Below are 72,089 nucleotides of genomic sequence, written 5' to 3' on the forward strand. Positions count from 1 at the left end.
AGTTTACATTTCCCACCACTTACGTAAAAGGAAAATTGTTTTGTGGGCAAGTGTATGTCTCAGGGCTCTGTGGACTATTTTACCCTGTTTGGAATTGTATCTTGAAATTAAATATTTCAGAAGTCAATTTTGACATCTGTTCTATACTTCTTTGGTGATTTTCTTTTTGTTGACCTGCTACAGTGACTGCACATCAGGAATTGCTACAGACCTTTGAAGAACTAGCCAATGATTGCAGTGTCTCTTTGGCAAAATCAGATGACCCTAGTGGATTATAAACATGAAGCTGTTTAGGACTGACTTTGCCAATTCACCTGCAAGGTTGTCCTTGCCTGGGTACAGGCTAAGGCAGATCAGCATTCTAAATTGTTCAAAGCTTGCCAAATCTCTCGCAGGAAAATACAATTATGTGAGAACAGTCATTTTTTAAGCAGAAAGAAAGAACAAATATAGAAACAAAGAGTTACTTGGAGTTGGAGCATCCTGTCTGTAATAGTGTCCAACTACTAATGCTTGAAAAAGAGTAAGCAAAACTAATAATGTAATGCACTTACCTACAGTGTATTTGTGGGGAACTGGAGAAGGGCGGATTCCTTTTGAATACTTTCAGGTGTCAGTGTTGGCCCTTCCAGCATGAGTTTTATCTTAGCTTGTTTTGATACAAATATTCCTAGTTATCATGAAATTATCCAGTCCTTTTAACAATGCAGGAACCAATTTCAGACTAACTATATCCGTACACTGCAGAAAGAAGTATTTCCTTTTATTTGTCACTAACTTTTTAATGTTAATTCCAAGTGTTCATCTGATCTCATGCTGTGGGACAAAGTAAAAAAAGGAACTAATCTGTTTTCCCTCTGCCCTTTTAAATTCTGAACACCTCCCTCTTAGAAATCCTCACCAATCTTAGTGAGTGTACATAAAACTTTTGTAAAACTAAACTTTATTGAAATTGGCACTCTCCCAACCCCAATAAACCTAGAGGCTACTGAGAACAGAAGTGTTCCTGGATATGGTGACAGATGCTCAGCAAAGGATACTATAGCCTATTTGCAATATATTTATTTGTGCAGCCTTTTTCTGTAGCTATATATATTTTCTGTTTCCCTACCCCCTGGTTAGTGGGATCTGCCCATCTCCTACACATTTACAGTCCAATTTTGTGCATTTATTAGATGATTTTTAAAAAACCACTCCGTTTCTCCTCTGCAACCTAATTGCATTCAGATTATGCCCTCAATAACACTTGTGCAAACCCACTGAAAGCAAATGTGCTGCTCAGGTTTAACCAAGGGCATATAAAGGTCTGCAGAATTATTATTACTGGTGATGATATTGTGAACCAAGAATGTCTTAAGGCCAAGAGGCAATTGGGGTGCAGGGGAGTTACAGGAATCTCCGGATTCTGGTTTGTACATTATGGTTCACCAAAGAAAATCATGGGAGGTCTCAAATGAAAGCTGGTGTCACTCTGGTCCACTGTTCCCTCTAAGCTGTGCGCATGTGCGCACAGATCCTAAGCCCCGCGCACACGGCGAAACACCGCACGCACAACAATTTGCAGAGAAGCACAAAAATTTGCACAGAAGAAATTTTTTGAGCACATGGCCTGTCAAAAATTAGAGGGAACATTGCTCTGGTCCTCAATATTACTGTGAAACGTATGTACAGATATTATGTAAGGAGTTAGGTATATACTGAAAACATGTTCTTAAAGTCGGGGTATGGTAGCTGGTCACCAGCAGAGACAAACAGGTTTTCTGTCGGACGAGTTATGTGTCTTCATCGATCTATGTGGAGATATACATCAAAGGTTTGTTCCACTATATTTGGGATACAAAGGGGATGCTCCAGCACCCTTCGCTGAGGGAATAAAAGGCCCGCACTTTTGCTTCATGAAAAAGGGATCTCAACCAGGCTGGGTTGAAAGTGCTGAAGATAGCTTTGGGTGAGAAACTTCTTTAGACAAGAGAGTAACTTCTTAATGAAGTTAGTCTCTAGAAAGTGTGTTCTGATTTTGTTTTATATATAACCATTTATTTCCAATCATCTTACTCACTATCACCTGAGTCTCTAATCTTCAATAATAAACTTACTCTAGTTTTTACTATAGATCTAAGTGCTGTGGTGTTAAGCAAAGTGCTGGATCTGAGTTGAATCTTACAGGCTGGTGGGCACTGTTCCTTTGGGAAAAGCAGACCTGGTAGTTCGGTGAGAGTTCCGTGGAGAAGGGGCTGGACACTGCAGGGAATGGTTTGAAAACTTGGGGATTGGTGCGTGCCTATTGTTACCTGTATGGAGACAGCAAGGTCTGTGGAGGCCTAGAAGAGACTGCTTGTGCTGCCAGATACTGTTGGTTTCAGGGAGCTGATCCATAGCAGGCAGAAACAAGACTGCTTCACGCTTAAGGACAGATGGTGGTGATGTGTACCCCTGTGGAGGTGTCAGAGATATGAAAGATGGAAATAGCCCGTTCAGACTCTCAAAGCCCAGAGTGCATTTGCAGGGCTGGCTGTTGTGTTTTACTTGCATACTGAGCCAATTTGATATGGAAATGAGGGAGGCACAATGAGTATGGAACCTCCATAATGCCATTTTTTTACCAAAGTCATTATTCAGGGTATGACCACATTTTACAGTTGCTGGCTTCGAATTACAGCCTACTTCTCTTTCATCCATATTCACTGTCTGTGTCATTGGTTAGAATGCTTTATTTTTTTAAAAAGGCTTAAATATGCTTTTTTTTCTAAGGGAAAAAAATGAGTGCATGAAACTCAGCATTCATTAATAACTAATCTGCAACAACAGAACAGCAGGTATGTGGAGCACCAATGAAGGCAAGGGGAAAGAGAATTTAGTTAACAAACTTCCAAAGGTTTGTTACAAATAACCAAAGGGGGGCAGGAAAATAATGTTTTATAAACAACGGAAAATCCCATCTGTATCCTTTTAAAGCTCTACCAGTGTTGTTCACAAACTGTGGAATTCACGCCTGTACAGAGGGCTAGCACACAAGCTTGGCTTAAATGGCCCTTGCACTGGCTGCCTGCATAGCAATGAATTTCATCCAGTGTGTGTACACACTCATATGTTGAGCACACTTGATCTAAAAATTTATCATAAATGCTTTTGCTCCTTTCAGCTGCCTAACATCACATGAGATGAAGTGAAGTGATTTATCTCCGTACTTAACCACTCTAAATTATAGTAATTGTACCTAATTGCTTTAATACTTTCTTCTGTGGGTGTTTCATTGCCATGGTTACTAGTCATGTGTAAACAGTTATCTATTATCTCTCAAACAGAGTATGCTCAAAAAAAACTCTCAAAGGCTATAAAGGAGGGACTGCATTTGCACACAAAAAAATCGTATTTTTGTAATGCGAGACCGTAGATCTAAAAGAGCCAGCAGAACCAACTGGTGAGAGTGTGTATATAAAACATATGCACTGGGACCAATTCTGCCTCTCTTCCTCACATTGAATAATGCCTTTCTCTTCTTGGAATCAATGGGATTACTTCCAAAGTAAGGTACTACACCATGCGGGACAGGGTGGTAGAACTGGACCTGGGAATAATATAGAAGGTTCAAGTAAGGAGTCAGATTTTCAGGTCGATTCACTTGAAAGTACTGTGAGTGCATGCATAGTTGTGAAAACTGCGTGTGCAAACAACCAGCTAACTCTCCAGCTAAGAACATTCATCAACAAATGTTTTCTAGGCCCTAATTCATCCAGCAAATATGTGCTCCTGGCTTGAATAATTTTAACTGCTTCCTGGAGCTGATCAATAGCAGGAAATGGCAAGTATGGATTATAAGGAAGCCTACAAGAGTCTCTTCAGAGTTGTGTTTCAAGTTTTGATTTTGCTATTTGGGAATAAATGTATGGAGTAAATAATGGGAATGTATTTTATAGGGAACTTGAAATACAGAGAGAAGGTTTAGCATCCTAGATTAACTTTTCAATACCATCCAACTTGTTTCAGTATGGAATATGAAATAAAACTTTATGGCAATTTCCAAAACAAAATATTTATTTCTAGGTACATCTTGTGAGCTACAGACTATACAACTGGGTGCAAATGCAAGACAAAATTAGAGAATGCAAAGAAGTTAGTCAACAGAAAGTTAGGCACAACTGAAAACATGTATTTTTTCCAGTTCATCAGCTGTTGGCAGAATTTACTTGTAACCCTGATATGTATATCCTGAGATGGTTCTCAGATCAATTGTAGAGTGTCAACACACTGCTCTGCCATGTTATTACCAGTCTTATTTAATCATTCATGTGGAACAGTTTCAAAGAGAAGAAATAGATACCTTGCCATGCTCTGATTTGGGAGCTACTTATTCGGAGTGTAACAGAAAATCCTGGCTGCTGAATAATTTAGGGCTGTAAGGAGAGTTGTCTTAAACTGACCCAAGGGAAGAGAACAATGTCTAGAATGTAAACTCATAATGGAAAAAAATAAAAATCAGGAGAAAGCAGTGGCTGCAAAAACAATAAAACTATGTATTGCAAAATTCATCCATTGTTTAACATTTACTGAGGGGACGCAGACGTTTTCACTCAAATGTTTCTTGTTTCCAGAGTCAGAGAGTTGAGATCCAAAGCTCAGACCTCCAACCAACTATAGATAAATACCAAAAACAACCATTCAGGACTGTAAAAACGAAGCCGTTCCAAGTTAAAGCTGAAAAGGTGGACTTGACACTGTCTTGACACACCCGACCATCACACATGACACACACATCACACTGTTTGCATCTTCCTCTACTGATCTAATGCAATTCCCTAAACATGCAGCGTACAGGATGGAGTTGCATACAGTTCAGTTTCTCAGACACACACAGCCTGTACTTTCAGTCCGATGGCTTTTATACAGGAAAACAACAAAACACGAAAGAATAAAAGTAAAGTCTCTGTGAGAGAGCACGTTACATGTCTCCTTTGCCACAGGTTGCATCTGCAGCCGAATACAAAATGGCCACTGCCTCCAGCAGACAGCAAACTTGGAGGAATTTAAAGTGCAATATTCAGAAAAAAAAAATTTACAGTGCTTCTGCATTTCCTAGTGTTTCTTTAAGTCTGACTCCTCTCTGAAATTTCTGACACAATACGCAGGAATTGAATCATGTGACTTCCAATGACTAATTTACTCCTTAGTACAGTGATCTGGACATACTTAAGCATTAAACAAGGATTAGCTGTTCCCAATATTTTGCTCCCATGGCAGCAAATAAGCTCCTGTTTTGGACCATTTTTATAAACATTACTCCCATATTGACTAGCACCTGATATGCATTCCATGCATGGTACCTTTCTTCCAGCTAACTGCATATTAAATCTAAAAGGGTGGTTAGCCTTAACCCAAATAGCATCTTAGTCTATCCGCAAAATAAACCAAATGTATGAAGCCTGTGTGACTTCAATAATATATTTTCTGACCATTGGGATACAAGAAAATGGTGAAGCACTACTAGCTCTGAGTCCATACCATGCCAAAGGCCCACATATTCATGCTTTTTGTTTAGTTTCTGGTGAACAGTGTTCCGGATTCAGAATCAGGAGACTTGGGTTCTATTCCCAGCCCTGACCTGCTTTGTGACCTTAGTTATGTCATTTCCTCTCCATTTTCCCTTCCACCCCTTTGCCTGTTTTAGCTGTAAGTTCTCAGAGCCAGGACTCTCAGTGTGTGTGTGTGTGTGTGTGTGTGTGTGTGTGGAGTGCCTAGCACAAGGAGCCCAGATTTCAATTGGGGCCTCTCGGCACTACTGTAAAATAAATATTTAATAATAATAATAAATGCTGTAATTTACATGATGTCACCAATGTCCTTTAGAAGTTCAGCACCTAAGAGAACCACATTTCTCCTCCAGTTCTGCAGCAGCTTCTAAAGGGCCATGCCAAAAGCAAAAGAAACTCTGGACTGATCTTCTTGAAGATTTGTTTTAATTTATGTCAAGTCCCAGTCTCTTACAAAGTCCTAATGCCTCCAGGTGTGACCCCCTTCCCCTCCTTTCCAGCACGGATCCCCCTCTGCAGAGAAAGAACTGAGCCCTAAGCACTTAGGGAATGATCCTGAAACAACTCACGGGAGTAGACTATGTTCAGTACTCCCACTGCAGTCTATGGGACTCATCATGTAAGTAAGGGCCACTCACATGAATAAGCTTTGCAGAACAGGCCTCTTAATTAAAAATAGGCTAAATTTTCACAGGGCACTTGAGGCCAAATCCTGCGCAGAGTTACATCTAACCCGAGACACTTAGCGAAGCGATAAGTACCCCACCAAGCCCTAAGTGGTCTATTCACATGCAGTTCTACTAGTGCTACCCAGCCCGGTCCAGAGTACATATCCAGACCTCATGCTATCCCCTCACCAAGTTTCTACAAAGTGGGTAGTTAGGGAAAGGGGCACATTGCAGGTGGAGATGGGGAACGGGGTGGGCTTTGTCCAGTTAGATCCATCCATTGCCCTCTTGTATACTTAAATACATATGCATGTGTGTGTGTGACTGTGAAGCCAGACTAGCAGGTGCAAAGTGTCACACGCAGTATTAGCGTTAGTATCTTTAAACCAATGTCACTAAACAGAGTAATTTGCAGATTTATGGAGAAGGGAAATATTCTCAGCCACTGGGATAGATTCTGCTCTCAGTTATACTGATATAAGCCCTAGAGGGTTGCACACTTCATTGCTTATGTAGGACAAACTGTACACACAGCTGGGACCCTCCCCCTCCAGTCTGCCCATCTGAGGGGACCTGGGCAGGCAAGGAACCCAGCTAGGAGGGAGAGAGAAGCCTGGCCAAAGTGGGGTGAGGGGTCCACTAACCCTCTTCCTAACCCTAAACCCAAACCCTACCCCAAGGTCACTGCCACACCTCTGCATCCAGAGTGACTCAGCTCCCCTGCTCCAGGTCACTGCCTCACTCTGTATCCTGAGGGGATGTCTACACAGCAGTTAGACACCAGCAGCTGACCTGTGCCAGGTGACTGGGCTCCCGAGCCTTGGGCTGCGGGGATGTTTAATTGCAGTGTAGGCTTCCGGGCTCAGGCAGGAGCCCGAGCTCTGAGACCTCCCCACCCCGCAGGATCCTACAGCCTGGGCACCAGCCCCAGCCTGGAAGTCTACCCACCAGTGAAGTAGCCCGGCAGCCCAAGCCCTGCAAACCCAAGTCAGCTGGCCTGGCATGAGCCAGCCATGGGTTTTCGATTGCAGTGTAGACATACCCTCAGTGACCCAATAGTTAATTGTTGGGTGCTCTCTTCTCTGAAAACCCCATTAGCCTGCTAGCCGCTTCCAAAGCAGCTTCTGTGCATTCCTTGTCAGGGCCTGCTTCGGGAGTGTGGGCAAAGCCTCCCTCCCGCCAGTCTGAGGATCCAGCCGACTGGGCAATTGCTGCTGTGAGCCCCCTGATGCAATTCACCGAGCCCCTGCTGGCAAGCTGTGGTTGGCCTGTTCGGTGGCTCTATTTTCACCAGCAGGCACTAAGTCAGGCCCTCTCTGCAGTTTGCCAGGGAGCTTTATGCTGGGCTAGGGCACTGGAAAGAATAATTGAAAAGAATATTTAATTAGATTAAATGTCGGACCTGTCATCAGTGACAATGTCCCTCTAATTAGCAAGTCGGAGACTGCAATATGCTACCAGTAAAGATATTGCTATGCTCTCTTGGGGACATGAACTGCTGTCTAAACATGTTGCACAGATGTTAATGGAAGCCACATGCGTGGAATTGAGGGCACTGGATAGCCCTTGTTAATTATGATGTGATATTCCCCGCTTAGGGTGCCAAAACAACATTTATACATGATCAGCTGTTTTGCGATGGTCTGGGGTGTTGAAAGGAATGCTTCAGGGGAGCAGAAATCAGGGAAGAAGGTACTCAAGATGGCAGGAGAATTCTCTGCGTTTTTTAGTGATGGGAAGCACACTAGCTGTTTGTGCTCTGAACTCCGACTTCACTCGGGTGGACAGCCACTTTCCCTGCTTCTCCATATGGGGGCTACCAAAAAATTCTAGGAAACAAATCTTGTTAAATTGTCGAGGAACCACTGTATCAACAAGTGACTGATTCTGGCTCCCACAGGATAGAACCCTTTCTGTATGGAGTGGTGGTAGACTTCTTCCTTGGTTCTCTAAAAGGCACCATAAAAGCCTATATAACAAAGTGTTTGTCACCATCTGTGCATTAAAATGTGTGTATTCACTGAGTCTCACCAGCTTTCAGAGATGCACACTGCAGATATATTAAAACTCGATCAACACGTTTTCATAATCAGTTTGGTATTTGCTTGCACAAAGCAACCAAATCTAAAGGAATATTTCTGGAGCTCTCTACCCCACTTTATTAGGATGCAGAGAATGGCAGGTTACCATCCACACAACACCACACATATTGAGTCTTTTCAAAAATAAACCCTAAGGGGTGACTTATTCCTTCCCCCCCCCTTTGGCAAAGCTCAATAAAGAATGAGTTGCCCTTCCCACAGTACTTGTCCTCAGGCTCTCTGAGGTCACAGACTTCCCCCAGATGATCACTGTCGAAGTCCAATAAAAGAGGAATAAAAAGGTTCTCCCATTCTCAGGGTGCTAATTCCCAAAGGTCTCTGCAATCATTCATTCTCCCCAGAGATCTGTGACAAGTCTCTGAGGAATCCCAGTTCTCCATTTCCCCTGGAGAAACTCTTTTCCTCCCAATGTCTTCCTGTTATAAGAAGAGGAAGCTGTGGTGGCCTACACTTCCCAGATGACAAGCATTTCCTCTTCAGCATTGAGAAGAAAGGGGTTCTTTAGTCCACCTTGTACTTTGAAGTTCTGATTTTAGGCTCTGAAGAAAGGCAACAGTTCGGGGTTTGCTTCCCAAACTTCCTTGTCAAGACATCTTCCTCCTCAGTGGCTGCCTTTATCATGAACTTCCAGAACAGAGAGGTTCTGGTCTCATGCCTTCCCTCACCAGCTGAAAAAGGCCAGCACACTCTGTTACACAAGGCAAAAGGCTCCTTAGAACTACCTCAGATAGATATTAGCAAAGCTGGCCTTACGCACATTGATAAGGCACTGCTTGGCTTGTGGCAATCCCCTCAACAATAAGAAGCCCAATTTCTCCCCAGGAAGCAGGACCAGAGCAGGGAGGTGCTTAACTTGATGGGAACTGACAGCTGTCTCGACAACAACCCCACCGGAAGTCATACAAGATCAGGAGATCCCCTAATTTGGGGGAGCTCAAGAATTTCCCTCAAATTTTATCATTGTCCTGCAGAAGCTTCCTTGTTTGAGGCTTTTCAAAGCCCTGTTTATTAAAGCTGCAGCAAAGCATTTACTAGTTGTGTGAGCTGTAGCAAACAAGCCCACCAAAGCTTTGTGCTTCATCTGGCAAGTTCATTGCCACGCGCCTCAGCCTGTGCTCTCTCTCTCTCTCTCTCTAACACACACATACACACACCCCCGTTGTCCATTGTACACGAGCAGCACGTCTCTCAGAAAGGAAATATTAACACATATTTGCATTAGCGAGCCTGCAGGAGACTCAGAATGTTCCAGGCATGTCAGCACATCTCACATGAAAGGCAACATGCAGAACAAAACAACTGCATCATGAGCTTGTGCTCAACGTGCTGTGTATGTGTGTTATGCACGTACTCCTCAACCTGCCAATGCCCGAGCATGAAACGTAGGGCAGGATGGAGGCTCAAAAAGAGGGACACAAGAATAACAATGCTGTAGAAAACTTAACATGGAATGGGAACACATCAGATTTAGGAATATGTGGGTTTGAAATCGGGGTTGTTATTCACAAGTGACTGGGTGGATAGGGATTTCAGCTGGTTTGGGTTGGTGTTAGTAATAATGGTTATGGTTAAAGGCTATAATTAATATTAATGTTTTGGCTTTTGTTGTACAGCACTCAGTAACCTGATGATAGGTGTCCTATAAACAAGTAAATAAACATATATAAAACAAGGAGGGAAAGGCGTGTGTGTGGTTTGTGTGTAGTCAAAGGAAGTCTGATGTGAAAGACCAAGATTAACAGAGGAATAGGAGAAGCATTCATTACAACTCCTAGTATTAGTTATTTAAAATATAGTACTAACAAAGAAACTGTGGGCCTGACTCTGATCTTACTGCATCTCATTTACATGGGCATAAATCTGGACTTATCCTGTTCATTTTAAAAGAGTTATCCCATATATAGAGAGGTGGAACTGAGATCAGAAACTGATCCTGAAACAGAAATATGGAGAAAGAGAGAGAGAGCAAATTGCTCAAATACACCTTAAAAGCAATAAATTGCTCCTCAAATAAACCTTGCTCCCAGAAACACTCTCTGTGCTAACCCCCACAGGGACAATTTTGTCCATTTAATTCACAGAAGCTCTCTTAAATTTGGAAGCCTGGTAAAGTTGAAGAACGTTAAATAAAAAAAAACCCAGCAAGAGTTCTCACCAGGTGAAATTTCCCATTCTGCACTTTATTTTCATTGCCAATGGGAGTTTCCCAGGAAAGCTGTCATTTCTCTAGCTCCTTCATTGCTTATAAACAATCTCAAAATGTAGCTCAGACCAACGCAATTCCCGTCGGACAAATGCACCCACCACAGACAGAAATCACTGAATTCACTTTCCACTGAATGCATCCGATGAAGTGAGCTGTCGCTCACGAAAGCTCATGCTCCAATAAATTGGTTAGTCTCTAAGGCGCCACAAGTCCTCCTTTTCTTTTCACAGACAGAATGGAGCCAACATCCCAACTCTTTGCGAACCCCGCACAAGTTGGCTCACGCCACCTGCACAACGAGTCAAAAATACCTGGCAAATGTATAAAGAACCTGATTTCCACATCTTCCTCCCCCTGCCCGTTGATTTAATGAATGTTTTTTTCCCCCTTTCCTTTTCTCTTCCCAAGAATAAATCCATCCGATCTCCTGGCTAGGATCATTTCCATCCCCACCCTCCCTTGTATGGAGAAATTGCAGTGAGTTAAGTCACTCTGCATATTAATGAGTTCGCAGGAAGGGCAGCAGGAGCTGTTTTAAAGGAGGACACGAGGAGGAAAGAGGCAGAGGCAGCTCAGACAAGGCAGCAGCAGCAGCAAGAGAAAGGAATCCAGACGTTCTCAAAGTTCCTGCCCTGGCAACATCAAGCCGGTGAATCAGTGCATCTGCTCAAAGCCCAGAAGCGAAATCCGATTATATAAGTGAGCTATTTCGATACCTGAGGTCTTACCATGAAGCCCCTGACAGCAGCTTTACTTCTGCTGTTCATTGTAATGTGCTTAGCCACTGCAGAAGGTAAGTTAGTTTCTTGTACCTATCCCCCATTTAAACTTCTTTCCAGTGATTCTTTTTCCCCTCAGTATTCTGTGTTTGCTCCTTGAAATACTATAATGAGATTTATTGTTGTCCTCAGTCTGCATGGGGAAGAATTGATATGATGAATCTGATAGTAGCGGAAGGAAGTTCCAAGGCTGTTGTTTTTTAAGGTGTAAGTAGTGGTAAAACACAGGGGACAACCTTGTGCCCCCAGTTACAGTTCTACAGCCCATTTATTCTGGTACACGGTGTATCTGGGGTAAATGCTCTGAAATCAATGGCGTTACCCCAGATTTGTGCGGTTGAAAGTGTGCAGAATTTAGCTTGATGCAGTATAATGGATTGAACTGAGGGTGAAATTCTGACAGAGATGTTTTCTAGTTTTCCATGAAAATGACGCTTACAAAACTCGGATTTGGTCAGGCTTGGGATAGACCTTTAGAACTTGTGCAAGTAAGAAATTCAGAAGCACAATTTAGAGTCCCCCCAAGTTCTAGTTGCGAAAGTAGAGTGAAGACAAAAACCGAGAGCTGTATAAGCTTATTCAACTTTACAACAGACTTTAGCTCTTTCCTTTTGCATTTGTTAAAGCTTAGTTTAATCACAGCAGGTGCACTTTAAAAAATCAACACTAACCACATTGCTGTACTGTGTATATTTACCACAACATTTCCAGTACTTTAACATATATTTCTCAGGGAGTTACTAAACCTTTCTGTGGTAAATCAGGAGGAAAATATTGCCCTTTTCAGCTCAACAACCCCCCAAAGTGTAAATTTTCATAGATTTTTAAAACATGACTAATCTGTATATTTACATAAGCTAATGAGGAGGGGGGAAATTAAACTGCAATTGGTACACTGTCACTCTGTACACAAATGATAAATACTTTCTCTTGTAGGATCAAAGTGCAAATGCTCAAGAAAGGGTCCTAAGATAAGATTCTCTGCTGTTCAGAAGCTGGAAATCAAACCAAAGTATCCACATTGTAAGGAAAAAATGATCATGTAAGTGTTCATGTATGCTTTCTACTATGTACCAAGTGAATTGCATCTCCCTGTATTGCAACCTCCTTCTTTGTTTTTTAGAATTTCCTGATATACAAATTTCCAACATGTTAGCCATAAGAAAATATGTAGCTACATGAACAAATCCTATCTGTAGTATGTCAGTAAAGGAGAATCTGCTTAATACTATAAATATCTAAAGAATATTGCTTATGATAGTAATTATTAGTTTAACAAATGATGATGGTCAAATTCTACTTTCAGCTGCCCAGATGTAAATCCAGAATGCTAAACTCAGGCTACTGTGGATTTACATGGGGAGTAACAAATGAGAACAGAATTTGGTCCACAAAAGTTTTGAGTAACGAAGAATCATCCAAATGCATTGGGGCAAATTTTTGTCTCAGTTACACTCATACAATTCCCTTGATTTCAGTGGGGTTGCGTGGGTTATAACTGAAAGTGACATTTTTCTTGCAAAATTCAACTATCTGTATAAGCAAATAGCCATGCATTGATTGATGCTGCAATGAAACCTCAACGGAAACAATTGATAAGCTAAAGTCAAAGGGAGCTCTGAAGATTAGATCAGTGGGATGTATTACAGTTTAAAACAATGGGTTTCAGATTTCAGAGGAACAGCCATGTTAGTCTGTATTCGCAAAAAGAAAAGGAGTACTTGTGGCACCTTAGAGACTAACCAATTTATTTATTTACACATCTGATGAAGTGAGCTGTGGCTCACGAAAGCTCATGCTCAAATAAATTGGTTAGTCTCTAAGGTGCCACAAGTACTCCTTTTCTTTTAATGGGTTTCAGAGTAACAGCCGTGTTAGTCTGTATTCGCAAAAAGAAAAGGAGTACTTGTGGCACCTTAGAAACTAACCAATTTATTTGAGCATAAGCTTTCGTGAGCTACAGCTCACTTCATCGGATGCAACAATTAAAACAATGGCATTGGGGGGAAGGGTGTTAATGTATCTTGTCTTGTATATTGTAAAAGTGTTTGAAAGGCTTTGCACAAAACACAAACCAGGCTGTGTGCCGGCAAAAGAACCATAGGGTCAGAATAGCTGAAAAGACTTATTTTGCTACTGACTTCATTGCTCTGCAAGGACAGAAGATGTACAGACACTCGTTTCTCAACCTATGTATTATATCATTTTTTTAACATTAGCTTTAATAATATTTTTAAATCTGTTCTTATTAGCTGCTTGTCAGATCGTCACCAAAAAGGCTAGGCATTGAATATCTTGTAGCATTTGTTCCTTACCAGTTAATGTTACCAAATTTACTTACACTTAGAAAGATGACGTAATATATCACACTGCAATAGATGTATATCGCTTCAAAACACAGACTGCTCTCAGTTACACCAATGGAAACTCTGGGTCAAATCCTTTTTTTAGTTACTCTGATTGGGCCCCATCTTGCCTGCTTTGAAGTGAATGGCCAAACTCCCCATTCAATAAGGGCAGAATTGAACCCACTGGCTTCAAAGCAGCTACCCCAGATTTACAAGCAGTGTAACCGAAAGCAGGATTTGGAAGTTGCAGGATTTCGCTAACGCAACCCAGAACATATTTATATTTAGATGATCAATGCTTGAGTAATTTTTAAAAAATATTTAAATTGTAAAAGAGAGGCATGCTGCCCAAGGCAAAGTCAATTCTCAGGTTCCAAACTAGTCATTTGAAATAAACGTGATGAGCAAACATTTTGAACCAACGACCCTTTGAACTCTCACAGGGGCTTAAATAAACAACACTTTGAATTGTCAGAGAGAAAGGCATCTTTGGCAAAGGGGTAATAATATTTAGAATCCAGATGTCCTCCAGTCAGGAGCGGGGCCCTCTTTCCCAGCCAGCGGGTACAAACAGTCATTTCTATTTTATGTCAATCACCTGGGGCTAACAAAAGGAGCTGAAACATGCAGCAGCATAGAAGCAGTTGGAGAATTTGCTACACCACTCTGTGCAGTGAGAGACTTCAGTCTGTGCCTTGGAGTATGATTGGCTGCTGGAAAGGCAAGCAGCAATCTGCTCTCCCCAAGCAAGATGCCAGCAGAAGCTGGATGGTGAAGTGCTGTCAAGAAAACAATAACAAGCTTTGCCGGGATAAGTCTGTGAGAGACATCTGCTCCCGAGCACTGGAAGTAGGGCCAGACTTGGCAGCCAAGGGGAGAAGGGGAAATTGTGAGCATGAAAAGAACCTCATTAGTGCAACTTCTCATTTTCAATAAGAATGTCAGGAAAACATATAAAATACTTTAGTTTTTGCTAAAATGCCTTGGCAAAAGAATTAGCTTTCAACCTAAGCTCTGATCTTGAGTATAGCTGTGCAAATTTGGAGAACCTCTATTACTTTAAACCAGTAGGAGAACACTTCAGTCTCTCTGGTCTCAATAACAGACCTAAAAGTGGCAATTCTTCAACAAAAAAACTTCAAAAACAGACTCCAACATGAAGCTGCAGAACTGGAATTAATTTGCAAACTGGATACCATCAGATTAGGCCTGAATAGAGACTGGGAGTGGTTGGGTCATTACAAAACCTAAACTTAATTTCCCCAATACTAATTTCTCCCTACTGTTACTCACACCTTCTTGTCAACTGTCTGTAATGGGCCACTCTTTTACCACTTCAAAAGTTATTTTTCCTCCCTTGGTATCCTGCTGTTAATTGATTTATCTCGTTAGACTGACCTAACACTTGGTAAAGCAACCCCCATCCTTTCATGTATTTATACCTGCTCCAATATTTTCACTCCATGCATCTGATGAAGTGGGTTCTAACCCACAAAAGCTTATGCCTAAATAAATTTCTAAGTCTACAAGGTGCCACAAGGACTCCTTGTTATTTTTTCTATTACCTTGCCTTACTCTGCTTTTGCACCCAAGTACTGTAACAAGCTGGCCATTCCTATTCTGTGGAGAGAGAATTTAAGACTTCAGTGGAATTACTCCTGATTTACACCAGCATAAGAGGAGGAGAAGGCAGAGATGTTGTCATTAGTGCTTTTGTAGGGAGTGACTCTTATCTACTTCAGTGTAACTTGAAATCAGTACTAGAGAGAAGTGGGGGACATTGGAACAATTGGAGGGAGCTGTGACCAGAAGCAATTGATACTGTAGTTTCACTACAAGACACAGAAGAGTCCGATTCCTGAAATGGATTTTTGTGGCTGTTGTTGAGGAAATAAAATCAGTTAATGATTCTCCTCCAACCCTCCCTATAAACCTGACCGTTCTCCGGTCTATTTACATGGAAGAAGTGTGTAAACTGTAGGGTGACTGGCAGATGGGAGAATACTGGAATATACTGTTTGGAAGAGATTCACCTAATGACATAAAATATGTAAGTAGAACTGGAAAAGTTTGTGAAAGACAGCAAATCCCTGACCCCTTTGTGTTATCTAGACCTGCTTTGAGCAGGGTTAGCCAGCATGGTGGCCAGTACCCAAGCAGCTGGTCTACACTGCCGCTTTTACCATTGCTACCACCAGCTGAGTTGCAGTAGTGGAAGTGTAGACAGCTTGAAAGTGAATTCAGCTAAATATTTGTGAGAAGAATGTTTAATTCATTGACAGAATGGCAAAACTCCCCTTTAATTTCATGGCAGCCAGATCACCCTATTATTAAAAACATAATGAACAAAATTCTACGCTGATTTATATTCCATCCAGTTCCTATCACTCACAAACATTTGGATACACATACACACACACACACATACTATATGCTATATATTGCTCAAAGACTTAAGAACTCTTATTGGTGATAATGGAAACTGCCAACAGAGATAAGAGTTTCTTTATTCTATTTAAAAAGCAGATGGAAACAGTGCAACTTCCTAGAACACATCTTACCTTTGTGTACAAGAAGCTTTATGGCTGTATATAGGAGAAGAGATATACCAAAGCTGCTTGGTACAATATGCAGATGATTTTATGCAAAAGCTGGACATACTAGCCCTGATTCTAAAATGTGTTACCCAGCTCAGCCACATGGCTATGTGGTGGCTTGGACCTTCTTCTCTTGTCCCCAATTTGTAGTTGGGCAAAGCAGCCAGGAACCTGATAGATCCAGCCAGCTGAGATTTCCCCTTGACTAAGGAGTTGAGCCATCATAACAGCACTATGCCATTTGATTACTTTCCCCAACATAGAGAGAATGGCCAGGGCAAAGGAATGTAGCTTTAACTATTTTTAGCTGTCAAATGGCCCCTTGAAGCCGTAATCAGATGAGCATAAATTAGGGAAGTGGACCAATCCCCATCCAACCTCATAATCCTAGGGGCTGGCAAAAATACTATACAGCTACCTTTGGTCCCTTGGGGTACGACCCTAATCCCAGAGTGACACAAATATGCAGGAAGCCACTCAGCATCAGACTTGTTGCAAAACTGTCTTTGAAGTGGATGCTGTAAAATATGCAGAATGACCGCGAGCTGAGATTAACCAAGCTCTCTGCGTACAGGTTTGCCCATGTGGTAACTCTCATTTGGCTCACCTGGGGGAGCTGCAGCCTTCCCAACACCAATGTTAACTCGGCTGGGGCAATGTGCAGGAATCATATGCACACAGAGAACAAGTGCAGCCACAGGATGAGGAATTCGGTTAATTGACAAAGTCTCTTCTAGTGGCTGGCCTCCAGTTGGCAGTCATAGGAGGTGCTAACTGGGTTACCCATGACCCATATACTATACAAAACCACAATGGCAAAAGAGTGCATCCGTCATTAAAGGATGATTTAACTGTATGGATTCATCCAAAAACCTATTAGGAATTTGGAATATCCCTTCAAAAGAAAGCCGAGCCTTCGGGATTGTTTTTGCCCCAGCACAGAGTTAACATGGTATCAGTGCAAATAAAGTTGCCCTGGATCACTTTTCTGAAGCAGAGTTATGCACCGTTGTTCTCCAGAGGCCCTGCACCTCTTCTACTGTGGTTTAGTTTGTCATTTTATGAAAATATTCTGTACACTCCCTCAGCCAAACAGCACGGACTGAGTTCTGATTTCATATCTCCCCTCCCGCCCCCCCCGCTGACACACACACACACAAATCCCACTGCCAGGACAATAACCATTGGACGCAACTACTATTCCTCAATCTTGATTCCATTAAAACTCACTGCCCACCGGTCTCAGTTCTCCCATTCAGTTCAATGAGAAAGTGTTCTCTATGGATTGAACCACGCAGGAATGATCTTAGTGAGGCGCACGGTACAGGAACTCCTCACTTAAAGTCATCCCGGTTAACGTTGTTTCATTGTTACGTTGCTGATCCATTAGGGAACATACTCGTTTAAAGTTGCGCAATGCTCCCTTATGATGTTTGGCAGCTGCCTGCTTTGTCCACTGCTTGCAGGAAGAGCAGCCCGTTGGAGGGAGCTGGTGGGAGCTTGGAACCAGGGTGGACCAACAGCCCCCACATCAGCTCCCCGCTCCCCTAAGTTCCCTGTGTGGCAGCCTCCCAGCAGGCTACCAATTGCCGGCAGTTCAGCTGTCCTTCCCCCCACTGCTGTGTGCTGCTCCTGCCCTCTGCCTTGGAGCTGGTCCCGGAGCCTCCTGCTTGCTGGGGGGAAGAGGGGGAAGAAGGGGGCTAATGTCAGGGTGTCCCGCTCCCCCCTGCTCCTGCCCTTCACTTACCCCATCTCCAGAGAGCGTTAACTGGGGGGCGGGGGGACACGACAGGGCTCAGGTCAGAGGGAGCCTGCTGACAGCAGCTGCTGTCTCAACTTCCTGGTCTACTTAAAAAGGCAATCTACGTAGAGTGATTCAGCGTACTTAAAGAGGCAATGCACATCTCTCTCTCTCTCTCTCTCTCACACACACACACACACAGGGTGTGTGTCTCTGTCTCTGTCTGCCATGCTGTCTCCCCTCCCTCCATTCCTGCTACCTTGTAAAGTGTGAGGCTACATTAACAACAATGTGTTAACCCTTGAGGGCTCAGCTGAGTTCTAGTTCATCATTTAGCAGTAAGGCATTCCCTGGGAAATATCCCCTCCTCTGACTCCACCACCTCAACCAAGCTTCACAATCATCATTGCTTTTTACAGTATTAAATTGTTTGTTTAAAACGTGTACTGTGTATACATATATATAATATAGTCTTTTGTCTGGTGAAAAAAATTTCCCTGGAACCTAACCCCCACTATTTACATTAATTCTTATGGGGAAATTGGATTTGCTTAACATCGTTTTGCTTAAAGTTGCATTTTTCAGGAACATAACTACAACGTTAAGCGAGGAGTTACTGTATGAGGAGAGTGTCTGTATGTTGTAGCATTGATTCCTCTCCCCCAGCATGCACACAGACCCTTAACACCTTTTCCCGCCCCTATTGTTCTTGCTTCTGATACAAGTGATTTGATGTCTTGTGCTTTTGCAGCATTAGTTTGCCTTTTACTGAGAGCAAAACTAAGCAAAGCCAGAATTCAGCCCCCATTCTTTGACTAGTCAGTGAAAGACATACTCAGACCCTGGGCCAGCCCTGTGGAGCTCCAACCAAGAATTCAGTCCAGTAGCCAGAGCTGAAGAAAAGGCCACGTTTCAACCCGCTCTCTCTGTCCTTTGTCTGAACTTTGCATTGTGGTATCCCTTGCTGATTTGTAGACTGGGTAAAAAAAAAAAGGTACAAAAAGGTATTTTCATCCAAAAATGGGCCCCTTTTTCAAAAATGAAATTTTTGTGAAAAATTCTCAACAATCTCAGAATTTTCCATTTCATTTTCCTGGAATTTTTTCAACAGAAATTTTTACCAACTTAATATTCTAAATTGTTTTTTGAAATGTTTTAGTTTAACCAAAACTGTGGTTCCATACTAAAAACCAGGTTTCTAGAAAATGAACATTTTGGATAAAAAATTTGGTAAAAACATAACAGAAAAAGTTGCCAGAAGTGGAAAATGGAACCATTTTGAATCCTTAGAACTAAAAGCAACTTTGAAATTTAAAATGTTTTAATGAAGTTATTTTCCCATTTCTAGACCAGCTCTGCTGGTTTGTCAGTGAAAGCATGACATCACCTGGAACATGACAGACCATTAATTAACCAGCATTAAATGGTTGACACTCAAACAAAGGACAGAGTAGGAGGAAACCAGAAGGGCAAGGAAGTAAATCGGCCATGTGTTGCCTCCTTGCCCAGTATTATTTCCAGGATGAGGTGCCTTTCAGTGTCTTTTTTCCAGTCCTTGTGTGGTTCCTCTCCAGTGCAGCTATGGGCAAGTTTGAGTGGATCGGACAGCAGGCTGATGAAGCTAGAGATGGTCCCAGGTGACTTCTGTCTTCCTTGCGCCCCAGGCTAGACCCTTTTGGGTCTCCAGAAGCTTGCAAAGCACACAAGTACTGCTAATGAAAGCATTACTGCATACAAAGTCAGTGATCCAGGTCTAATCCTTATTCTTCCAAGTAGCATTTGCACGTGCTAGAATTACTTGTCTGAGTAAAGGTTTGCAGGACTGGGCCCTAATTGACCATGTTATTTAAATCTGTTATTAAACCCCAATATAAATGTTTGATAGATGGTGGAGTTCAATTGTTGATTAAAAATTACGGGCAGCTCAGCTGGTGTAAATTGGCCTAACTCCATTGGGGACCATGGAGCTACACCAGAAGTTTTATTACTGCAAATTCAGATTTTACCATGGAACATAGTGGCTTGTTATCCTCTCAGTGCACATGTGCAACTCTCATTAATGTGAATGAAATACCGAGCGCAAGAGAGAGCCAGTTGGGTTTTTATGAAATGTTCACAGTGACCATTGTGAGTTATTCAAGATCTTTCTGTAGTGATCATTCCTTTTCCATTTCAGTGTAACTATGCAGTCACGGTTCAGAGGAGGACAGCAGCACTGCTTGCATCCCAAACTCCAAAGCACAAAGAGATTAGTTAAGTGGTACACAATATGGAAGGAGAAACGCAGGTGAGTATTAATTTCACTCAGCAAAAGATGCTCCTATTTTCTCTGGGATAAAAAGTGATGTCATTATAGGTAACCAAATTTGTTCCTTTTGGGAAATAACGTACCTTTCTTGCTTGAATACTTGAGACATGGCAGCACAGAACAATTAGGTGTAATAGTCCAAATGGCTCTCTCCCTCTCTGGAATATGGAACAAATACTAATTAGACTGAAATGGCTACGACTCTCCTCAATAAAATGCTACAGATAGCCCATTAGTTTAGCTGCTTCTGGGTCTATTTTTATTTTTTTAACGCATCACAGCTTGAAGGTGAAAAATGCGGTGCAAGGTTAGATACTATTAAGATCTTGAGATTACTGTCTAAATGCCTACAATAAAATTCTCATACCCTAAACAATCAATTCAATGCAATCGATTTATTTGATAAAACCCACAAATTACATCTGTAAATAGTAAAATAATATAACCAGCTTGGAATGCAGTTTATTCCTAGTTTATTCCTCTTAATGCAGTGTATTCCTAGGGATAGGCTGCTCTGAGAATAAACAGTAATACTTTGCACTTGAACCATACTTTTTATCTGTTGTTTTCAACATTTGTTACACCTTATCGCCTCCAAATCAGAGATGAGGAAGCCAAAGCAAATAAAGGCTAAGTTACTTGCCTAGGGTCAAACACAAAGTCGGTGGCAGAGATGGGAACAGAAACCAGGTCTCCTGAGTTCAGGTCCCATGCTCTAAGCACTAGGAAACACTATCACCCTATATTTGATTACCCAGATTTTAGCACATTTTCACCAAGCTGTAATTTCATGATATAACTCTCTATGGCTTGATTGCAGGATGCAATGCTACTTTTCCCCTGCCAACCTGGCTTTTGCACAAGCTGAGCCATCAGTGATAAACAGAAAAGAAACACAGACATAAATGAACACCCAGATTTAAAATGGATTATGTTGTCTGTGTAAATAATTAAGAGGAAGTCTAAAGGAACAAAGGGGAGTTAGCTGCCCACCACCCCATTGGCGCTGAAATGGAGTTGGGTGCCCTGTAATAATCTTCCCCTTAGTAGGGATGTCCAGTGATTTCTTAGAGCTCATTATTAATTGAAGAGCTAAGGCAGGGAGTGTAAGAAAGCTCCATTTCCTCTCACCCCCCGTAGCTAGTCTCCCCATTTCTTTTGGCAGGAAAAGAGTAGCAAAGGGAAGACTTACTGTATACAGAACTTAAAGGATATTCTTGGGAGGAGTGAAAGATCTTACCACCAACTCCAGTAACCATACCCTTGAGCACAAATATTACTCCCACTGGTTTAAATTCACTCATTGGTAGAATATCGCTTAACCTGTGCAGCACCCCAGCATGGGGGATGTGCTGATGTGCGCAGCTCTCTGCACCCGCTGTATGCTGGGGAAAGTTGTCTCTGTCTGAGCTCTGAGTATGCTGGCATGGAGTAGAGCACTGTAGAAGAACCACCAGATGCAGGCTTACATTGGATCCAGTGCCTGTCCTGGGCTATGGAGCAACAGTGGCCACTCTTACCTCCCCTAGGAATGGGACTGGCTGTGGGCGTGCATTAGATCCCATCTCTCCAATCACCACTTAATTCCTTACATAAATCCCATTTATGCAGGTGGTGTAGATGGGGGACTCAAACTGCGTCCATTTAAGCACTCACCTTTGAAATCTACACCTGTTGTTGTGATGGTGCAATAGAATATCAAGCACGCCTCCTTCACAAACATATACTGCCATATCTCACTTCCTGGATCCACTGCAAGTTTTCAGCTCTGAGGATATCCTCGTGGTATTTAGTTTACAATGGATAGGGTTGAAAGACGTTGCAAAGGAATAGAAAAGTGACTTGCCCCTGATTTTTCCAATACATCTAGATGGGACTTTTCTCTCATTTCTACGTTTAAGCTTCAGGTCCCAAAATACAAATCATAAGCTCCATGAGCCACCTGGAGGGGACACAGTTACCAGTGCAACGTTCTCCTTCACATTTTGGAAATGCTCAACAGTGGTTTTAGAAAAGAGGGTAGGAAAGGAGAAAGGGTATCATCAAAGGTATAATGAAATCAGCATGGGAGAAATCTGAATCAAAATGTAAAACTAAACAGCATGTAAAGATTTAAGGAGCTGTGGAATGTTTACATAAATGCTAACCGCGTAAAGCACATAGCATAATCTCTAGAGAAAGACCAACTCTAGAGCCTGAATGAAAGAATCGGACTGGGGACATCAGATGGAATGTAGAGTAGCTCAACCACACTGAATGAATTAGTCATGTAGTAAAGGGTATGGAATGGAAAACTCTCATTGATTTCAATGTGCTTTGGGTCAGGCACGTATGTTTAGAAATCCTCCATCTCTTAAGTAGCAATAATATAGAGCCAAATCTTTTTCCATTTAAATCAGTGAGAACTTTCTCATTAACTTCAGCATTGATCTCAGAATGTGATCACCCTAACCCTACCCTAAAAATTCAGTCAACTGAGCCAGGGGCAAATGCAAATTCTTTTGTGGAAACGTCTTGTTCCTGGATGACAAGTTTGCCATTGTGCGGGGCGGATAGCCAGGCTGGTGAAAGCTCATGGCATTACTGTATGTAAGGGACACCACTCCATGTGGATATTTTTGCCTATCTGCCAGCTCTGTATAAGCTGTTTGTGGGCTGGTAAGTAAATGGAATGCATTGTGAAATGTCAACTATTATGTAACGCCATATTTCCTTACTGTTTGTAAAGGCTACCATTAAAACAACAAAGGAAATGAAGCCACAGAATCTTACTGTGACACTATGCCCCATATTCTTCATAGAGATATTGTTGTGATATGAATACGGCATAACTAAGATGTGTTTTGGGCAAGATAAGTCATGTGAGATATTGGAAAGGTTATGATTTGCTAAATATCAGGTAACGTTACCAATCTGCCTTAAGCTGACAAAAACAAGACGCATTAGATTTAAGCTTGCCAAGGCAAAGGTCCTGGTATCACATGGCCTCACTCGTGCTGTGATGTCTGGGTATAAAGGCACTGCCTGGGCTCTTAGCCTTATCTGTGAATTTCCTTGTGTCAGTGGGTTTGTCAGACTTTTAATGCCAACTTTGACATATTCTTCTGCCTTATTAACATGCTTTATATAGTCAGCCCCTTGTTAACAAACAGGACAGTATTTTAGTAAAGCATCCATACCTGTCTAACTCTGTTGTCTTTCAAGCTTCACAGTATAGGGTAGATTGTTCCATATACAGGGAGTTACCCGTGAATGGGCCAGGAATCTCCAGACCGTGCGCTTGCTACTGTGCATTTAACCTGTTCTCCCTTTCTCGCATCATCTTCCCCAAAATACAGCTCAGGGGCAGGAGTAGGTTATAATTGCACCTCATTTGATATAATTACACATATTCATCTGTTTAAAAGAACTAGGAATTTGCTCAGCATGTTCTGAGTACAGTGACAGCATACTGACACCTTCTGTAAACCTGGGGAAATATTCCGTTTAGAGAGTCCTCCCCAGCCTATATTGTACTATCTGCATGTCTGTTTTCCAGTTTATTCCCCTCCATGGAAGTAGGTGTCATGTGCCTTGGTATCTCAAGACTGGGTTCCACTTCAGGGCAGACTGTTCTATTAACAGGGAAGTTACCCCGGTGCCAGCTGTGACTCTAACTCCTTAGACACACCAGCTTCCCGCACTGCTTATTAACTCCCTAGACTTTTGCCAGCCTCAGTATAGAACTGCAACAGTCCCCTTGGAAACCCCAGTCCCTCTTGACACTAAGTGGACCCCTGTGAAATTAGGTCCCTTTCACTGTAATGTCACAGAACATCCAAGTTCTATGGTTCTCAAAGGACCAGACACACCACAGGTCAGTCAGTTCCTCCTTAGATCTCCCTCGATTACCCAATGAGGCAAAACTCAGTCCAATCCTGTAATAAACTTATTTAGGCTGTATAGATTAAATGAAAATGAAGCAAGAGATATTTGCACAACGCTAAGAATACTAAAGACACAGACAGACAAAGACAAACGTAGGTTATTATCTTATAAAACTTCTGTTTGAAGTAACACAGTCTTACAAGTTCAGCTTCTGAGGCTTATCCCAGCTGTGGCAGCTAAAGGTTCTTTACTTGGGAGACAAAGCCCTTGATTCTTAGGATCCAATCAAGTATAAAGCCCTGTGTCCTTCCAGTAGGCAGCTTTTATCCAAAAACCCTAACATCTGATTGTTTTGACCCCAGAGGTAACAGATGCAAAAGGTGATGGGGGAGTCCAGGAGGTAATTCTTCGGTGATGTCATCCTGTGTTACTCATCCCTGGGTAGAAGTTTCCCCTTCTTTATTGTCCTGTAAACTGTACCTACCTCCTGTACTGAGAATCAAGGAGTTTCCTCGGGACATGTTGCTTTTCAATGGGTGTCAGTTGACCACTCTGCCCCCTAAGGGATGCAGCCATTTCTATGGGTGAAACTCAGCAGTGATTAATGGCTCTTGTTATCATGAGGTCTGTCCCAGCCATGGGAGAGTTATGTAAAGCACATGTACAGTTATGACTCTTAACATGAGCAACACAGAGATAAGTGTCTGAGCATTACAGTCATCCATTCACCAGCATTTAGGAAAGTCCAAGCACTCCATGTTTTACTGCAGTTTTAACAACTTAATTATAATAATGTTCCACCAGCAGTAAGCCTTCCAGACTCTCAGTTGATACATAGCCTACAGTTGGCCTAAGCCTCCAGCCTCACAGCACAATCCTGTTATCTTTCTCCTCCTGCTTATTCCCCACCTGAAGTCTCAATTCCCCTTTTGCAACAGCACATCCAGTTGTTTTTGAAATGATGATCCCACCCCAAATAACATCCCATCACAGGCTATTGAGCCTATTTACCATGAATATTTAAAGATCAATTAATTAAGTGAGCCCAACTGCAGGAATATAGAGAGAAGCAACAGGAGCAGACAAACTTCTCAGAAACCAAGATCCTGATTTAATCCGAGCCTCCCTTGTAATAGAAGTTTAGGGAAGAGACAAAATATGTGATGTTTGGAACCCAGTGCTATTGCCATCAAAGTCAAAGAGGGTTTTGCTAATGACTTCAGTGGGAGCTGGATTAAGCCCATCGAATGTTTTTTCATGAGCTGTCAGTGGTTTTTAAAGTCAAATGTAGTGTAAAAATGAATTCCTGGGTTCCCAAAATATCTCTGGGGCAAATTATAACCATGCCACTGTAGATTGTTTTAATCTGTGGAGACTGCATGCCTGGAATGTTTCAGCAATATTACAGAGGGAAAGTTAATTAATTCTTCTTTTAAATATTTAGACTAGCAACATATTTTTCATATATTAGCTTGTATTTTTCCCAGGGCAAAAAAACATGTTGTTGGATGTGGATTCCCTCATTTAAAATGTCCTACTAATCCTTTCAGTGGTAGATTTGACCACTCTCAGTGCATTCAAGAAAGGAAGAAGAGTGGAAAATTAGGACCAAATTCTGCTTTCAGTTGTGCTAATACAACTGATTCTGCTGAAGTTAGTGACATTCCTCATGATTTCCACCAGAGTGCAGAATTTGGCTCCTAGTGTTTACTCACCCGGATGGTGGGGAAGGTTTTAACTGTAATCAAAATGACTTAAATACCTAGCTCTCTGTTTTTATTTCCCAGGGTTTATGAAGAATAAGAGGAAAACTCTTGGTAAAAGGAACTGAATTTGTTTGGCTGACTAAAGGAATGGACTCTGCAAAGAATTTCTCTCTCACAGACATAAGACACAAATTCTATATTATTATAAAGCACTTTTTACCAAGGGTCAGTTTTTACATTTTATAGCTGTGTGCGGAAGGCTCCCAGATTTGTCTCTTGCACACTTCAAATTTCATACCTGTCTGCTTTATACTGAGATTGTGAAAACTCATGCTTTTCATTTTAAATAAATGCTTTTTTTGTATTCATTCATACATCACTATGATTACAATCGAGCTTTATAAGCTCATTAGACAAAAAATATTTGTAGCGGTATTATATAATGGTGTCCCTTATCCTTTTGTACTGGGAAAGCTTTAGTGGTGTGCTTAGGGTTTCTAGTAATGTTGTCCAACTATGGTGGAAGCTGCACAATGTAGGGACTGAGGAACAGCTTGCTGTGTAACATGCCACTGAAGTATCATGGCATATATAGCTGCAGAGATGAGGTTCCTTAGTGGCTTGTCAAATGGCTACGAACATCACTTTGTATCTGTTCTTTAATGAAACAGGGTCTTGCTGAAAGGTGAAATGTATTACATACCCCCACTTAATGTTTTACATATACTAGAAAACATTTCTAGAGCAGTTTTATTCTAAGAATGTGTTTGATCTTTTTTCACCTGAGGTTCTTGTGAAAAGTTTGCAGCTTCATCAGTTTTCAGATATTTTAATTTTCAAGAATATTGTATATGATTTTGTAGATTTGTAGCAAAAATCTTTGAAAGGTATCTTTTTATGAAAGATTGGAGAGGGCAAACATATAAAATAAATATATATGTTTTGGTCACAAAGCAACATATTCATAATTTTGAATGTAATACTTAAATATTAAGCAGTGCTTTCCTCTTTTGAAAAATAAAATAACAAAACTACCTTTTCATGTGTAAATATACTACAGGGAGTCTCCCTATATTATCTTTCTGTATAATGTATTGTACTGCTAAATTATCATCTGCTATTTAAATGTTTGAAATATTTAGAAAGTTGCATGCAGATTTCATATTTCTTTCTAAAAACAAATGGAAAAATAAGTAATAAAATGTATTTAAACATGCCAAAGGCTGTTTTTCAATTTCATTAAGACACTGTGAAACTCAGTCCACTTCTTATTACTTTTCAACGTTAGTGAAAGAAACTTCAGATACAAAGCAGCAGTGGATATCCTGAGAATGTCATTTATGGCCAATTCATTCTCACTGACCTCAGTAGAAATTGGACTGGACCTTAAATCTAGAGAACCTGCCTATGTGAAAATGATATACATTCCCAGTGCAGTGGATGTGAAGGCCTTTGTGGGTGTTATGTTTAATACTACTAGGGGTTGCAGGGTAAAGCACCCAAGTTCAGGAAACAGTGTACAATAAAGTAAAAATAGTGTACAATAAAGTAAAATGGGTTTCTTCTAATAGTAAAATAAGATCATCGTGAAATCCACATGCCACTGAAGTGTGATGTCAGTGATATTTGTGATACTTACAAAATATCAACCATCCACAGTACAGCCTAACGTTTTATTACACACAGGGCCAAATACTGCTTGATTTTCTCATTTATTTATTTAAATCAGTCGGACTCACATGTGCAAGGTGAGTAGGATTAACTCACTAGGCAATCTATAACCTTTGTATTTCCTGACTTTAGGAGTGAAAGCCTGCCCATTGAAGTCAAGAAACAGGATTTCACCTCAGGTGTTTAAAGTTGATAACATGAACATAAATGTTTGGCATGTAATATATTTGTCTTCACTCAATACACGCTGTAGACACAAGCATGTACATAACAAATGAACATACTAGTATAACAGACAACCTGAGTACATTCGTATGACTAACAATGTCTATGTAATTTGAGGACTTGAATCCTTATTATTTTAAAGTCAATTATAGAGCTTATGAGAAATGTCTAATTAGCAGCATTGCGAGCGGGTATCCTCCACTGAAAGTACTATTATTGCATGAGCAAATGCAAGGGACATTTGCCTGGCCATCTTTCTATTTTCACCAATGCACCCTACCGCTAAACCATCTGACTTTTTGTAAATCTGGTGCAAACCCATTTTTCCTCCACTAGTTTCAATGACACTGGGAATTTTTCCGTGTTGTAGTGGAAAAGCAACTGCCCCACATCTGGCTCGGGCCATGTCCCAGATGTTGGCAGCCAAGGGGGCGCCAGATCTACTAACTGTCAAGCTGCACTGTGGTGCCAGAGTGGCACATGGCAGCTGGCGTGCAGGGTGGGATCTGGTCCACTGCCTGGAATGTTTTGTGCAGTTGATGAAAAATCATCGTAGTTGGCTTGTATGTAAAAGAAAATGGGCTGGCTTAGGCAACTTGTCACTAACACACCATCCATCTTTAGCCACCACAGTGTGTTCAGCAGAGCAGCCACGGCTAATGATGACAATGAGATAGGCATCTGCTTCTCCAGCACATGCCCCAAACATGTAACTTTATTTGTAGACTAAGAGAATGTGTGCTCTAAATGGTCTCCACTACATTAAACTGGGTAACTTGATGGAAATCTGACAACAAAAATCTAAGGCTATGTCTACATTACAGCTTATGTTGGCATAATTTATGTCGCTCAGGGGTGTGAATAAACCACCCCCCTGAGCGACATATGTTATGATGACATAGACGCTCGTGAGCACAGCGCTCTGTTGGCTGGAGAGCTTCTATCACCGACATCCCTTCTGCCGTTCGCGGAGGTGGTTTTATTATGCCCACAGGAGAGCTCTCTCCCATCGGCATAGAACGTCTTCACCAGATTCGCTCTTGGTACAGCTATGCCGCTGCACATGTAGACATATGCCTAGACCCTTATCCTCTTCTTTGCCTTTAACCTCAGCAGCAGCCAAAGGGCAAAGAGTTTCAGGGTATCTCTGCACCTCAGCAGAACAATTTCCACACAGAGCATCAAGGTTGTCAATGAAGCTGGGCTGTGGTTGATTTGATTCTCTTGTTCATACTGCAGCTGTTAAAAATATGAGTTTTCTACAACCTGGGTTGAACGAAGAGAGACTTAACAGTGCACTGTTCCGCAAAAAGAAAATGTGTAAGCCAGACTGTAACCTTATAATAACTGTAAAGTCAGCACTAGTTCAAATACATCCAAATCACACGGTGTCTTTAAATAGTCTCTCTTTCCATTCCTTCTTTTCTGTATCTAACAGCTTTCAACAAAGATTGTGCATAACTCTCTTCCAAAAATGCCTCTCTATGAAATAACCAAGCAAATGCCTGTTTTAGCCAAAGGACCTGGTCAGTTTCAGATAGAAGAAAATAAGTTGGGTGCTTCCTGACGCCAACTTCAGCAGAGAAGGGTGTCTGCTCTCATTGCAATGTAGGATGAATGAGAGTATGGTGCTCAGCATGTTTTGCAAATACTAGAGGAAGATGCTTTGCCTTCTCAAATCTACTTTTGGCATGTAGCTATCCCTATGACTGCTTAGCCCACAGGCTCTCAGTTGGAGACCTTCTACTCAGTGCCAATGGTAGTAGCTTTCTAAAAAAACCGGATGATTTACCCAGTTCAGTTCATAATCTAAATGCAAAACAATTATCTTTAAACACAAGCCCTTGGAAATGCTATATTTTTAATTTTCCAAGGACATTAATGGTCAGGAAAAGTCCCCAAGTGACAGTCCTGGGGCTTAAAGTCCTCTCTCTGTGCACGGAGCAGTTGAGTACAAGGAACACTGTTATAAGCAGTATTGTTGTAGCTGTGTCAGTCCCAGGATATTAGAGAGAAAAGGTGGGTGAGGTCATATCTTTTATGGGACCAACTTCTGTTGATGAAAGAGACAAGCTTTTGAGACACACGGAGGGCATGTTTGACGTTTTTACTGAGAATTATATACCTTATAGAGACCATCCACTTGTGCCAGACCAGCCTATGGAAAATTCCTCCATTTTCTAATATCCAGCACAGGATTAGCTTTTGCTAGAAAAAGTTGTTGTTCTTTTGCTGGCTTGTTTGTTTTTTACGAGCAGCACCCTTGGCAGTATGTATTTAAATTATAGGGGGAAATGTTTGTGAACTTGAACAATTTTGCAAACCCTGCAAATCACATCTGTAGTTTGCAAAGTTAATAATGCCTCCAAGGCTATGAGGTGTGACCATCTCAACCAGTGAGCCTTCACTGATAATAAGAAATAATGTCTGTCAAGCACTGGAGATGTCAGCTGTTTCCTAACAGCTGAAACACTCCTGTTTAAAAATGTAAAAAGAATAAAAACACATGTAATTTAAAGACCATTTAAAGTAGTTAGACCCCCCTGTTCTACTGGTCTGATCTCCACTGCAGTGTTGTCCTCTCCTGTGTATACAAATACACAAACACAATCTTAATGTCCTTTGAAATGCATAGATTCGTAACCAATTTACTATCCATTGCTCCTAGTGGGTGAAATCCTGGCCCCAATTGAGTCAATGGTAAAAACTGCCATTAACCACAATGGGGGCAAGGTTTCCCCACTGACTTTAACGAGATTTCATGGGGTAACTAAAGCAGGATATGAACCCACAGTACTTACAGGAAACAGAACACCAACTTCATGTCGCATGCATCTGAGAGCCACATCACTCCGTTTTCGGAAGCCAAGAGGCGCCTGCAGCACAAGTGACAGAAGAAAAAAATCTCTAAGAATGTAAAAGTGTGGATGGTCAGGAAGGCTGAATGTGAAAACATTTAATTCCCCTTTCTCAGACTGTGGTGCTGCAGTTTCCTTTGATCCAGTTGTTCTGATGCCAACCGTGGTTGTTACGCTTGTATTGACAATAAAGAAGAGTGAGCTACTGCTAAAGCAGAAAGAGGAGTTGTATGAGACACAAATCCTTTGTCTCCCCATTGGCCCCATCCAGTGGGAGGTATAACCAATGCATGTACAGAACATGATAAATACTGTATGTATAGTATAACGTATGTCATATGTACTTTATATACCGGTGTGTGTTAAGCTACACACGTTTCACAGATTTCAGTGTGATACCCGGACCCACCTGGATATATGGTCCTAAAATATAAACTATGAGCCAGCCTCTATCCCCGGCTACCCCGGTGCAATCCAAGTGTCCTGCTGCTGTAAGGAAAGCAGGTAGTTGAAATGTCATTGTTAAAGGGACCCATTGGAAGCACATTATGGAGACTGTAAATCCAAACATATAAAATATATATTAAATAATAGAACGCTGAACTGGCTTGGTCAAAAGGTGATTTTTCTTTTCATAGATACATAGACTTTAAGGCCAGAAAGGGCCATTTGATTATTTGGCCTGTGTTGTACAAGTGGCCAGGCTTTAGATTTGCACCCAGTCACCCCTTTATTGAGCCCAATAACACGTTTAACTAAAGCATATCTTCCAGAAAGGCATCCAGTCTTTATTTGAAGACTTCAAGAGTTGGAGAATCTCTTCCTTGGTAGTTTGTCCCAGTGGTTCATCACCCTTTTTTAAAATGTGTGCCTTATTTCTAATTTGAATTTGTCTGGTTTTAACTCTTTAGTCACAACCAAACCAATTCAGCATAAATTCTACATGCTTCACAATGTGCTTCCAATGAGCCCATCTGGCAATTATTTTTAGTATGTTCTCCAACCTGTAGACATGATCTTACTTTGGCAAAATAGAAGCCAGGAGTGTGCAATGACAAAAAACACCCAAACCACGCCCTGAGTACAGTGCTTTAAATGTTCATCATCCGCACTCCACCCTTCTATTTGGCATCGCATATCAGCTGGTCTGCATTCATTTAGCAATTATCCTATCAGGTTCTATTTTAATAAGAGCACCAGTGTAAATCAAGCAGCTGCACTGAAAGTACACGATAATACAGGAAAACCTTGCCTTGCCTTTCTTTCAGTATGAGCATTACATGGGATTAGTAACATTATACAGAGCCTTTCAGCACTTGCATGTCACTTGTTCATATATGGTCTAGGTCAGTGATGGCCAAAAGTTTATTAACAAGCGATAGTCGTTCAGTGACCTCTGTTAAATGAGTTGATGCTCTAAGTCCAAGTCTTAGTCTCCAGATGTCCGCTATGCCCCAGGTTACTAGGGAGCTCTTTAAATCAAACCACTGAGACTCACTAGTGAGCAGGGCTTAAATTCAGCCAAAGCCAAATATTTTCAAACCTGTGGGAGCCCTGGGGCCTCCCGCGAGGCAGAAGCCCCAAAGCTCAATGCACACTCCAGGGTTAAAGCCCTGAGCCCCATGCCCCGGCGCACCCTGTGGGGCTGAAGCCCCTGCATCCTCCCAGCACTTGGTTAAAGTCCCAAGCCTCCACACCCTCTCCCATCGGGCTAAAGCCCTGAGGACCCCCCCACTCCCGGCTAATAGGAGGTGCCCTGAGGAGCCCCAATAGATGAGGGGAGGAGCTCTGGGAAATAATCTCTGAGAATTTAAGCCCTGCTAGTGAGGGCTTATATAAACTAAGAGCTTCACTGACCACATTTGTACGGTGTGACTATTCCCACAGCACTAACTACATTTCTATAGTCCTGTCAAAGCATACGGTGGGCTCCGTGTGAAACAAGGGTCGGTATCTCTAGGGGCATTCTTAATTGGTTGTTCCAAAGTCCAGGTCAGGAATCTGGAGCTGGTATCCCCAGGATATAACAGCGCCCATTTCACAAAACAAACACCACCAGAATTATTGGCACTAGTTGGACACACCTTCTTGGTAATCCCAGCAAAGGAGTTAAGCAGAGAACGTGAATGGAAAGCAAATTACCCTCACAGACCTAGAGCTAGTCTGGCTTGGTCATAAATTGGCTAACTGGTGGGAGAATGGTAAGGAAGCTTTTGTGGCCACTCAATAGGCTGTACCCATTGTGTGGAGAAACAGAGGACCTTTCCAGCAAAGGCGTCAGTCGGGAACCTTCCAGAAGCATTAATATTTATTCACTGCTCTTTCAAAGCATCAATTCTACATGTTCAGGGTTTCCAGGCTCCAGATTTGCTTCCCATAGGTTCTAAATAAATCTAGGCCACCTTTTTCAAAGCTGGCTGCCTGAAGTTAGGCTTCTCAACCCAGAAGTACTGAGCACTCACAAATTCCACTGAACTCAATGGGAGCGGTAGGTGCCCAGCACCTTTGCAAATCAGGCCATTTTCAGTTAGTCACCTACATAAGGACTTAGGAGCCCAACTCCCAGCTCTGAAAAATGCTGGCCAGAGTGACTCTGGTAAATTGCTGGGTTTAGATTTTGGCATTCCATACTTTTCACACGACCTGCTTATCATGCTCCTTAAGTGGATTGTTGTGTGTGGCCAGACCAGGTATTTTTGTAAACAGCCTGTGCCTCATTCTAGTAGACCAGTCCAAAATGGACTTCCTAGAATTTTTTTCCCAGACATAACACAGACCAGAATAGGAACCGTGATTACCATTACCTGAGAAAGGAACAGTCTGCAGCTGCCAAAGCAAGCTCCAAACAGCTTATGGCAAGGATGTCTGACCATACTGTGCAGTATGTATAATAATCACCCCAAGTTTTTATATCCTATTCATGGCTGGCTGGCAATAACATATTGTGTTATTTTGCATTAGAGGCTGCAGGCGCTGGTGATGTGAGGCTGCCTTTCTCAGCATGGTGAAAGGCATATCAGAGTTCATCCCAGAGGCTCTGGCAGATGTGTTTGTGAACCTGAGAGGGGATTTTTCCTTCAAGTAACCGGCATGCCATTAAAATAGTGGCTTTATGTTTTACTAGTTAAAAAATTCAATTTATAAAATCACTTAGTGTGGACAGGAAGAATGGTCTCAAGACACCAATCGGGACTCCATTCCCGACTCCGGCACAAGATTCCTGTATGACCTTAGGCATGTCAGGGCCAGATTTTTAAAAGTATTTAGGCATCTGAGATGCAGATAAACAATCTCAGCACCTAACTCACTATGGACAATTTTAGACATCCCAGTAACCACCTATCCACCACCTTTGGGGGTCTTATGCCTTTAAAACATTTACTCTCAGTCTCTCTGGGTATGTCTACATGCAAAGAAAAACCCACATCTGGCCCATGCCAGCTGACTCGGGCTCCCGGGGCTCAGGCTGTGGGGCTGTTTCTTTGCTGTGTAGACCTCTGGGCTCTGGCTGGAGCCCATGCTCTGGGACCCTCTCACCTCGCAGGTCAGTGTCGATACACTTTTTTAAAATGGTAGTTAGCGCTTACGTGAGCTAGTGCTACATGATCCAGAGCGGTGTGAGATGGCCAGGAATACGTAAAAGGGAACTTTGAAATGACCCAGTCAGCTGATAGCAAGCCCGTATTTTATGGAATCCAAGTTCATTAAATCCCAAACCATCTTTTTATCATAAAACACAAGTTGCATAGCTGAAGCCCCATCTTTTGTTTTTCATGCTATTAAGTATGCTGACTAGTGGCCAGCATATTTTTCAATAAATATGGTTGCATGGGAGGGTTAGTGATGATATTAAGAGAATTTTCTTGAGAAAGAAGAGCTGAAGGGACATCTAGTGGTGACAGTGAAAGTCTGCATCCATTTTGGACAAGATTTTGGAGACACCTTAGCATCATCCTTTGGACTATTTTCTCTATAAACCAGACGGCCATTGCCTGTTTCTGATGAGAGCTGGGCTGCCTGTCATGCACCAAATCTTTCATCTCTGTTTGATATGTAAGGGGCATCCTTTGCAGCTCCCTCTCCAGGCCCCAAACACAATGCAAAAGTGGCGTTTTCACATCATCATGAGGCACAGTTGAAAGCCATTCAGGGTACCACACACACACACACCTGATTGCAATATGAACAAGGAAATGGGTTCATGGAGGAGCACGACCAGCCAGTAGATCCCCTGGACACAAGCCTTCACAGCATGAGCTGTAAGGCCATCTTATACCCTCTGCAGTGGTCACGATTTTGATGCCCTGGGCATTACTGCAAGTTGTGGGGTGGATTCCTTCCCCAGGCACCATCTACTTTCTCCAACCAAAGTCCTTTTACTGTGGCTTTGCTCACATACCAGGATCTTGGCCGATATCCAGCAACATAGGAATACTTTTGGCCAATGCTGACCCTGAAATTCCTGCACAATCTCCTCTTCCTCCTCCCTTCTCTGTTCCACTGTGACGACAGTCAGACTTCCCCACCACCACCCCTTTTACAATTCTGTAATCGGTACCCTGTAATAGTGCCCTGAGGCCCTCTGAGGCTACACCTATCCTACAAGCTAAGGCTGTCACTCCAGCTCGTGTGGACATAACTTGCGCCAGTTCTCCTCTTTCCTGACACGCTAAAAATAGTGGTGTGGATGTGGTAATGTGGGCAGTGGTAGCAGAGGCTAGAAGCCCTAAATACGTACCCCGGGGGGTTCAGTGGGTTTGTACTTAGGGCAACGCCACCACTGACCTGGCTACCATGGCTACACTACTTTAGTGTGCTTGCTCAACAAAAGTCTGTCTCCCCAAGCTAGGAATCACCCCTCTAGCTCCAAGTGCAGACATAGCCTGAATTTCTGAGGAGAGAAAATGCCTTCCTCTCTTCCCCCGCCCTCCTTCTCTTTAAATGGAAGAACCTAGTTTCACTGAGTAGGTATTAGTATGGCTTTGAGTAAAGCACCGGGAAGGAACAAGGACCAGGATAGGGAACATTTTAAAAACATGAGCGGCTGCATGATGTAGGAGCTAGAGCACTGACCTGTCAGGAGACATGTGGGTCTGTTCTTGGCTCTGCCACTGACTGGATGTATGACCTCGGGCAAGTCACTTCATCACTCTATTTCCCCTCCCAATGCCTGTTTTGATTGTAAGCTCATTGGGGCAGGGATTATCACTTAGTATGTGTCTGTACAGTACCTAGCACAATGAGGCTCTGATTTCTAGGTGCCACCATGAAACAAAAAATAATGTAGCTCCTCAAGGAGTTTGAGATTTTTCCTAAAATTATAAACTTTTTTTAAAAAATGAAAGAGGCTTCTACAAAAAGGTAAGATGTGGGGAAATCATTAGGATTGTGCTGTTGTTTTTCTCCCCACCTCCGTCTAAAGAAAAGAGAGGAGTGGATTAGTTTTGGATACACACCAAACCCTCAGAGAAACCTGCTGATGTTCTCCTCAGACTGATAATTTATAGCCACAATTATGATGTATTCCAGTTGTAAACCTCAGAGTGAGAAATGGTTATTCAGGCTTGCAAAATTGTTGGTGATGACAGAAGTAAACCACAGCTCTGATTGCCCTTCTTTGTTTTTAATTAAGGAGTCTGAAGCAACCAAGCTTTGTGTCTTTTCATGGTTAGAAACCTACATGGGAAAGAAATCTTTCCCTGGAGCCACCAAGCCATGCTTTGTTAGGTTACTAGGCACTAAATATGCTACATCTGAATACTTAGCACTCCAAGAAAAAGCAGCTTATTAAAAGGGAAGGAAACTCGACAACAGGCTTTTTCACGAGGCTTTGGCCAATTTTGAGCTCACTTTTAATCCCGGAAGAAATGTGTGATTCCTTTATCCTGTAGCATTTTTGTTTTGTCATTGCCCATTACATGGTGGTTAGTGGGCATACCTCTACATTTCTATTACCTTAATAGTTGCACCATTTACAGTTTCCCTTTGGATTTATTTCAGCTTCGTTTTTAAGTCCGTACAATGTATCACTTTTACAAACATATTTTAGAAAAACAAACCCATAACTAACTGGAATAACGAGGCTGCTGGGAAAAAAAACAAGGGTCTTTCCCAAAGCCTACAAGGACCTTAAAGTATGGTTTTGCTCCATAAAAATGACATTGTGACTCCTATTGGTTCAGTGATTTCCAGATCAATTGCTCTGTTTGCAAATAAAATAGATGCTTTCTAACTGCCACCTCTGCAAATTCAACCTGGAATTTGATTATCAAGTTGGTTTCTCTCCTTTCTGTGCATCGTCACCAGACACATAGGTTCTGCAAGGCAAAGTAGGTCCTCAATTACTCCTGTGCAAGCCCACTTTCTTCAAGTCATGCCCTTGGTAACACTTGTGCAACACCTTTGCCTGAACTGTGTTTACACAGATGCAACTGATGGGAAGGACAAGAAAGACTGAAACCCAGCTCACTCTCCTAGAGCTTCATTGGCTGCACAAGGCTAACAGGAATAAAAAGCAGCAAAAACATCTGAGCATATGTGATGCTGAATAGACATAGGGAGCAGCTATGTCAAATAGGAAGACATAATTTATTACAGAGTTTCTTTCCAAGCAGGAGTGCACTTTAGACTAAAGGGGCTAGAATCAAAGATTCAAAAAGCTACATAGGTATAGGTAGGCTAAGCAATGACCATATGAGTGGACATGACACTGCCTACTGCCATCTGAAGGGCATAAACACCAAGGAAGGAAAAGGTGGCACGTTCATGGAGGTACAACAAGGAATTATGGGACAAATTTAAAAAAGAGAAGAATATATCCCGTAAAAGCCCTGACAGTGAGAATTATGAAGCTGTGGAATATTTTTTCAAGTGGTAGGAGCTCCATCACTTAGGATGTTAAACTACACTGAGTGAAGCACTAACGAAAATATGGAGGTGGAGATAATGACCAAGAGAAGGAGAAGAACTCCAGAATTCTTTGAGATTTCTTGGACTTGTCCAGCATGGGGGATTTTCCTTAAAGATTAGGAAAACAAAAAGTTAAGAAGGGAAGAAAGGTGCAATACTCAAAGGGAAAGAAAAGAAAATGGCAATGCTACTGTTCATTGCAGTATTATCAGTCCTAGGCACTTGGTGTAGAAATGCAGGTCGGGTTTCCAACCCTCCCAGATTGGCCAGGAGTCTACCAGGATCGGCTTCAATCTCCTGGTGGCTATTGAAAGCAATCCGGGAGATTTTAATAGGCCACTAAACATCTGATCGATGGTGCAGTGGGACTAAGGCAGGCTCTCTGCCCTGGCTCCGCACGGCTCCAGGAAGCGGCCAGCATGTCCAGCTCCTAGGCACAGGGGCAGCCAGGGGGTCTCTGCATGCTGCCCTTGCCCCGAATGCTGACTCCACAGCTCCCATTGGCCAGGAACACTGCCCGAAGTAAGCGCTGCCCAGCTGGAGCCTGCAACCCTACCACACCCCAACACCCTGCCCTGAGCCCCCTCCTGCACTCCAAACCCCTCAGTCCCAGCCTGGAGCCCCCTCCTACACCCCAAGCCCCTCATTCCTAGCCCCACCCCAGAGCCCGCACCCCCAGCTGGAGCCCTCACCCCCTCCCAGACCCCAACCCCCTGCCCCAGCCCTAAGCCCCCTCCTACACTATGAACCCCTCGGCCTCACCCCCCAGCCCAGAGCCCGCACCCCGTCCTGCACTCCTAACCCTTCAGTCCCAGCCCCACCCCAGAGGCCACACCCGCAGCTGGAGCCCTCACCCCCTGCACTGGGATTCAGGAGCTCTGTATTTGATTCCCAGTTTTGCCACAGGCCTCCCGTGTAATCTTCGGCAAGTCTCTTAGGCTCCAATCCTGCAAAACTGTATGCACAATTCTTAACTTCATGCCTTATAGTGCAATTCACTTCCCTCTGTGCCTCTCTTTGCCATCTATATAATAGGAATGATACTCACAGAGTCATACATTCTTAAGGCCAGAAGGGACCATTGTGATCATCTAGCTTGACCTTTTGTATAGCACAGGGCATGGTACTTCTTTTTTCCCAGCCTTTGTCCATCTTGTCTTCTTAACTAATAAGGGACTCTGTCTTACTATATGTATGTATGGGTATGTACAGCACCTAACACAATGGGGCTTAATCCCAGTTGGGGCTGCTAGGTGATACTGTACCACAAATAATAAACAACATTAGCCCTAGCAAAGGGAAAACAACAGAAAAACAACCAATTGTCAATTCTTCAACAAGAATGAAGGGATTTTCATCACTTAGCTTCTTGGAACTTGGATCTAGTGCTCTACAAATGGTTGACCGAATTAGCTATCTTTCTGCCTCACTTATGGAGGAGATCTGAGGTTCCTGGCTCTGAACAGAGGTAACGTTGCAGAGCGGTGACAAAGGTTGCCATCTCGTGGCTGTTTTTGCTACTTTTTGCCAATGTTTTTTTTATTTGTTGTTTTATTTTTTTTAATTTAAGCACTAAAAACCAAACTTCTGATCATACAGGGGAAGAAAGAAAAAAAAACCACCGGTAGCCACAACACATACAGGCACCAGCAGAATGGCTTAGCTTTTTGATTGGCTTTAGTCTACAAACAGTGGCACTGATGATGTTTTTTAAGTGTTTCTTCCGCCTCTTTCCGTTCAGATTTCTATTCAGAACTACACAAAGCTTTTCATTAATATAGAGTTAAGATTGCTTAACCACCTTTCCTATCAATGTAGCCACTAAAAGTCAGGACAGTCACTCAGGAAGACAGCACTACCTTCCACATAAGCCTCAATTAAGATGCCTTACACCTAAATATAATCATCTCCAAACCCACATATCAAAACCTACAGAGCTCCCTAATAAACATCCTTTTGGATCCAACTTATAGCCAGCCCCAGTGCACACATCCAGTTTCTCACAATCACACTCAAACACACAACTTGAACACTGACCTCAGCTACATTAAGACAAATTCCCTACAGACATTTGTGCAGTGTTTAAGCATTATTTGTGCAGGAAAAATTCTGAGATCAGAGCATCTGATATAATTTTGGACAATTTTATAAAGAAACCATTGCTCTGAGGATTTATGGGGTTGTGAAGACATTCTCAGGGGGGCAGAATGGGCCAGGGAAAGTGGTCCATGACTGGGGCGCCAAAGCACAACCAAAATACATATAATAAATAAGAAGAAAAGGAAGACTGTATGCATTGCAATATTTATTTCTAACTCTACAATCTGACTCTGATCTCACACCAGTTTTATGCAGTTGGGTAATATGTTCCAAAGTGCCTAAGTTCCATTGCCATAGGCCTCTAAGTCACTTAGGTGCTTTTGAAAATGTTAGACTGTGTAACTCCACTGACTTCAGAGAAGCTATACCTAATTTTCACTGGCATAAATGGGATCAGAATCATGACCACTGGAGTTGCCGCACTTTAAACTATTGTGAAAGAAGAATCAGATCCTGTGGCTTTTATCTAAGAGGACAATGGCTATACGTAAGGACATTATAAAACTATCTCGGGGAGGGATCAATTTACTTACCGCTCACAAATTATCTTATTTTTCTGTTTATCCATGAGCACAGCACTTAATGGATGCATGATTTTTTTATAAATTGAAAAAGAAAGAAATATTTTTGCAGCACTAACGGGAGATACATCAACCAAGCCTTCCTTGCATTATTAAACAAGTCATTGTTCCAAGACAATTCACGATTGTAAAGTATATAAAGTACTTTACAGCCCTGAAGAAAACAAGCACCCATAGAACAGCATTTGCTTTATTTGGAAAATGCTTCTCTTAAAAGTATTCAGCTCTCCTGACTGCTAAAACCAGTGCTTACCACTTTGACATCTTCAAACCAGCCCCAGCTGGCAAACAGTTTGGTCCTGAGCCCATTGAAGTCAACAGAAAGTCTCTCATTTACTTCAATAGAGCCTATGTCTGCACTACCACTGTAAGTCAACCTAAGTTACGCAACTCCAGCTATGTGAATAACTCTCCCGTCTACTTACCTTACTCCTCTCGTTCCCGGTGGAGTACCGTTGACCGGAGAGCACTCTGCTGTCGATTTAGCGGGTCTTCACTAGACTCGCTAAATTGACCCCCAGTGCATCAATCACCAATCCTGCAGTAGTGTAGACATAGCCACGGGATAAGGTCTCAGTTGCTTCACCATTCATGTTTGACTGCCTTGCCACTAATCTACCTCCACTGGGCCTACTGCTAACATGCCAAACTTCTGAGCAGCGGCAGAGAGCCACAATGTTTTTAAAAAAAAAAAAAAAAAAGGAGTACTTGTGGCACCTTAGAGACTAACCAATTTATTTGAGCATGAGCTTTCGTGAGCTACAGCTCACTTCATCGGATGAAAAGAAAATTACCTGCCAGAGAAAGGTTCCTTTTCTCTTCTAAAACCTTAATTTCCCCCCTCTAACATATATTGACCTGAAGCTCAATATGAGCAATATTAAATTATGGAACAAAGCCAGGTTTAATGTCCAATATATTTTCAATGCTAGGAATGGTTTCCAATGGGACATGCAGCGTTTGTCTTTAGCTCTGGGAGGCCCCAATTTTTGGATCTTAAGAGCATAAGGTCATTATGCATAAAATGCTATTTTAGAAATTGTAGAAGATGTATTCACTATCATTTTTCTCTTCCTCTGAGGCCTGTACAGTTGGTCTTATGATAACTAGTCCTGGTCTACATTTTAAAAAGCATTGCTATTTGGTACGGGGTGTGATATTTTTACTGACATAGTTATCCCAGTAAAAGCCCTGGTGTGGACACAGTTATACTGGGATAAAGTGTTTTATAACAGCTTTCACTTAACAAGCTATACTTGTATAAGCACTTCTATACTGGTATAACTGCATCTACACCAGGGGGAGTTGCTGCTTTAGTTATGGCAGCAAAACTTCTAAGTGTAAAAAAGGCCTTTCAGTGTCATGCCTTAGGATGAAACCCCCACTCCTCTTATCTGCAGGGACAATCAGGGAAATGCATCAGAAATATTCACATATTATTTGGTTGCAATGAAGAATAGTAGTTTCACCAGACACTTTTATAACCCATCTGTTAAAACTGTGTCAAGATTATAGACAGTGGGCTGTTTATTTTAACTGCTCAGTTACATACTTGTGTCTTTAAATTCTCCCTGCTGTTCACGGGTTCATGGAGTCTGTGCAGGGGTCTGTAGCTCTGTGTCCAGTTTTTATGTTTCTTTCTGACTGAATGCACCTGTTTTTAGGATACAGTGTCACTATCCCATTCTCCCTCTTGGCAGCTGCCCAGGTTGGGAGCTGATCCTCCAGCTATCCCTCTCAGCTGCACAGGGTAACAGACACCTGCACATGCTCAGTGGGTGTCTGTGAACAGCAGGGAGGATTTGAAGAGACAGGCACATAACAATGAGATGTTAACCAGCCCACTGTCACTTCTCTTAACGCTGTTTTAACAGATGGATTACACCTCCATCCTCCAAGAAGGGATTTCCACAGCCTGTGTAACCCATCAGTGCTGAATGCAATGCATCTGCAGAAGAAGATCTGGTCCTTTAGGCCAAAAGCTGTGTGGTTTAGTCTTTTGCACCACTAATATAGGTTTTACAGTCTGAACCTTTTTTATAAGGGAGCTCATGTCAAATTCTCCATCACTGCTGTGAAAAAGCTTCTTCTGGTGTGGAGTCACTAGGCATCTGGATGGACACATATTTATGGCCATTTATATAGCTGCCGAAGTAAAAGTCACTAGCAAACATGACCTACATAGAACATTAAGTAGGCTGTAGAATTTTACAGGTGAATAGACATGTATAATAGTCCCAGCTTTAAAAAAAAATGAAAACTTTTCCCAAGTAGCTTTGCTGTAAAATATGTGGGACTCAGGATCTGAGACGAGGTGATGTGATATGAATGTTTTGATGTTTTAACATTCCTTCAGTATGACCTGCATAATTCAATTGACTTCCACTCGCTCTGTATGCATGTGTGTGTACTCACACCAGACATAGAGATATACATGCACCTGCATATTATTAATTATTATTATTTGATTATTTGTATGACTGTAGTGTGTAAGACCCTAGTCATGGCCCAGAACCCCATTGTGCCAGCTGCTGCAACACCCCAGAAGGAAAACATGCACACCTGTATAATACTGAAAAGGATCATTAGGATTATGTTCCAAAATATTTACACTGTTTATATAATACATATTAAAACATAAGTTTCTTCATTATCTTGGGACAACAGTTCATAAATTAAATATTGTGTGTCATATTTGATCAATTTGTTTCTTTTCTACTTTTATGACACAGTATCAGCTGTCTCAAAATCAGACCCCAAGTGAAATGGCCTTCTTGGTGAAGTGTACTGAATAAGAATGATTTTTTGATTAAGAGACTCTTAATTGTTTAAAGTGCTCATGGCCAAAAATGTCCCTGAAGACAAACTGGAAAAATCTATAGTTAGGCACCTAATTAAAATTGGTCTGATTTTCAGAAGTGCCAGTGACCTCCAACTCCCACTGACTTCAAAGCTAGTTGGGGGTGCTCGGCATTTCAAAAAAAATCAAGCCTCTTTATTTAGATGTCTCAATATGGATTTAGTAGCCAATCTTTTGGCAGCCAGGTTTGAACATGTCTGCTTATGTTCCTAAAACATACTACATGGGGTTTGGATAAGTGGCTATTAAATGCAGGATGATTTATCCACTGCTTAAACTGAGTGGGTGGAAACAAGACCAGATGCATATATTTCAGAGGAACAGCCGTGTTAGTCTGTATTCGCAAAAAGAAAAGGAGTACTTGTGGCACCTTAGAGACTAACCAATTTATTTGAGCATGAGCTTTCGTGAGCTACAGCTCACTTCATCAGATGTTTACCGTGGAAACTGCAGCAGACTTTATATACACACAGTATAATCAGTCATTTACATACAGGGAGACAAGAATGTCAATGCTAGATATTACTAGAGCTATTTCTTGACTATTTGAGATTTCTCACCTTTCCTGTAAAAACGAGGAGTCCTTTTGTTAGTCTCTAAGGTGCCACAAGGACTCCTCGTTGTTTTTGCTGATACAGACTAACAAAGGCTACCCCTCTGAAACCTGTCGCCTATAGTATGTTTGTGTAGCAGAAGTATAGTACTACGCAACATTTCTTAATTCATTTACAATTGATGTCAAACCAACAGATGGCGCTATTTTCTACAGTTGGTTCTCCAGACAGAGTACCCCAAACTCCAGTAGTGAAGTCCATGGAACAACTTTGCTAGAAAATAGCAACAACACTAAGTCCAATAACTGTTTTCACTTAGTAGTGTAGCTATCTAGCATGATTCATGAAATATCCTGATTATAAAAGGAGACCTATTAAAAACCTACGATTAATTTAGCAGTGCATTCGATTGCTTGTGAACTTTTAACTTGATTCAGAGAAAAACAAAATCATGGATCCTTCTTTCACTCCAATCTCACGCTGAAGTCAAGGCAGGAGTTTTGCATGAAAGGAGTGAAGGATCTGGCCAAAGTTTACAAGTATATTTTTGACTTTATAGTTCTCATGCCCCTGAGTTTACACTCAATTTCCTAATCCCAGAAAATCAGGATAGAGGAGAGTTATGTTGAATCTGGTGTGTAAAGTAGTATTTGGTACGTAGAGAAAGAAACTTTTGGAGGCGTCCAAAATGCTATGTGCATTATTTTACAAACTCCTACACTCAGCGCCGAGTTTTATTGTGCTGCTGCATGAAATCCAATTTTAATGTCAAACAAATTATGTGTGCCATTTCCTTTGTGCTTCCTCTAGACACGCTAGTTAAAACGAACCTGATCGGGTGAAGAAAACAGTGGCATGATAAAGCATAAGGTGTAGCAGATAGCCATCGTTGGTACAGTGTATGAGTGAAAGTTACAATACGTGGGACATCAACAGGGAGATACGTGTGTTATATGAAAAGTGCTGTATAAGAAACTTTACTACCTGGGTGGGTGGGTGTTTCACACAGAGACAGACACACATACAGGGACACAGCAACAGTTTCTCGGCCCAGTTCAGAACCAGTCCAGAAAGCTCAGACGAACCATCTTAAAATGACCCCTCTTCCCACTGCGGATGATGGGACAGCGTCCCCTGACCTGTGGGCAGGACGGGTTCTTTCAATTGACGCCCGCGTTGGCACCTGTCAAACGGTATTAGCGGATGTCAGGGCTGCGGGATCTAATCCGCAGTAAGCAGGGGCAGCACAATACCTAGCTCCCCTTACCTCCGCCGTGTAAAGTGGGACGGGGCGCTTTCCGGGGGAAGGATGGGAGCGGCTTGTTTTTCCCCCGTCTAAAGGGAACCCTTTGCTGGATTAGGAACCCAAGGCAAGTCCTGCTGCTGGGACAGCTCTCACACGCCCAGAGCTAATGGGGGAAGCAGAGGGGCAAGGATGGATGTTGGTGTGAGCTAACAGGTCCGCATCCGGATTTGGCATCATCCTGCTCAGTGCTCCCACCAGGTTAAAGATGATCACTAGAGGGGGGCGGAGATTACACTCCTGCTCTAGATCGCTGGTCAATTTCCTTCTTTCCACTACAGTACCGCCTTTGCTAGCCTGTTCTCCCCATTCTTTCTGTGTTTCTCTCCTCTTGCCTCACTGAGGAGGATGCAAACCCTAGATAACGATGCTCGATTTAGATATCACTGAAGTGCGCTCAGACCCATCGCCTTGCTTTTGTGCTGCGCAGCGACCGGCGCTGTATCCCCCACCCGGGCTGCAATCCCTCTCAAGGCCCTATCAACACAGACGGTTGTTTCCTTCGCACTCATACGCCGAGCCTGCCTTAAAGGCAAATGCAAAATGGGGACAGCTTGCCAAGGCAACGGGTAGCGGCTTTCGCTGGTTTGGGTTTTTTTTTTTTTTTTGGAGGGGGGGGGGATCCTGCTCCCATTTTAGGCGAAAACCCCTCCCTGACTTCAATAGTCCAGGAGCGGGGCCCTCAATTTGCTCTCCTAGATAAAGGTTGCCTTTTTTACACACTCAACCGAAGGGTGGGGCTAATCAAGGGGGCAGCTTTCGATGTGAGCAGCTATTCAGAGAAGATCGATCCTTTTCCCGGCAAGCTTTCCTTGTGCAGCGGGAGCCTTAGAAAGAAAGCATTCCCGATCCTCCCCTCTCTCCCCCACCCCCTCCCTTCAGATGCAAAGCAAGTGGACATATGGGCGCATCTCCATCTCCGAGGGGCGGTTCCTTCCGTCTCAGCCCTGGCGGATTCGGATTGTCTGACAATCCGCGCTCTAGACCCCCGCGCCCCGCAAAGGGGGCTCCGAGGCGCGTGCATCATTACCCCCAGACAACAGCTTCATTAGCCTGAAAGGGCGGCTTGCCGCATAGCTGGCTCGGCCACTGACCTCCCCCTTCTCCAGTCCCCCCCATTGTGTGCGCGCGACGAGTCACTGCTCTCCAAACCATATGCTCCAGCCGAACTGCTCCCCAAACCCCAAAGCGCCCCGGTGGGCCAGCGCCAAAGATCGGCGCCTTTTAAAACCCAGCGCTCCGGTGCCCACGAGCATGGGCAGCACCTGACGCTGAGGACGTCGGGCTGGATGGTGGGTTTGATGAGTGAATCATCATGATGATGATTTCTGCGGTTCATGGCGCAGTCAGTGCAGGGGTTAGCAACTGGATAGATATTCGGACAAACCAATAACAAAATAGCCTCCAAAGGCGTGCACTGACTTGGATTAACAAACGCTTTCACTTCCAGTAGGAATATTTTCATGCACTTATCCCCTTCCTAGCAAAACCATCGCCGGGGTTGCGATTAGGAGCAATGCAGTGTGACTGGCCTGTGCAACATTTCTGCCAACTCGAGATCCTATTGCTTTATGTCTATACCGTGGAGTGTATTTACCAAAACGATTCTGGCAGTCGAGCCCACAGCACTCTGAACGCACCTGCAGAGGTGGATGAGGCTTTCCTACATTTCTAAAGGGCATGGACGCCTATTGGCGTGGGGGTATGTAGTGGCACCTGTTTCTAAAGGATCAAGTCCCTAGGCAAGTTTTCCAGGTTGTCTACACGGTGTCCTTCGGCGCCGACTTTAGCAGAAAGAGGTAGACACGTTTCGCTGGGCACTTAAGTCCAAGAGTTACAGGTTACCTTCGCCTAAAGGAGTAGCATAAATGTAAAAGGGGGCGGGGTAAGAATTTCTCTCTCTTTAGGAGCCCAGTGTTGCTCCGAGCTTTCCAAATAGGAGGAATGAAGCATTAGATCCCAAAGAGCTAATGCCTAAACAGCTACAAAGGAATTGGTTTCCATCCCTGTTGTAAGCATGAGCTTTCTGGTTTGCTTAAAAACAAAACAAAACAAAAAAACCCTCCAACCAAAATATAGGGCAGCCCTCACAGCACCGAGAGCTGCGCAGGGACATAACTGAAGCACTGAAGTAAGAAATTCATTATCGTTCACAATTAATGGGCCCATTTTGACTCCCCCCCCCTCTTTAAAACCAGTAGGGGAAAATCAGAAAATCTCTTGTGGCTGCAGTACTTGTACAATACCAAGGGGAGGGATTATACCAAGGATTAGCATTTTAAACTCCTTTACCGGACTTTCTGACTCAAAAATAAAAATCCTTGGGGCCAGTCACCGCATTAGTGTCTTCAGATTATGGTTTTACCAGACCCAAACGGGAATGTAAAATCAAAGAGATGAAAGTTCCTTCCCTCCCTCGCCTCCAAAAGCAGCTGACTTTTTGTTTTGTTGTGTTGTGTTGTGTTTTGTTTCACACTCTGAGCTTTCTCCCCTCCGAGCTAGGCAGGAAGACGACTACATAGTCCCGTCTCGTGTCCCCTGCCTGCCTCCTCCTAATTCCTGGTCATTTATCCCGTATTAAAACTTCTTTAAGTACGAATGGACAAGAATCAAGCACCTGCTATGCAAATGGGAGCAAATCCATCCTCCCTTCTGATAGGAGACTGGGGGGGGGGGGGGGCTGCAGAGACGGCGCAGGGTGAGCTGGCTGTTCATATGTAAACGTGGTTGGAGTCCTGACAGACTGCTGCCTTTACTCAAGAAAACGCTGATAGGAGAGGACATTCTCCTGGACTGGAATAAAATTATTCAGTCAAAGCAGAAAATATTTCCCCCCTTGAACAGTAGTGTCTCCTTCAGTATTTATGCCTGAGGTGATATTTCCCCTTCTTGGACATTCTTATTTTAAATTTTAAACGAAGGTATTTATATCCAACAAAAATAAACAGCTTGAAAGCTAGGTAAACTTTCTACCTGGGATATTTACAGAGTGGCCATCCCCTTGGGCCATTTTGCAACTAAAATTTACAATAAATCCCAGTTTCTTTCCCTTTGGAAAAATCTTATAGGTTGGTTCTTTGGTTTGTTTGGTTTTTTTAAGTCAAAATAGAGATTCTTGAGAGGAGAGGGTGAAAGAAAAAACACTTCCTACCAAAAAGAAAAGGGGGAAGAGGGATCCTGAATACAAAATTTAATTAAATTTTCTCCAAGAGCTTCAGTGACGTTATAACTGCAGGGCTGGGAGAAAGGATGCGGCAGGGTATTATCAACAAGGGATTTTTTTTCTTCTGTTGGATAACACGGATTAGTTTTGTTGAAACCTTAGAAATAGATTTTTTTTTCTCACGTGGCTCTACACTGAACTGCAATCCTATCTCGTGCAGGTCTAATCCTATCAGGTTATCTCCTTGGAGAATCCTCTCAGTTGGTCACTTTCATCCCCAGGCAGGAATGCCAGCCAAGAGTTCTTCAATCCAAGCAGCCTCATGTCCTTCTCTCTAGAAGACTGAACTCTAGCCATCTTGTAAAAATGTTATTTTATCACTTTATGGGGGTAATAAGGTTAAATTGCCCCTATTGTCAACCTCACTGGCACTCCCCATCAGCATTCTTTGCAAACATTCTCCTCAAATTAGATGTCCCTTAACATGATCATATATTTCCCAGAGCTGAGAGCTTGACTGACATTTAAGCTATTATTCTAAGAGATAGATTGTTTGGGCTGAAAATGCATTGTTTAGGCTGCTCATAAAAGAAACAAGTTAAATGCCAAAGCAACCACACACACACAAATAAGCGTTCATAGCCATAAAATCAGTTGGACGGAGAAGTGGAGTCAAACATAGGAGTCAAACATAATCGCTGCCCAAAAAGTTGTTTGGCGTTATAAATAATTTGTGCAGAGTCCTCTCTTATGTGCCTTAAAACCACAGAAAAAGTGAGACTTTTTTTTATCTCCCCTTGAATTCAGGAGCATAATACACCGTGAGCCCTAATAATTGATGTACGTTATAATTCTTCATTGCCCCATCAGTAGTCTGGGAACATTGGAAGAAAAGAAAATGCCAGAAAGTTATGGCAAATCTTAAGATGCGACAGAAGTAGCTTTCTTTACTCACGCTGTGAGTGTTTGAATAAGAAGAATGCCCCTGCACTGTAACAAGCTAAAAGAATGAGGAAGACAAAGGATTTCAAGAAAAAGGTTTAGATGGAAGACAAGGCAAGTGAAACTGAAAGGAAGGGGGGAAAACCCATTTACAATGGAACAATGCATGTACTAATCGCTTTGATATATTATACAAACCCAAAGACCCAAAACATTGTGTAATTATTTATAAATGACTTCTTCTCTCCTGTGTATAATACCAAAGAAAGAATAAAACTGCAGGCTACTCTCTAAACTATTTCTAAATAGACCTGGCTCAAAAGGAAGCAGAAGTGTTCTAAAAAAAATAATTAATGGTTGATTTTATGGTTGTCTCATTAAAACATTTTAATTACGACAAACAAAATACATTGGTGCTCACAGGGAACAATAATTTACTTAGGTCCCAACACCCCCAACAAAAATGTTAAATCACATTTTTAAAAACTGAAAAAACATTATTCCTATTTCCACATAATACATAAAAAGGGATTAAGTCTTAATCCCAGTGTATGCTCAAATACAGATGTTTTAACAGGTATTTCTGAATGGACTTCGGTCCCTGGTAGGAAAATAGTACACACACAATCCCTCAGATTCTCTGACCATGTTGTCAGTGGACATTTTGTAGCACTCTTGCCTTACACATATCAACCCAACTATGAAATGTCAATGCTTTACTGAAGAAGGGATCACTCCTGTATTCCAGGCACACTCTAAACTCTCAGTGAAGTTTTGGCCACAAAAAAAGTAGAATAAGACCTGAAATTGACCAAAGCATTCTTGACACTTAGGTAGGAATGAGATTAGGACCATTCCTTTTACAAATGAACCCCAGAGCTTTATCTGAGATAATTCCTAAATCAGCAAATCTGAAAATGCTCTAAAACTAAGATGAGTTTTTGTCAGGTTAATAATAAAAAGTTATTTCTCTTTAAAATATTTAACTTCCAGAACTGTCTATTAGTCAATAACTCTCCAGCAAATGCATGAACCTCTGAACCTTTTTGTGACTTTTAACTGCTGAACTGTTAAAGAGTTGTGTGTCCACTGGGGAAAGCACCTTATGTCCATCATTAAGTTTTACAATTCAGTGCTGTAACACATACTCTAAGTCTACACAACTGCATACAAGGCATTCACCTCCTCTACAACCATTTAAACAAATAACTGTATATAAGCCTTTTCACTCCAATGTATCAGTGTAAAAACAGAAAGGGCAATGTTCTGTGCTGTGGAATTGTGCTATCAGTAATTTAGGACAAATTCATTCACAAATCCCTATGTCATTTGGCATCAGATAACGTTTCTCTTATCTTCCCCTTCCCCCAATACTACTACTAAATTTTCAGCTGTAAACATTTTCTCTTTGCCATTTAATTATCTATCGGACCATCCATCTATACTAGGCATTTTTACTGCACTCATTCCCATGTTACTTTGGGAGGAAAACAGAACAATGTGTCAGACAGCTGGATTATGTGGACCTGATCCAAAACCCATTGAAGTCAGTAAAAAGATTCCCACTGATTTCAATGAGCTAGTGTAAGATAGTATCTTTCTGTACTTGGTTTGATAGTTCAAGAAAACGGCTATGTATCAACCCAAAATATAAGGCACTAAAAACATCCGTCTACCTTCCAACTTTTGGGCATGTTTTCAATCTCTATATTGTATACATTAGGGCTACTGATTAATTGCAGTTAACTCACGCAATTAACTCAAAAAAATTAATCACGTTTAATCGCACTGTTAAACAATAGAATACCAACTGAAATGTATTAAATATTTTTGGATGTTTTTCTACATTTTCAAATGTATCAATTTCAATTACAACACAGAATACAAAGTGTACAGTGCTCGCTTTATATTATTTTTCATTACAAATATTTGCCCTGTAAAAATGATAAACAAAGGGAATAGTATTTTTCAATTAACCTGATACAAGTACTGTAGTGCAATCTCTTTATCATGAAAGCGCAACTTACAAATGTAGGGTTTTTTTGTTACTTAACTGCACTCTGAAATAAAACAATGTAAAACTTTAGAGCCTACAAGTCCACTCAGTCCTACTTCTTGTTCAGCCAATTGCTAAGAGAAACAAGTTTGTTTACATTTACGGCAGATAATGTTGCCCACGTCTTAATTACACTGTCACCTGAAAGTGAGAACAAGCATTCTCATGGTATTGTTGTAGCTGGCGTCGCAAGATATTTACATGCCAGATGCGCTAAAGATTCATATGCCTCTTCATGCTTCAGCCATCGTTCCAGAGGACATGCTTCCATGCTGATGATGCTCGTTAAAAAACCAATGCATTAATTAAATTTGTGACTGAACTCCTTGGGGGAGAATTGTTTGTCTCCTGCTCTGTTTTACCCGCATTCTGCATATATTTCATGTTATAGCAGTCTCGGATGATGACCCAGCACGTTGTTTGTTTTAAGAACACTTTCACTGCAAATCTGACAAAATGCAAAGAAGATTCCAATGTGAAATTTCTAAAGACAGCTACAGCACTGGACCCAAGATATTAGAATCTGAAGTGCCTTCCAAAATCTGAGAGGGATGAGGTGTGGAGCATGCTTTGAGAAGTCTTAAAAGAGCAACACTCTGATGTGGAAACTACAGAACTCACACCACCAAAAAAGAAAATCAGCCTTCTGCTGATGGCATCTGACTCAGATGATGAAAATGAATATGCATCCGTCCACACTGCTTTGGATCGTTATTGAGCAGAACCCATCATCGGCATGGACACATGTCCTCTGGAACAGTGGTTGAAGCATCAAGGGACATATGAATCTTTACTGCATCTGGCGTGTAGATATCTTGTGCCATGCAAACACCTGTTCTCAGGTGACACTGTAAACAAGAAGCAGGCAGCATTATCTTCTGCAAATGTAAACAAACTTGTTTGTCTGAGCGATTGGCTGAACAAGAAGTAGGACTGAGCGGACTGGTAGGCTCTAAAGTTTTACATTGTTTTATTTTTGAATGCAGGGGTTTTTTGTACATATTCTACATTTGCAAGTTGCACTTTCATGATAAAGAGATTGCATTACAGTACTTGTGTTAGGTGAACTGAAAAATACTATTTGCTTTTTACAGTACAAATATTTGTAATTAAAAATAAATATAAAGTGAGCACTGTACACTTTGTATTCTGTGTTGTAATTGAAATCAACATATTTGAAAATGTAGAAAACATCCACAAATATTTAAATAAATGATATTCTATTATTGTTTAAGAGCACGACTAATCGCTTGATTATTATTTTTAACTGCGTAATTAATTGTGATAAATTTTTTTAATCACTTGACAGTCCTAGTATAAATAAAAAGGTAACATTTCTCAAACACCTGCCAGGAATGATCTAGTTATTACATAGTCCTACCTTGAGTGCAGGGGACTGGATTAGATGACCTCTCGAGGTACCTTCCAGTCCTACACTTTTATGATTTCTCCTGGCTTTTATTTTGTTTTTACACTCTATACACTTGCTTAAGTCTCCATATATCTTAACTGATTTTGTGCAAATATTCAGTTCTTTTTTAATTAATATAATACATACCATATATCTAAGTTTACAAATAATCTCTCTGAAACAAAATCCCACATTACCTGGGTAATGTTATTGTTAATCAATCATTTTCATACAATAGTGGGAAACACTGAATCAGGTCTTCCTCTGCTCCTGAGATTTAACCTATTCTTGTCATTTTTAAATATAAATTAAAACTGATTTTTAGAACAGATTTGTTTTGTTTCTAGGATGTCATTCTCTAGGTTACTAATCTTTTTTATGCTGTAAAAGAAGTATTCAAAGAGCAGCAATTATTATGTGCTTTAGGTACACAAGCTATAAAATGGGGGGGAAATATACAAATAGAATTGTCCTTTAAAAGGACACAGTCAAAGCTAAAAGTTAGCAAGAAGCCAGATTGTGGGGACTGTCATTAAGAGACAGAACTTTTCACTTCTAGGTTCCTGGCACTTGCAGCATACATCACCAAGGTAAAAAGTTGATTTCCCTGAGTCTGACATTTATAGCTGCATTTTTTGACTCACATGATCTCAAACACTGTCAATCTGCCAGCTATATCATTCCTAAATTACAACTATGATTCCCAGTTCTGTGCACTACTGAGTCCTATGATCCATGCTCTTTCAATTCCTAAAAGTTCTGTCACTTGACCAAAACGTTCTCATCTTCCCAAGGTATTTATTTATTTATAAATTTCAGAAATGTATCCATCAAACAGTGTCTGGGCTCATTTCAAGAATTTTAAAACTAAACACACACTATTCAGTACAATGTTAGCATTAGAACATCTGTTCAAGTGGGGCCTAATCCAAAGTCCATTGAACGGAAACATTCCCATCAATTTAATTAGGTTTTGAATGATCAAGCCCTTGAAACTTGTGGCACAGTATAATGCCAGTTGTGTCTGTTGCAAATTCAAACCAATAATTTTGCTGATAGAATCAAAATATAGCACTGAAAGATCGTGTGGCACAATCACACTGGAGCCAGAATTCAGGAACTAAAATCATTATGGAATGGAATGCTGGAAAAGCACGCTGGATACTGGTACTCAAGCTCTAACTCTGCTTCCAAAATCCTTATATTCCAGGAACTACCACAAGTATGTTTTTTTTTTTTTAATAGGGTAAGGTTTGCCAAGGCAAGGTGTTCCAAAAAATACATGCATGTGCTAGGCCTTCTTAAAGCTCATAATATGTAACTACAGAAAAACAAATATTCAGAGATTAGTTGCATTTAAATCTGAAGAGTGAGGGTTACTACCAAAGATTATGCACTGGAATAAAATAGCCAGAAAGATGCTAGGAATATAGTTGGTGTTCCATCAAGTCAAAGGCCTATCCTTGATCTCAGAAAAGTCAATGAGACATTTGCAATAAACTTCCATGGGTGCAGGCTCAAAAGGTGTAAGTGTAATGATCTTTGCTGGCTGAATAATTTATCTGCAAAATTAGTAGACTGCCTTCAACAGAATGGGTTGAATTATTCATTGGGAATAAATTATCTGAGAAATTTAGGACTTCTTTCTGTTTGCAAATTGTTCATGAACCAATTCTGATTCTCTGAACGCATTCGTTATTCAAAGTACTCAGTGAATAGATTATGCAAACAAATTTCAGCCTATGGGTTGTCTGTGAAACAGTCACTTCAACTATTTGCTATTCGTGGTATGTGGCTGATGCATAAGGCACATGGTATTTTCGCTACTCTCTGACTGGATGACAAACTTTTTAAACACGATAATAACAAACGACAAACTGCAAATGATGGATAAGGACTGATGAATAATGAACTTCCACCATATTTTTTCAGACAAATGATCAGTTGTGCTAAAATCTATGAAACTCACAGGGATCATAAACATTGTAACAAATCAATCAGCGCTCATTTGAATACACACAAACAAATAATATGCTTCAATGAATAGCAGTGAAGTAAATGTAGTATAGTATGTTTATTAGCAAAAATAATCACAAATCTCTTTTTATTATTCAGTCACCTTTAATCTGCATGCTTTCCTAACTTTCTTCTGCCTAAACTGGAAACATTGTTGAAAATACCCGACTGCTAGCTTAAGCCTCAGTTCCGCAAACATTTAAGAACATGAGTAACTTGATGCAGTGGGGCTAATCATGTGCATAAAGTTACTCATTTGTGTAAGGGTTTGCAGAGCAGGGGCTTAAAATTGTCCTTCTGATTTCACATCCAATTATTCTTCAGCCAAAAATTAGACCTATTCTTCAGAAGGGCAAGTCCAATGGCCTTATTTTATATTACATTATATATCTAAGGTCTGTCCCAAGAAAAATAAATACTAATCTAGTTATGCTGCTATACTGTATGAAGAGCAGTCTATAAATTCAGGCTAGCTAACTTTTATCACCTAAGGCCTTCCTTTGTGAATGATTTTTTTCAGTTTAAAGAATACCCTTTGTGACATTTTGCTGGTTGTCCATTGATAATCTCCAAAGAAAGAGCAAACAGAAACTGCAGAAGGAATAGCCCAGTAAATAACAGAAATGCCTTTCATTTTTGAACCTGAAAATATTTGCTATGAACACATATTTGATAAAGTACAAATGGAAAAATAACTTTGGTTTGTCAGTTTTTCCTGCTTCCCAGATGCATGGGAGCAAATCACAAAATGAAGCTGTGTATGAAATTATTCTAAATTTAAAATTAGGGGGAAATTATTATGTCAATGACCTGTAACATGAATTTAAGCATAATGAAGGCCTAAAAGTGACTAATGATTTGGGGTGCAAAAACATAAAAGTGTCTGATTTTCAGCCAGTGCTGACTACCTGCCCACTGAAAACCTGGTCTCTTTCAGGCAATTAAATTGGGCAAGAAAAAAAAAGCATCCAATTTTACAAGTCATTTGTGAAAATTTACGGCCCAAAGTATAAGTTTGAGTAGAAAATGGATATTTAATAAAAGTACAGAGTGTATAAGGGTCTGAAGGGTAGCTAAGCAAATAGAAGTAATTCTTTGTTAAAGGAACCATCATAAATTCTCTTTAGTCAGAAAGAGCAGGTTGATATGTATACATACATATATGTCTATGTATATATAGGTTAATAAAATAAACGGAATCTGGAATTTCTAGCATTCTGAGCTCCTAAAAAACTTTAGCTAAACACCAAATATGACAAAAATAAAGGGCACCCGTAAACTCCAATCCAAAGTAAAGAAGAAGAAACCACTTAAATTTAGTGAAAGTTGTATCACCTCAGAATATTTTCACTTGATTGGGTTTGTGGAAGAGAATGCAAAACTCTGCCTCAGTACAGGAACAACTAAAAAAAAAAAAACACCCTCAATAAAAGCTTGTCAGATTTAAACTTGGCTCTCACTGAAAACCACACAAGTTTAATCCCTTCACAACTGAGACAAATCCAGGCTGCCCATTTCCTTTCAAATCACTGAATGATTTCAGTTTACTCCAAATCTCTGAATGTGAAAAACCAGGCCAAGTGCTCTAAGTCAGCCATTCAGGAGATATGAGAAACTGACTTTACCTGATAAATGTGCCTTGGGTTTATATACCTTTCCTTCTATGTCTTTTACAGGGAGAGCTTTGTCTTGCCTTATCTCGGGATGGCTTTGTCTTCTTTCACTGTCTTATTCACTCTCCCCTAACACATGGGAATAGGCTTCAAGAAAGACAAGCAGAACCCCATCCAGCCTATAGTAGCTGCTGGGGATGTCCTGGAACACTATGTTTGAACCAGACGGTATCAGCTCCCCCCACTGTCAAAGGATCCTTTCGGGATTGTGCCTTTGCCCCTAAGGCTAATCACTTTGTTCCTCCTTTTTCCTTTTAATAGACTAATGAAGCTCAAACAAGTAGGCTTAGCCTAGTGATAGCTCACGTGTCTAAGATGCAGCTCTCTCTTGCCATTGGCCAGCAATAATTATAGGCACACTCCGGGGAGAGAGCAGACACTTGGAGCATAAATTATGCAAATGAAGGAGAGTGCAGCACGGGGCAGACCTGATGCCTTGGTTCATTCATCCCGCAAGGCATGGGGGGCTCGGGGGGGGGGCTCTATTGTTTTACAGGGTATATAAGGAGTCTGAGGCCAGTCGTGTGCCAAACTCACGGCTCGCACGAGCTGATCGCAGGCGAGATCACTTCAAAGACAAGAGCAGGCGCGTGTCCCCACCCCACCCCCCTTTTCTTGGGAGCCGCCAAGAGCTGAAGTTGGTCCTGACTTCGCCAACCCTTGGAAACTTTCTCCCCCGCCCCTGGATTGCATCTCTGAGCCTTTGCACGTGAGTATGTGGGCCATGCAGACAGACACGCCTCTCTCTAAATCCAGCTGTAGCATGCAACACCGAGACACCCCAGAGAGCTGCTGTGTCTAGACAGAGCCAGATTGAGCCCTTTAATTTCTCCCTCTAGTCCGCTGATTGATTCCCCCCCCCCCCCCCGCCCCCCGATACAGTTGGGTTTTTCGTTTTTAACCTTCTCCGTTTGGGGTCCATTGCTCGCCCCGATGGGGGCTGATCCCGCTTTGAACTGTCCCTCCCCCCGAGTGCCAGGCACTGACGGCGGCCCGTGTTCTCTCCCCGCAGGATGCCCTCTGCCCCGGAGACCCGCTACTCCGCCGCGGAGAACAGCGGCGACGTATCCTCCTGCCTGGACAGCAGTCTGCGAGCCCCGTCCGAGCCCTCGCCGGGGCCGAGCCCGGAGGAGGAGCCGGGGCGGCGCCGGCGGCGGCGGGGCCGCTGCCGGGCGCGGAGCGAGGCGGCCCTGCACACGCTGCGGAGGAGCCGGCGGGTGAAGGCGAACGACCGGGAGCGGAACCGCATGCACAACCTCAACGCGGCGCTGGACGAGCTGCGCGGCGTCCTGCCCACCTTCCCCGAGGACACCAAGCTGACCAAGATCGAGACGCTGCGCTTCGCCTACAACTACATCTGGGCCCTCTCCGAAACCCTGCGCCTGGCCGACCAGCGCCTCCACAAAGCCCCGCCGCCCCGGGACCGGCTGCTGCGGCCCGGCTACCTGAGCCCCGCCGGCCCGCCCAGCCCCGGCAGCGATGCGGGCTCCTGGCTCTCCACCGCCTCCCCGTCCCTGTCCGCCTGCACGTCCAACCCCAGCAGCCCGGCCACCTCCGAGGACTATGGCTACGGGCCCCCCGAGCCCCTCTTCGCCTGCCACGGCCTCCCCGGGGAGCTGCTGCGGAGCGGCCCCTGCTGCGCCCGGTATCCCCCGGCGGGCGCCGCCCTGTGACCCGGCCCCACGTGCGGGGCCTCCCTGCACCGCCCCCTGGAGTTTCACTTTCGGTTTAGCTGGGGTCGGGGCAGGCGGCGCCCCCAGGGGGGCAGGGCCGGGGGCTAGCCGCTCTGGGGGTCGTGGTGTGATGGGCGATGCAGGCAGAGAGCCAGGTCCCTCTGCAGCCAGCGGGCTATTGTCCGTGGGACGGGCAGGGCAGGGCGAGAGCTGCTCACCTCGCGGGGCTGGGCGCTGCTCTCCTTCCCAAGCCCCACCTGGCTCCAAAGGCAGCAGGAGCCAGCTCCCGTTGGGGTGGGGTTGGGGGGTGGGTTTTCTCCCCTGCCCCCGTTTGCACTTTTCTGAACTCCACAGACCCTCCTTTGTTGCTTCCCTTCCCACTGACCGGCGCCCCCCGCTTCAATATGATTTAGAAAGGAGAAGAAAAGGGACAGATTTGCTGCTGCAGACGAGGTGAAAAGTCAATTTTACAATTTGTAGAACTCTAATGAAGAAAAATGAGCATGAAAATTTGGTTTGAACGCCCTGACAATACAATGAAAAGGCTTAAGGAGCTGATCCTGCCGGGTGCACAGCACCCCCTGCCGGGCGCTCAGCGCACACAACCCCCTTTGGCTCCAATAACATCGGAGAGGGCTCAGCCTCTCCCCCAAGGCGTGCTTAGCTTAGCATCTGGCAGGATCAGCCTCTAAAGAGGCAAGACAAGGCCCTAGATTCATGCATTATGGATCTTGACCTCCAGCACTGCTGTCTCGCTTTAAGAGTAGGACTAAACACGGAGTATTCAGCAACTGGGCCTGGTATTCGTTTAATTTATTCAAGATGTTTCATTCATATGAAAATTGTATTTTTGTACATAAAGAGCTTTATTCTATTATGTCTGTGCTATGGGTTTTCACAAAGACATTTGTACCTGGTGTAAATAAAAATTTTAACGTTTATACTTAATTTCTTCAGTGCATTGATTTGATTTCAGGTCTTTTACTTCCACAAAAGAAGCTCCGGATGGGTGGGGGGTGGAAGGAAATACTTGTAAAATGCCCAAGAAATTCTCGACCACAACAGTAACACCACAACTAAATGACAGGTTTTAGAGTAGCAGCTCTGTTAGTCTGTATCCGCAAGAAGAAAAGGAGGACTTGTGGCACCTTAGAGACTAACAAATTTATTTGAGCAGAAGCTTTCGTGAGCTACAGCTCACTTCAATGGATGCATTTGATAAAGTAATACATTTGTTAGTCTGTAAGGTACCACAAGTACTCCTTTTCTTCTTACCACAACTAAATGTTCAGCTATGCTCCATCCAGCAATTGTAGATCAGAGAATTTGGATACACCTGCCTGTATCAAACACAAACATTGTCCCTGAAGGCTCATGCTAAGCCAAATTAAAATTTGATTGCATTGGTTTAGCTTCTAGTAAGCCACTACCTGCAGAGGTGCAGGCACTGGAAGGAGAATTTCCTTTGGGGTAACAAAACATCAGCTGGCAACAGAGTTTCAAAGAAAAAAGGATTAAAGGGATCAATAATATGTGACAGTTGGGCAGAAAGCAGAAAATGACAGGTGGATGCCTGAAGCAGTAGGTTTGAAGGCTCTGTTTTCAGCAGTATATCAGGAGAGCTTTAAGCTCTTAGGGGATTTGTACCTTTTTTGTCCAATGTGAATCCTCCAGGATCTGTAATATGGGAGACAGATACATATTGTTATTGCTATATATTCAATATATATGTAGTGTGTGTGTGTGTGTGTGTTTCTATTTGGCTTATTAAAGAGAACAGAATTCTTATTTGTCTTCACAAAGAAAAAGTTGCATTCTTCTCAAATCAGTCATCCTGACTCTGCAGGATGCTTTTGGGCTGACATTTTTATTTCTAAATCAGATAATTAACTTTCTTAAATCGGTTTGGTCACAAGAATCATTTATTTTTCAAATTTTTAAACTGGAGTAATTTCAGAACATCTGACATACCATTAGCCCTGTGGTGTTCACTGTGGAGGGTTACAGATCTAGAAATTTTAAAAAATCCATCCCTATATTGCACTTTTAGACCCTTCTCTAAAGATCTCAAAGTCCCTTACAAATATGAATGCATTAAACTTCACAATATCTTTGGGAAACAAGGAAGTATTATTATCCCTGTTCTATAGTAGGATAAATGAAGGCACAGAGAAATTAAGGACCAGATTTTCACAAGGGCTTCAGCACACACAGTTGAGGCCAAATTTTCAAAAGACCAGAGCACATTGAATGAAAATCTAGCCATACTATTACAATGGGAGTTTCTGGGTGCTAAGGGTTTTGGAAAGGCTGGCCATTATGCAGACACCTAAATGAGAACTTAATTCTTTTGCAAATCTGACCCCAAGTGTGGGTGCTGAGTACTAGAAAATCAGACCCTCATTGACTTATCCAAGTGGGCGTGCAGGGAGTTAGAGGAAGAGACTGGAGTGCAATCCAGAGACATTCTTATAAAGATGCACAAATATGGAATCCACTATCATTTGTTTTGAGTCTGCTCTCTCCACCAACTAGACCCTAGATCCGTATAAAACAGTGGTATGTACCTTATACCATGGAATTGCTCAGAATATTGGATCAAACACGATTTAGTGAATAATTCTGATTTTTTTACTAGATTATGAATTTATTTGAGCAACATCAAAATAGTTCTTACGGGGCAAGGTTCATTTTCCTTTGTTTCTGCTGCAGACAGTGTTTGAGAAGACTCTGTGTTTGAAAGCAGAACAAATGAAAGAAAGTTTGGCCCTAGGACTTGAGCATAAAGTGGATCAATTCCTATTTGGAAACCGGAAGAATACATTTATGGGCTTGAAAATTATTTCAGCTTTCCCCCCTCTATTTGCTTTAATAGCAAACATAGGGTGTGCACGGCCGGATGTTCAGCTCTCATTATGCAGAAGGGCTCTTGGAAGGGAGTCAGCTCAGCCTTTTGCTTTGGAGCTTATTCCATTTCTATAGGCAAGGGTAAATCCTCTATTTGTGACTCCAGCAAGGGGTCTCTCCAATCCTGCTGTAGGTGCACGTGTCTGGGATAGAGCACTGGCTTTTCTTTCTCTAAGCCCTCAGGAGACGCACCAGGAAACAAATTCCAAAAACACACTAGCATCCTGGTCCAAGCAGCACGCAGGGCGATTGCTTTTCAGTAGACAGCTGTATGCAGCACTGAATGAAACAGGGAGACCAAGTCGATTATTGCCATTGTATGGAAGGAAGTATTCAAATATAGCTATTCCTAACAACAGGCTTGCAGCTCTGGTTAGATGTGATGATGCTAAACCCATAGCTTAAGGAAAGCTTTACTTGCATGGGATGTCACTTTTTCTGTAGTTAAGACTAAATCAACCAAAAGGGGTTGGTGAGATTCCTCTTCTGTGCAGGATGAAAGGAGAAACAATACATTCAGCTGATTCTGCCACAGCAGATGCAGAACTACTGTGCTCTCAGCTAGAGACAGTTTGATACTGAGTGAGGTTGTTCCCCCTCCACAGTCTCTGCTTCACTGGGGCGTGGAGATAATTGGTTGTGAAAACCCACCCTTTGCTTCTCCTGTATTTGAGTCTGTATGGTGGTGGGGTGGAAAGGAGGGAAGAAGGGAGATTTCCAGACGAGGGAGGGTAACCTAAAACTCTACTTGCTGACCTGCTTCTTTTCATCATGCTTTAAATCTTCATGCTCCCCTCACCCCTTCAGTGCGGGAGAATAATAAAGATACTCCTTAGCACTTATACAAAGCTTTGCTTGAACAGATCCCAAAAGTGAGATGATCTCATTATTCCCATTTTACAGGTGGGGAAGTTGAGATGACTTGCCCAAGGACAATCACCAATGAGGAATAGAACGCTGGTCTTGTATGTGCAACCCTGTGCCTTATCTACAGCCCAGCATCCTCTCCCCACTAGGCTCTAGGGAGAAGATGGGAATTCTGTAGTTGGAATCATTTCTTTTTTGAGTGGAATTATTTTAGGTGTTTTTAGTTCATCAACAATCAGAGGCCCATTGGCTTCCAGGGGTCACATGGTGTTGGTTCTGGTACTCCAATGGGTTAAGCTTACCTTATCCATGAGAGAGTGCTCTCATAAAGTCATTTTCACTCATTGAAGTAGATTCCCCCTTGTACTAATGTCCTTTTTTGTTTGGAATGGCACCAGAATCCCTCTGTGCCTCAGTTCCCCATCTGTAAAATGGGGATAATGCCATGCCTTCACCTCAGAGGGGTGTTGAGAAGATAAATTCATCAAAGTCTGTGGAGCACTCAGATAGTATAGTGATGAGCACCATAAAAAAGCCCATGAAGAAATTAATAATTTCACCTTCAGAGCAGGGTTTGGATGGTGTGCAGTAAATAAGGCCTGGGGCCACGTATTGAACAACAAGGATAAACAAAATATTAAATAGCTGCTCATTAAATGAGCATCACCCTTCATGTGCACTGAACAGGGCAAGGATCCTGTGGAAAAAATCTTATCTGATCAAATAATTAAAGACTCTATCATAATCCAAAAACAAGGGGGCCAAATTAAAGTAACACTGGCAACCTTAATTCTGGCATTTCCTAACTTCTGAGTGCTTGATTTTGCAACTTAATCTTCTTTTAAAGTAGGTTTTGTGTGTGTAAGTGTGTATGTATATATATATACACACACACATACATAAATGCAAGTGTGTGTATTCATGTACATACACAAATAATGTATCTTTTTGTAAGTCCCAATAGCAGCATTATGCTTATATAAAAGTATATGCATGCTGTATACGCAAGTCCCTTAATAATGTCTTGCTAAATAAGAAGGTTGTGCAAATTTTAATTCTGGAGGCAGTAACAGGTTTTGGTCTGTGAAGCAGCGCAGATTTTTTTTGCACCTGCCCTTAAAAGCTAGGAGGTTTTGTATGGAGTAGCCTCCAGGGGCTGAAATTTAGTACAACTCATGGAGATGGAAGGTCATCTAAAGTCACTGGGTCCCAAGACACAGGACTTCAATCTCAAAGGAAAAAAAGATGAAACTTCAAAACACCTCTATTCTTTGTATTTTCTTAACTGCGAGCAGACATCTAGGGACATAATGCAATATATAAAGGGCATATAGCCACCAGAGTTCAGTCTGTGATGTTAATATTCCTAATAGGTAATGGAACCTGCATACTGCATGAGGATTCAATTAGGTTTATACATTAACATGAATCAGAGAATAGTTCTTTCTAGAGTTTTAATATAGGTTTGGACATAACTGAAGAAATCTATAGATCTATCAAATGAAATGCCTATATTCAGAAACTGGCTTTAACAAGTTGCCTTTACAATAGCAGTCTTTGCATTGATTTTATGAAGTTAACAGTTTGGGGAAATTGATAAAAAATTGGATTACAGCATCCCAAATTACAGCAGGTAATTGGTGATCAGAAAATTGTAAATAAAATAAAAACCTTCTCACACACCTAGAAAGGGAGAGAAAATGTTTCATATTAATATTTAATAGTGGAGCTGATAAAATATTATGTAAAAGTAATTTGTGAATGTTTTCATCAATAAGGGACTGATCTAGCTCTGGGTGAAGTCCATTGAAAGACCCCCATTGACTTCAGTTGGAGTTAGGTATGGCCCGAAGATCACTGAGTGTGGTTGGATTTTCATCACCTTACCATATTATTTGCTTTTCACATGTGTCCAGACAATTCCTGGTTAACCACTTTGCTCATTGGAACAAAGGTAGTTTAAGCTTTAGGGCTCAGTGCCCTGAGTTGCTGTGTCTCCTCAACTCTCATTTTAGTCAACAGCACTTACAAGAGGAAGAGAGGAAGGATGGTCCACTGGCTGGGGCCCTAAATTGAGGTTTGGAGACCTGGGTTCAATTCCCTCCTCCAGCACAGACTTCCGGTGAGACTTTGAGCAAGTCACTTAGCTTCTTTGTGCCTCAGGGCCCTAGCTGTAAAATGCGGGTAGGAGCACAGCCCTACCTCAGAGGGGTGTTATTCAGAAAAATAGTCAACAATTGTTGGTGCTGAGATACAATGGTAATGAGGGCCATATAAATATAGTACCCGCAAAGGAAGTGTCAGGCATCTCACAAAACTGGGTCTTTATATTTTAACCATAGCTAGAACCCTCACATTGCTTTCTAGCAGCATTATTGTCCAGGCCTCTTTACTAATATGAATCTCCATAGATTTAACTTCATCTTTATATAGTTAAGAACAATAGAGAGGGATACATAGGTTCTATCCATATATCTAGGAGTAAGGTAAAGGTGTTTCCATTTAGCTGTAGAAATTGGGCTGGCACGAATAGATGCCTGAGAATAGTATCATAAGACCACCCACTCATACAGAGATTCAGCCAGGAAATGAGTGAAAAAATCCAGCAGAAAACAGAATGCATGCTACCCTTTGATTCCTCAGGCCCCAGTCCTGCCAGCTGGTGTGTGCAGGTGGACACAGCCAAATGGAGCCCCACTTGACTTCAGTGGGGCTCTGCACAGGCAGGAGAGTTTGTGCAGAACAGATTGCAGGATCAGGACCCTAATGGTCGCATTAAGTTTGCCACTGCACACTGTTTAATAGTTACCATTCTGTCCTGATAAATCATCCCTTGGCGGCAGCTGAGAGACAAAACACCACCAATTCTCAAGGCACAAGGCACTAAAACTTGGGAAGCAGTTTTAATGGGAAAACTGACTCATCAAATGAAAATAAAAGTGAAAGAAACGGAAGGCAAACAAGCTATTTAGAAATTTGGCTTCATCTTCTCATACACTCAGATTCAGAACACTCTCCTACGGCTAAGCAGAAGCATCTATATTGTTCCACTCTTAACGGGTTTAATCATGACTTTCTGGATCTCAGATCTCTTCTGAAGCCCAGAACTAAAGGTGGCCATATTCAAAATGGAAAAGAAATGGGGAAAATTGTACTGACTAGACTCTGAGAATACATTGAATGTACAAAATTTAGAAAATCTGAGGCAATGAAAGACTGATCTATTTTCCAGATGTGTTCTTAATGAGAAAATGCTACAAAAGGAGAAGTTAAGAATGTGGTGCATTTTATTTTTATATGAATATGAAATAATTTGTAAAAAATCCCTGACCCCTCTCTTTGGGCATTTTTCAACATGAAAACCTTTGGATTATATTGTTACCAAAAATACAAGTATCAAGGGAGAAGATAATATGATTTTACAAATATTTTATTTGCTTAACGTCTTCATTTTAAAGCTTTCTGGTCAGAAAGTCAGATGTAAAATAAGAATTTTGGCAAGCGGATTTAATTAATCATCATTTATGGAAAATTATTGCATAGTTCACTTGAGATAATTCACATGCTACATTTCACCTTTATAAAAGAACAACTGTGTCATCTCTGAATCTAAAACTACATCTAGGTTTTATATAACAAGTCCAATATTTTCTATAATTCCTATGTTTCATGGTGCCAACTGTATACTGCTTGCTAACCTGGTGCATCTTTATGGCTCGAATCTCAAACAATGCTTGGTTTTCAGCCATTAACAAGAACATCTTTATAAGGACTTTTTATTTAATGCTAATCTGCTGTAGATTTGATTTTTCTGTCGACATGATCTGTAAAATAAAGTCTGCCTTAGTACTTGTAAGCACATGAAATTTAATACTATAATTATAGATCTCAGGTGTTCTAATGATCCATTAAGGCTGATTTGTATAGTAGGTAGAGATTATAAGGACAGAAGCAGGTGGGAACTAATTTTCAGCATCAAGAGCTTTCTCATTGGTGGCATATGCTATCCAAAAGAAATCATCTGTAGGGGAAACCCACTAAGGATTGAAAAATTTTACTGATGGTACAGTGCAGTAAGGTAGTTTGGGGATGCAAAAATTTTAGATTGTTGTACTTTGCTGGACATTTTCCTTTATCATCATTTCCCCAGGGCATTACTGAAACACGTGCTGATTTAATGAAGTCAAATAAATATCTATCACCCTGATAATAGTGTCCATTATCAACTAATCCCTTTTCTACTTTCCTTCTCAACTAAATGGCATAAAAGTTCTTTTAAAACCATTGGAAATATAAAACAAGTCAGCCTATCTTGCTTAAATTAAAGTAGATTCTTTTAAACTAAAAGTACACTCCATTTGTAACTCAGCTTTCTGGTTTATTCATCTAGTGTTCTAACCCAAATAAAGTTTTTACCCTGAAAAGGTAGAAGCATCAAACAACAAGAAATCCACTAGGGTCTTTGGTATTGCTCTTGACTTTAAAAATCTGGTCCTAGGCACCTTCCATGTAAAGCATTGCAAGGCCTAAGTGACTCAGACAGGTCCCTATGTCTCATAGAAAGTCACAAAGCTTTACTCAAACAAGTGGTCCTTGCTCATGCAGTGTCCCATTTACTTTGGTCATTGATTTCAATAGGAGTTTTGCCTACATAAGCAGGGTAGGATACAGCCTCTTGTAGTTCTGGTGTTTGAGTGAGTGTATAATTTTTTGATGTAGTGGTTGTACATTTCAACAAGTTAGTATTTTATTTTAAGGCAACAGAGTTATAAGATTTCTAATGGGGAGATTTTGAGTTTGGTCCTTGAATCTTAGTGAATGAGAATATTTTCATCGGTATAATAACATAAGCCAGATCTAGCCTCCACTGAAGATAACAGAAATCTTTCCATTGACTTCTGTGGGTGCTGGATCAGACCACGTTTTTTTGACTTTTATGAACATGCATGTTTTATTTTGAGGCTAGGTGGGTTCCTCTTTCATCTTAACTTAACACATCCAAGGATAATGCCACGCATGCCTTAAAGTTGCCCAGGTGCATTTGCAGAACACAGAGCTTTCAAATGAGTAGCCAGGATTCAATGTGAAGAAGAGAGACACTATAAAAGAAAAGCAGGAAACTTGAAATAACTGGGGGAAGAGGAGAAAGGGGGTTTAACGCTTTCCATAACCTGCTTCATGAGCCAACATTTATGATGGCCATAACTTAGTATAAAACAGGACAGTTGGAAAACAATGAGCCTGTGTGAGCTAGTGGAGAATATGGGGCTAAGATGGAGGCCATGCTTCAATCATGAGCCCACATATTGTGATCTCTCTGGAGTGGGACTACATTCCAGTTACATGTTTGTACGGCACCTAGCACAGTGAGGCCCTAATTATTGATTGGGCCCAGAGATGCTACCGGAGCACAAATTATAAGTAATAATCATTAGGGAACTTGCTAATATTCCTGATCTGCTGCAGCTGAGAAGAAAAGCCGCATACACTGCAGAGTGTAGCTCCTAAACTACTTCACAGGCCTCTCTGCCCAGAGCTCATTCAGTTAGATGCACTAGTCAATTTCCATCCATACCACCTCCTAACTCAGATGACCTTTTATGGTTGAGGGGAAGGAATGGCCCATATCTGTATATGACTCCCGGTAACAACCATGTTTGATTGCTTTGCTTTGTGCTTGCAGAATGTTGTTAATTATTCATTTAAGCTTATAAGACTGCTGATGTCTGTGAATATTTCCCAAACACAGATTTGGCAGGCTGGTCAAGACTTCACTAGCTTTTTCTTGGATTATTACATTCTAAACATTCCAGGTGATTTTTACCTAAAGATTTCACAACATTGCCTTCTAAGAAAACATTTAAAGCCACCTAATGGCAATCCCAGGCTATTATGGTCTATAATGATTTGTTGCACAAATAACGGATTAAGTTCCATCTGTATGAGTTAATTGGACTAATTTGTACAAACAAACAACTTATTTTACTTCTCTCAGTATGGCAGATGTCAGAAATCAGCTGTCATTATACAAATCTTCTTTGCCACCAACACCAACAGAAATGTCTGCAATGGCGACTTTGAATCTAAAGTTAGAGCAGCAATCATTTGATCGGGCATTTAATTCCTTCATCTGACATGTTTTAAACTAGTCTTCCATTTGGAATCCCATATAAATTATTGTGTTCATACACAGCCTTACTGGGAGTGGGATTTTCAAAAGCATGCAGCATTGGTCTAACTCGGCTTCTATTGAAATCAGTGTCTTGCTTACATTTTAGATTGGCTCTTCTTCGGGAAGTTTCTAATGTACAAGCTACTGAGTACCTAACAACCACAAAGATGCTCAAATTTTTCTGCATACAATATTGGGCAGACCTAACTTCCCACTGAGCACATCTGTGGAATTCCATGAGATGAGGATAATTCTTTACTCTTACATAGCACCTTCAACTGAGGTCCTCAAAGCACTTTACAAATATCTGTTAATTACAAGTCAGAACAGCCTCCAAGGTAGGAAAGCATTAGTGCTGTGATACACAATAAAAAAGAAGACATGCCTTACTACACCACAGGCCTAAGGGAAAGAGTGCAAAGGCTGCAGCTAAGTGGCATAACCATGAGTATTAGCTGTCTTTGGAACATTGAATTGAGAAGTCATGGCTGTTCTACCCACCACGGGCAGCCATGAACCAAATTAAGCAGAAAATATATGATTCCCCATCGTTCCAGCCATGATCCCAGGCCTGTTTGGCCATCAGCCTCCCAGGTCTGGACATATGACCCCTAAAGCTCTTCCCACAGAAAAAGAATTAGGGTTGTCACAGAGAGCCAACCCCACCACATTCATCTCTGGTGAGTTTCAGATGTCCTGTGACTTGAATGAAAATAATGTGTTATGTAGTGACCATGTGCTCCATGCTTTATAGGCTCTTTATAGGCCAAACCCACAGCCATGATGCAAAGAAAACAACTTGCACTGGAAGACCCAGAAAAGGGAATTAATTATCTTAGATTATGTATTTATTTATGATTCTTCTGCAGTAATTTACTCCACACCTTAGTATAAAGACTCGGGGAAGAGACAGGTAGGGATGGAAGAGCTGGGGGCTTAGCACACAGGGATTGATAGGCTGTTCCAGGCACAGGGGGCAGCACAGAAAAAGGCACAAAACAAGAGTAGAACTAAAGATGGAGATAAACAACAGAGCATCAAGGCTGGCGTTGCTTGTAGAGCAAGGCAGATGGGAAGGAATGTAAGGGCCTAGATGCTGGCAAGGGTGGAGCTACACAGGACATGGATGAGAGGTTTAAACTCAACACAGTGGTGAAGGGGAAGCCAGCGGCAGAATTACAAGGGCAATGGTGACATATCCTCATAGATAAGTAAAGAAGATAATTTTAGCAGCAGCATTTTAAACAAGGAAGGGGACTGATACAGGTGTTAAGAAAGCCAGAGAGGAAGAGGTTGCAGAAATCAAGCAGGGAGATGATCAGGGCACAGACAACTGTTCTGGCCATCAGGAAAGAAAGAGTAAGATTTTCCATATTTATTTTAGAGGAAGAAGAGGGAAAATCTGGCCTCAGCCTGCATGTGCAGGGAGGAAAGGCAAGAGTCAAAGGCAACCCAAAGGTGGCCATACTCAGTGACAGGAAGGATTGTGGGTATTGTCAAAAACAATGAAAAGAGGCGGAAGGAGAGAGGAGTAAGGACTTCACTCCCTCTTATTCTTTGCGCATGACACATAATTTAGTCTCCTGAGAGCTGTGATACATTGGTCTAAGGTCAGTTGTTTGGGTTTAGTGTGTGGGTGTTGGTGAGCTGTAATAAATAGGAGGTCTGATTATGGTCCCCTCTGACCTTAAGTTCTATGACTCTAAGGAGAAAAAATAAATAAATAAAAAGAGCTCAGTTTGGCCATGTTAAATGTGAATTACCAGCAACTAATTCAGAAAGGCATGTTGGGGAGAGCATCCGAAAGGTAGGACCAATAATAATAATGAAAATTATCAACAGCATCTGAAAGATGAACTGATTTTACTGCAAAGCCCTTTGTCATTTAAATTTCCACATAAAAACATTTCCTTTTGATATAGCAGAAATATTTTTCATGGGACTTTGGTATTGCCAGTTTACATGATAATGAATGGAAAGCAGCCTCTGATCCCTGCCATTTAGGTCTAAATATGAAACAGAAAAGACAAATCTCACTTTGGCCTCTGTCACTTTGTGGTCTGCACCCTGGAATTCAAAGGAAACCATTTAAATTTACAAATTACTTTGCCTAGATACAATGGCACTGTGATGTGTTGAAGACAGGCATCTATAAGTGGCTGGATACAATTTTTTCACCAGATAGAAGAAATAGTTTATTTTTCTTTCTTTGGTTGTCGCGTGGTATAACCTTGTACAAGCTATTTAAATAGTTCCTTGGCTTCCGTATACAAACTTGGGTGTGTAAGTTCCTTGTATAAAATAATATTATGACAAATGATGTTTTTCCTACCCAGATACCAGCTCCCCCGGCCCACATGCCCATCCTTTGCTGTTTTAAGAAGTAACACTTCCCTGTCACAGTGGTAGTAATGGATCTTCCTTTTAAATTACCCACTGCTTGACCAGAAGAGCAAGTGATACACGTCTTGTTTATCCAAATCACTGAAGCTCTTTAATAGGTTAAGAAAGCGGCTAATTAGTATTTAATCAATCTTTTCATGTGGTACAGTTTCCTTCCCTCCTATTTGTAATGAAAATAGATGTATGTTTCCAAGAAACATACTGTTGCCATGAAGCAACAATGACCTCTTGATAAGTCAAGTGGCAGCTAATTAGGTCTGAGTGGTCTTGGAGAAGAACGATCCATGTTACCTGAACGGATGTTGATCGTCACCTGCGGCACTCTCTCTGTCACATACTAAACGGGAAGCACTTGTTCAGAGGCTTGGAGACGCACAGGAGCGTATCAGATGCATCAGCCTGGCAAAAAGAATTGTCAATCAAGCAAAGGCTGGAGCAGCTGCACACATTCAGATGGAGCTGCTGGAAGCACTGTGTGTGTTTTCTGCTAAAGGGGCTTCGGAGAGGAATGAGATAAATATCATGGAAATTCTAGACACCCAGTTTCCAGAGCTAAACAGATGTGATTTTTTTTTTAACAGTTAAGATAAACCAGTAGACACTCTTGCACCTGCATGTAGCAGAAATATCTGAATCTCTTGGATTTATGATAAGATGAACTTTACAGAGTCAATTACACTATTTGGTCAAATGTATTGAAAATAAAAGGTGGCAGCTCTTTTAGAATAAACACATGTGAAACGATAAAGTTTCTATTCATTATGTAACATGTCTATTTGATCTTTTCTGCAAAACATCTTTATACATGTTTTGTTTCTGCAAATCGTCTTTATAAAACACAATCCCTCTCATCTTCCACCGTTAAAATAGTCCTAATAGATGCTTCGACACAGAAAAGTCAGTTACACCAACATTACTTCACAGTTTAGACAAATCCCCCAAAGCAAGGAGGATCTGAGTTCGGTACATCGATGCTGCAGTACATGTTCCCCTTATAAACTGGGCCCAACAACATTTGTGATGTTGCACACCTTATGTAACTTAATACTGTACTACCCACAGTGATACACAAATAATGTACATCCATTCACCTGATTAACACATTTTTGATGGTTAGACAGTCTTCCAGTGGCATGTAACATGTTTCAATGTTCTGGAATTCGCTGACAAAGGCCTATGTTGCTGTGGAACACCTAGGAACAATAGGACTGAGTGAAGTGCACTGTGACAGCATGGATTCTGGATTTCTTTCCCCAACTTTGGGCCTGATCCAAAACCCATTGAAGTCAGTGGGAGAATTTCCAATTAACTTCAGTAGACTTTGGATCCAGCCCATTATCTTTAATGGAGGTCTGTTGGCACAATGTTTCTCTGTAGTGTGATCTTTCCACATTGTCTTCAGATATCTTTGAGCAGACCCGAAGTTGACAACAGATGTTATGAAATAATTTTGTATACATAGCAAAAAATGTGCAGTGAAAGACCCACTCAGACCTTAGTTAGCAGAAATCAGCAGAAATCAATAGTAACTCCCTTGACTTCACTAACTCACGAAAGCTCATGCTCAAATAAATTGGTTAGTCTCTAAGGTGCCACAAGTACTCCTTTTCTTTTTGAGATCAGAAACTTGCCCATGGTTGTATAATGTATTCTTTTCCGTGTCAAAGACTCAGACAAAGTGAACCATCATTTGAGTAGCTGTTATCTTTTTGTGCATTTGACATTCCTAGAACATCCTCCTGTTTAGTACACATGTAGAAGTAGACATGTTGATAATGTTTGATGAAACACTGGACTTGCTTAGGAAGCCAAATGTGAACCACTTAGGGGAAAGACTGATTGGCACCCTCTAGTTCCCAATCACCCCCAAAGGCTCTGAAAGATCTAAGAACTCA

The 72,089-nt window shown here is 41.8% G+C and overlaps 2 protein-coding genes across 2 annotated transcripts; both read left to right on the top strand.

Annotated features, from left to right (window-relative positions):
• Positions 1-10,806: 10,806 nt before the first annotated feature.
• On the top strand, positions 10,807-27,071 carry CXCL14 (C-X-C motif chemokine ligand 14). Its single transcript, XM_048861877.2, has 4 exons — positions 10,807-11,297; positions 12,220-12,325; positions 20,146-20,256; positions 25,932-27,071. The coding sequence occupies exons 1-4, from the start codon at positions 11,234-11,236 to the stop codon at positions 25,945-25,947; spliced, it is 297 nt and encodes a 98-aa protein (XP_048717834.1). The 5' UTR covers positions 10,807-11,233; the 3' UTR covers positions 25,948-27,071.
• A 29,651-nt stretch (positions 27,072-56,722) lies between these two features.
• Positions 56,723-58,793, top strand: NEUROG1 (neurogenin 1). Its single transcript, XM_048860777.2, has 2 exons — positions 56,723-56,881; positions 57,185-58,793. Exon 2 carries the CDS (start codon positions 57,186-57,188, stop codon positions 57,843-57,845), a length of 660 nt encoding a protein of 219 aa, XP_048716734.2. The 5' UTR covers positions 56,723-56,881; position 57,185; the 3' UTR covers positions 57,846-58,793.
• The last annotated feature ends 13,296 nt before the right edge of the window (positions 58,794-72,089 follow it).

Source organism: Caretta caretta, chromosome 8 (assembly GCF_965140235.1).
Source record: "Caretta caretta isolate rCarCar2 chromosome 8, rCarCar1.hap1, whole genome shotgun sequence".
NCBI lineage: Eukaryota > Metazoa > Chordata > Testudines > Cheloniidae > Caretta > Caretta caretta.

Coding starts and splice junctions, on each gene's coding strand:
- NEUROG1 (XM_048860777.2), top strand. CDS start 57,186: ATGCCCTCTGCCCCGGAGACCCGCTACTCCGCCGCGGAGAACAGCGGC.
- CXCL14 (XM_048861877.2), top strand. CDS start 11,234: ATGAAGCCCCTGACAGCAGCTTTACTTCTGCTGTTCATTGTAATGTGC. Junction 11,298..12,219: donor GTGCTTAGCCACTGCAGAAG/GTAAGTTAGTTT, acceptor TTTCTCTTGTAG/GATCAAAGTGCAAATGCTCA. Junction 12,326..20,145: donor TGTAAGGAAAAAATGATCAT/GTAAGTGTTCAT, acceptor TTTCCATTTCAG/TGTAACTATGCAGTCACGGT.